Below are 67838 nucleotides of genomic sequence, written 5' to 3'. Positions count from 1 at the left end.
TGCAAGATTCAAAGGGAAGGCCCGTTAACAAGGCAAGAATTTGATGAAATTCGCGACATGTGGGCTTTTTTCGTGACATTTGATGGCATCTAGGTAGAATAATATTAGATAGTGAGCTTGAGTTTTTTTGTTATTATGAACAATTAATATTTAGTTACTATCTTTTTTTTTATATGTACATTAATTATATATAATTAGTACTATATATTATTTGTGAGTGTTATATATGTTATTATTATGCATTTTATTATTGTTATTGTATTATTATTCTTAAATTTGTAATATTTTAATTATTATTAATTATTAATATTAAATAATATTATTAATAATGATAATTTTTAAAATGACAGATTAATATGTATATCAAAACAGGTCACTAATACTATTATTATTAATTAATATAAATTTTGGAAAAAAAAAAAATTAACAAATGGCAAGCGGTTTGGCGCCAAAACCGCTTGCCATTACACTTGACATAATATTATGTCAAGTGCAAATGGCAAGCAGTTTTGGCGCCTAACCGCTTGCCATTCTCCCCTAATGGCAAGCGGTTCTGAACCGCTTGCCATTTAAATGGCTATTGGCAAGCCCCCAAGCCCATGCGGTTCAGAATCGCTTGCCATTAGGGGGTTTGAACCGCTTACCATTACGTTTTTTCTACTAGTGTATTTAATGATTCTTCCATGGAAATTGAGGAAGCTATAAAGTGTGGTCTAAGATAATTTAATTGCTTAACTAAAGATATATATTGAGTGTGGAACTTTTATTTTAATTAGATAGACATTGTTCTTTTTTCATATAATGTATGTATATATGTTAGATTATTGTATTTCTTTCTTTATTTTTCTTTTTTTTTTTCACATTCACAGATTCGCAAAATGAAGGATGTGACTCAAAAATCAGTGAAAATTGCTTCAGCTTTTAAGAAACATCGACAGAAAGTTCATTTGGCTTCTTCATCTGGTGGCTCATCTACCCCTAGTCATACATCACAACATCATGTAATAAGAAGAGAACCTGTTGACACACTAGAATTGGAAGTCGGACACTTAGATCAGAATGAGAATGATAATTGCAAGCTCTCTTTCTTTTCTATATTTAAAATTATAAAATGTATACCTACATATGATCAATCATTATGTTTATATAATTTTTGAATACCTTTCCTCATGTTAGGTGGAAAGGATAAACCAAGAAGAGGACCAACTATGTGCTATAAAGTCCATGGACGCAGTGAAGAAGAATGCTTAGAAATTACCTTGAATGAGCATGGACAACCTATTGGTCCTGATCACGAAACTTGCAACGAGTTCACTAGCTTCTTAGGAACAATAGCTCGAAAAGCAAGTATCCTACCATTGACTGTAAAAAATTGGCCCATATTAAGGAACGAGAAGAAAGATGAATTGTGGGAATATGTCATGGTGAGTTACTTTAATCAATTAAGTAATTATGCTATAATTGTTATATAAGTGTCTATACTATATGGATATTATATGCTATAAAGTTTTATAAATTTAAGACATTTTTGCAGAGATTTTAAGATTTTTAATGTTCTTGCTGGTACTGCTGGAATGTCTCCTGTTCTTAGCACTCCCTTTCAGTGTGTAGGTGCTGGTGTGGCTGAGGTTTGTTGGGTATATAATATGTGCTAGAAGAACACAGTGGTGCAAAAGTGTGATGTAGGTGTGTCCGTGTGTGCAGCACTAGTGTATTTTAAGAACTCTCACAAGTCTACCCTCAATTAGGTAGCCAATGAAATTCGTTTTAATCAAATAACCTGTTAAGGAATGGACTTGAGCATTCAAATGTGCTACAAACAAAATAAACAAGAAAAAATTGGAAACAATTCTACGTGCCAGTAGCTACTAGTAAGAGATAATTCTTGCCTCCAAAAGCATGAAGTAACTCTAGTTTTCCTACAATTTCTTTTCTGATTAGTCAAACTCTCATGTAACTTAGAAACACCATTGTTGTTTTAGTCCAGTTCTTTGCATTAAATAATCTGTCATACTATATCTGTATTATAAATATATGTCTAATTACTAGTAATATCAAATTCACAAACTTCATTACACAATGAAAATGCAATTGTTTTTGCAAATAGTCTACATTCCTTTATGTCATTTAATAAGTAATTCTACTAGGATCTTTGAATAATTTTTTAGAATTGGAAACATTGCTTTTTCTGTATTGTTCAGCTTTAGTATTATTTACTTTTTTTTTATTGCTACGAAAACATTACATAGTTCCTATTGAGGGTAAGAAATGGGTTTTACAAACCATTGGTGCTTGTTGGAGAGCCTACAAGTGTAGTCTGGAAAAAAATCATTTTAAAAAATATGACAATGATAAGATGAGGATGAAGAAGCGCCCAATACAGATTCCAAAAATAATGTTTAAAGAATTATTGAAAATTTGGCATAGTGAAGGTATGTAAAATAATAATTTGCTTTGACTTCCCTCCCTTATTAAATGAGATATGTAAATTCCTTGTGTTATAAAGATATTTATAATTGCATAACATTTTTTTAGGAAATTAGTGAGCGAAATACAGCAAATCGTCTAATGGGAAAAGAAAAAAATGTTATGCATACGGCAGGGCCAAAGAGTTTTGCTAGGGTCCAAGAAAAGTGGGTGAGTATTTACTTATCAAATAATATGTTTATTTCATATACAAATTAATATTATCAATACTTACCAAACATGTGTAGAAAAAGGAGAGAAAAACAACAAAAAAATCTAACACTAGCTGAAATGCTTATCGAAACACGCAAGGAAAAGCAGACAAAGCGCAAGCCGGGTGACCCAAGGGACAAATTAATTGTAAGATTCAAATTAATTATATACATACTAAATTGCACACATTATTCTTTGCATTAATTTTCTTATCTTTTTAAAAACTAGAGTGAACTCAGAGATTTAAATTCACAGAAAGATGGTGATAGTGTCGTTGCTTCTGTATTTAATTCTGGTGACAAAAAGAAGGGTAAGTTATGCCTTCAAGGAAGGGGTGTTTTTTCTACTCAGTTAAATCAAAAGGCTATGATGAAGGAGACCGAAAAGAAGCATGCAGATGAAGTTAAAGCTATTGAAAAATATTATGAAGATAAGAGGCAACAAGATAGAGTGGAGTTAGCCAATGGTCTTCGATCCCTCTTCTCTCAACTTCAACAACAAATTCCTCACACGTCTTTTGAACTTGGTGTGTTTGGTACTTTATTGCTTGATGATCACTCCAAGAAGGATGCTAATTGTCAACATAATATGGAAGGAATGCTTCCACTTCAGTCTGCATCTTCATCTAATCAGGTACATAATATTTTTTAAAAGAGTAAATTAATAGTGTAATGCTGAATTTGAGGACTGTTTTAATACCAACCAAAGACATACTACTAATCAGTAATAATCATCTCAAATACTTAGTTTGAGAGGAGGTTATTTTGAGCGAAGTTAGTTTAGATATTGTATAGATTATTTGTAATGAAATCATCCCAATTGTGATTATTTCAATGGGCAAGTCTATTTAAGGAATTGATTTGAAATTATAAATATTTTTATTCATGTACTACAATTTCCATTATCTGTAATATAACACAAACAAAACACTAATAAAATTTTATCACGAAAATTCCTATTTAGAAATGTTTTTGAATTATTTATTTAATTTTATGTGAATCTAATTGGGGATCAAAAATTTATGTAATTATGGATGCTAATATTTGCTTGGATGTTTGAAGTTTATTTTACAAATGTTTATTATGATATTTTTTTCTTACCTAGTGATTAACAACTTTGTCTTCAAAAATTATTAACATCAGAATGAAAATTTCACAAGGATCACATATGGTGCTCAATTTAAGGATAATTTAAACAATTATCATAATAAACAATAATTATTTCTAATGAGAAAAAGTGGGCAACAAATTCTAGGAGGTTGTATTTATGGGTAACAACTTATAGTTGTTGCTTTTGAAACAATTGGCAACACTCCCTTTTAATTTTATTATATACGACAAACAAATAATTGTTGCATATTGGAGATTAGGTGATAGTTTTAAATTGTCACTAAAGGTTGCAACAATTATAACATGTTGCCTTTGTAAAATTGTTGCCTTAGGTATCTCTTAGATTTGTTTTTAGAATTGTTGCCTTTGTATCAAAATGTGTTGCCTAAAGAATAAGCCACGGAGGTAAATGCTACGCCTCAATTGTGTTGCCTTAGATACAAGGCAACACTTTTTTAACATTAGGTAACACTTTTCTGTTGTTACCGATGCCTTATTTTGTTGTAGTGCAGGATTCGATTTGCGCCAATTTTGTGCATAAATAGCCCCCAAATCTGTCGATTCTGTATTGTCGAATAGATTAAAAATAGTTCTAGCTTTTATCATGTCTAAGAGTTTATGTGATTTAACTCGTGAGTGGTGCCGGTCTCTTACTGCTAAGGAGAGAAAAGAGCTTGACTTTTTTCACTTGGGGGTATATATGGTATAAAGGGGGTAGATCTTGACATAGACTTTATTCATACCGCCTTGGAGTATTGGGATTCAGATACTCATTGCTTTAGACTTGGTTATGATGAAATTTGTCCTTTACCGGAAGAATTTGGTGCCATTCTGGCTTCCCTTCCCTAAATCTTGTGGTAATTCCTAAAGTGAGAGAGTATTATTACAAAGATTCTGAGCATTTCCTTAACCTTAAGGATAAGGACTTGAAAGATATAGTGAATGGGAACATAGTTAATCTGAAGGAATTTGCACGTTTTTATTTTGACAGACTACGCTCCGAATCTTTTCATGTTTACAGGAGAAGAGCCATCCTTTTTTGCATGTTAAACCAATATCTCCTTACTAAAGGTAATATTCATGAGGGCCAAGCTATTTTAGCATCTATCATAGAGAAAATTAAATCAGGTAGAAATCCAATGCCTTTGATTGTTAGAGAAACCAGGCTTGGTTTAGATGAATTAAAGAAGAATCCAAAGGCACCTCTTCAAGGATCTCCAATATTATTACAGGTAGAAAATTAATACTTTTAATTACGGAAATAAAAAATATTTAACTTTGTATAGTAATAATAATTATTTGCATTGAATTTTTGCAGATGTGGCTAATGGAGAAACTTGAATTAATTAACCCTCTAAACAATGTTGACAAATATACACCAAATTGCTTTGTAAGACGGAAGAAACGCTTTTTCATAAAGATGGGTCGCCGGGAGAGGAGTAGGATCATTGAAACTTGCGACTTTGCCATCAAGTGGGTCGTCCCTTGGTGGAGAATTGAGAAGATGGTTGGTGTTAACAGTTTACCTTTTTGCCGTCTTCCTAGCTTATCAAAATTTACTTTTTATCACCCTTCCAGGGTAAGAAGACAATGTGGTCTTACTCAAACTGTTCCATTTGGTGATCTCTATCATCCCTATGAATTTCCTGTTTCACAGGATGTAAAGAGATTTGATGATTATTGGTGTGCTAGACCTTTATGGGAAGTTGTTACCCAAAAGGTCCCACCTTCCTTGTCTAGGGATGTGAAGCAATGGTTACTTGGTAGATCTCAAAAGGATAAGAATAAAGCTCGGAAGCTGAGTAAGACCAATGTGAAGGACCGCCTAGGGGATAGGAAAAATCCTCCTAAGGAGCGTTTGGGTGAAAGAGTTGAATTCAAAACTCCTGTTATGCCTAAGAAAAAAAGTTCTACTAGGGTAAAGAGAAGAGAAAAGCTGACACTATAGAAAAGAAAGTACGGGTTGAAAAAAAGCACGGTGTAATGGCTATTGGAGAAACAATCAACACCAAGATTCAGTGTAGATCTTCCAAAGGATGCTTGCTAGAGAAAGTGATGGATGATGAAGAGGAAGCGGACAAGAATTGGAAAAGAGCTAGAAAAGAGAATATAGATTAGAGCATTGCTTTACTTTCAATTTATTAGACAAGTTTAATTTAAAGTCAATTTTATTTTTAAGCTTTATTTAAAATTCCATCAATAATGTAATTTCTAAATTATTTTATTAATGCAATTTCCAGCTTTTTTTTTATTAAGATAACTTTTACATTAAAATTTTTATTAAAGCAATGAAAACGTCTTGAATGTTTCTGAAGAATTATTCGAGTACGTAAGTTGAAAATTTCTAAAAAACACCGAAATTTGTCCAAATCAACGCAGAACGTCTGGCGCTGCGGATTTGAATTCGTCGCCGTTCGGAGCTATTCTCGCGATGCCCTGCCTCCTGTCGCTGTGCGACAACAGCGTCGTGTCATGCTGGACCTAATTCTTGCGCGCCAGCTGCTCTGTTGTTGACGAATTGATTTCTTTGAAGATTAAAGTGGCCATACCTCGTAAAGGGTTGCCTACATATCCTTTCCTAAGGAATCAGGCCAAACGTAGCTCTCTTGAGTATCGTACTCAAGTAATCATGGGTAGTACTTCTTAAATTGGTCAAGATTGGTCATATTTGAAAATCCGTTGCCATCCTGATAGGATAGTTTTGACAATGTATGGTTCGGACCAATTAGGCCTAAATTTGCCTCTTGGGTCTAGAACATTCTTCCTTAATGCTTTTAACACCAAGTCTCCTACCTTGATTTTTCTTGTCTTGACCTTATTGTTCAAGTGTCTAGCCATACGAGTTTGGTAGCATTGAGTATGATGTAGAGCTTCTAGTCGTTTTTCATCAAGTAGAATTAGCTCCTCATATCTCGCTCTAATCCATTCGACTTCATGGAGTTTAGTTTCCAACGCAATGCGTAGGGAAGGTATTTCTAGCTCTACAGGTTGTACAACATCCATTCCATAAAATAAGGAGAATGACGTTATTCCCTATTGATGAGAGAATTGACGTGCGATAACCCTAAAGGGAAAAATGGAGTTTGTAAGGACATTCTTTGTAGTTTTCTGTCATTTTCTCGATGATGGTCTTTAAATTCTTATTGGCTGCCTCTACTGCACCATTTTCTTGACGCCTATATGGGGAGGAATGATGATGCCGGATGCCATACTTTTGAAGTAATTCCTCACATTATGCTTGAAAGTGAGTTCCATTGTCACTTATGATTTCATGTGGGACTCCATATCGACATTTGATGTTTCTTTCGATAAAGAGTGCTAAATTCTTTGTAGTGAGTTTTGCGTATGATGCTACTTCGACCTATTTTGTAAAATAGTCGATTGCTACTAGGATGTATTCGTGACCTTCTGTCCCAGGAGGAGTAATCTTTCTAATGATATCTATTCTCCATGTTGAGAATGGCCATGCTGAAGTGTAGGTGTAAAGGAGTGATGGAGGAACGCGCTTCAAGTTAGTGTATATTTGGCATTTAGGACATCTTTTTACATAGTGATAACAGTCTCTATTCATGGTAGTCCAATAATATCCTTCGCGCATTATCTTTTGGACTAACATCTTGCCGTTTACATGAGTTCCATATACTCCTTCGTGGACTATTCTTATTTCCCTTTAGGCTTCCTTTTTGCCTACGCACAAAAGAGCTTGACCTTTAGGTACTCTTTTTTGTAGCTCATTGTTTATGAGTACATATTGGGAAGCCAAAAGTTTTAAGGCTCGTTTTTCTCTTTTGTGAACGTGGAGTGGATATTTTCCTTTGGTGACATAGTTGAGGATGTCTGTATACCCAGGTTCTTCTTCTTCGTCTTCTTTTTGGGCTGCCTCATCGTCTTCTATGGCTTGAATGTAAGCAGGTTTATGCCTCTTTTCTATTGTCAAAGGCATTTGCTCAATTTTCGTGGGAATTCTAACCATCGAGGCTAGTCTTGCCAAGGCATCGGCAAATTGATTTTCCTCTCTTGGTAGATATGTGTATTATACCTTTTCTAACTGATTAGTTAGAGTTTCTAGATATGTTTGCTAAGGAGCCAAGCTTTCGCTCCTTAATTTCCACCTTTTGGAAATTTGGTTAATAATTAAAGAAGAATCTTCGAATATTCGAAGTTTCTTTACTCCTAATGCCAAAGCTATTTCGAGGCCTACAACACATGCTTCATATTCTACAACATTGTTAGTTACGTCGAAATCTAACTTTATGGAGATTGGTTCATGTTCTTCTTTAGGTGATACTAATAATACTCCTACACCACAACCCTTTTGGTTTGATGCTCCATCGAAGTATAACGTCCAAGTATCATCTTCTGTAAGCATTAGGTTTTCATCTGGAAATTCATTTTCATGTATAGGTGTCGAATCTTATATTGGGAAATCCGCTAAGAATTCTGAGACCAATGGTCCTTTGATAGCCTTTTGAGGCATAAACCTTACATCAAATTGGGCTAAGTTCACTATCCATCTTGATATTCGCCCATTAAGTGTAGATTTCTCGAAGAGATACTTTAGTGAATCCATCCGAGATACCATATAGACTGTATGAATGAGCATGTAGTGTCTTAACTTGGTCGTGGCCCACACTAATGCGAGGCACAATTTCTCAAGTGGTGCGTAGCGTACTTCATACTCGAGCATCTTTTTGCTTAAGTAGTAGATGGAGTTTTCTTTTATTTCTACTTCTTGTGCGAGCATAGCCCCCATTGTCTCTTTGGTGACTATTAAATACAACCTAAGAGGAATTCCCGGGTGCACAGGTGCTAGTATGGGAGGATTGGCGAGATAGGCTTTGATTTTCTCAAAGGCTTTTTGACACTCACCGTCCCATATTACTGGCACGTTCTTCTTTAGTTTCTTGAATATGGGTTCACATATCGTGGTTAACTTGGATATGAACCTACTTATGTACTGTAACCGACCAATGAATCCTCGAATCTGTTTCTCGATTTTTGGTGGTGGCATTGACATGATTGCTTTAATCTTGGTTGGGTATATCTATATTCCTCAAGAGCTAATGACATATCCCAAAATCTTTCCTGAGGTAACTCCAAAGGCACACTTAGATGGATTTTCCATATCTTCCTCGGCCATGAGAATCTGGTTGTACCCTGCGTATCCATCCATAAATGAGAGAAGCGCATGATTTGCGGTGTTATCTACCAAAATGTCGATGTGTGGTAAAGGGAAGTCGTCCTTTGGACTTGCCTTATTTAGATCTCAATAGTCGACACACATTCTTACCCTTCCATCTTTCTTTGGAACTGGCACCACATTTGCAACCCATTCAGGGTATTTAGATACCCTGATAAAACCTGCAGTAATTTGTTTTTGAACTTCCTCTTTAATTTTAAGAGCTACGTCGGGTTTCATTCGACGTAACTTTTGTTTTACAAGTTTCATTCCTAGAATTAGTGGTACTGTGTGTTGAGCTATTTCTCTATTTTTTCCTGGCATATCTTCATATGACCAAGCAAATACATCAATAAATTTTTGTAGTAGATTAATTAAACCGGTTCTTTCTTCTTTAGTAAGAGTCAGTCCGATTTTAACTTCTCTTTTAACGTTTGGATCTTTTGAGATATCCACTGTTTCAGTGTCTTCTATTACTGGTGTTTTATTCTCAAGTGTTTCTATTGCTTTAATTATTTCTTTGTCACTGTCATTGTTAGTTAAGCAATGCTCCTTATCTTGGGTTAAGGAATGACACGAGGAGTAAGCAAAAGAAGACATATTATTGAATTCGGAAACCATTACATCAAGTAAAGAAATGTCCGCTGGGAATTGACCACTAACAATCCTAGGAGTAGGTGCTAAAGTAGAAGAACTAGGGAGAGGTACTATAGCTATTGAAGACTCGATAGGGGGAGACTCAGATTCAGACTTTGACTCAGACGACTCTGTTGGGGTTTGGTGAGTCCGACTCACCGCGGAAACAACCCCTCCCAAGGAACCACTCGCAATAATTAAAATCACAAAGCATAAATAAATATTCACAAAGAAAAGATAACGAATCTTACCCTCGAAGCGAGCTTCGCCCAAAACCCGGGGCTCTTACTTGAAAGCTACTAGCACGTCAAGCGCCGCGCCTCCGACGGTATCCACCCACAAATGGCCGAACACAACTTTAAGGTCTACTACCTTGGGGTTAGCAAGGTCCGACCCAAACCCGAGTGTTATGTGAGTTTAAGAGTTTTCCCAAAATTATGGAATGCTCTTTCTAACTCCCACTCAAGCATCATTCCCAATGCCCATACTTGGGTATTTATAGTAAATGATGGGAGTATCATTTACTCTCCCATCAATGTGGGATAGTATGATTTTTCAATTTTATTTTAAAGCTAAAATAAAATAAATAATCAAGCTAGTAATAAATCAACAAGTGGCAAGCTCATGTGAGTGGTTAGGTGAGGACCACTTGGAGGAGGGGGGGGGGGGACCAAACTTGCTCTCCACTCCCTCTCCCTTAGCCGTCCACCTCACACCACACACACTCAAGGACCACAAGCCACATGGCACCCACCCTTGGGCACCAAGGCAGCCAAGGTGGGCTGCCATGTGCTGCTGTCCGTGGCACCCACGAGCACGCAAGCCTAGCAGGCCCAGCACTCGCATGCGGGCTGCTAGGCGCTACTGCCTAGCACGCCTAGCATGCTTGTGCGGGCTGCTGTGGCTTTGTGCCTTGGCCTCGCTGCTAGCAAGCAATGGCCCTCGCCATGCTGCTGCTAGCTGTGGCTAGCTGGCGCGCCTAGCGTGCTAGCTGCTGCAGCTTGTTGCGGCATGGCTTGCTAGCCAATGCGCGCACAAGGCAGTGCCTAGCATGCTAGCACGCACTAGGCAGCGCCTAGCTTTGCGATGCTAGCATGGGTGCGCTAGCACGCACTAGCCAGCCTAGGCTCGGATTGGTACACATGCTAGCCACCATGCTAGGCCATACGCCCTTAGCACTCGGTTTGCTAGGGCATTCCGATGCTAGGGGTATTTTGGTCTTTTGTTGATTTATTACTATTTTTCGTCTCGTCTTTTACCATTTTTCGACTCGACTTCCGACGATCGGTTTCGACGCTCTAAGCTCGAATTTACCGACGTCTAAATATTTAACACTCAAGCGACGAATTAATTTCTTCCGAATTAATTCGTCGAGTTGGTTCGCATATATTTGCTTGGGTGTGACCCGAAGGGTTCAGTCAAGATTAAGCTGTAATATTAATTATATTAATATTACTGATCGGAAGCGGCCTCCACCCAGACATTCCGATCACTTGACCTTACTGAATATATTAGCTTTCTAATAATTCTGAACCCGCTATCAGAATAATACACTTGTTCGAAGGACATCATTCCTTTCAATCTCCCACTTGTCCTTCCGGACAAGTGTGCAGTTAGTGTATAGCCCTTATCCTATGTCTCTTCATGTCTCTTCATGAACTACAGAGTAAGATTACTAGTCATCTCTGTTACGTCCAGAAGTGTTTCTCGAAATCCGAGTTTGACTGTCAATAAGCAGATGATTTCTAAAATCCATCTGAGCACGGCCATGCATTTTTCACAGTCTCGCTCTTCGAGAGGCCTTGTAAACAACAAGACATGTTCCCTATTGTTAGTAGGGGGACATTTCCAGTCTTGTGACAAGGTAATAAACGCGTCGTCAATTTGTCTATCCCTAGATAAAATATAATTTATACACCTAAACAAACCTAATACAAGTATAAGGCAAGCATAGGGGTCGAACCACAAGGAGACATGCATAAACACCACATTCACTACTTAATACTTAAGCTACCTCGGAACAAGAAGTGTGAATAACTAAGAGATTAAACTAGGGATTAAGAATGATTAAAAATCAATATAACTAAGCACCAAGGGAAGTAGGTAGATGTAGTTGCCAATTGATCATGCAATAACACGGAAGCAAAGCAATGGAAAACTAAGCATGCAAGAATATCGAATTAAAGCTCAATCTAACCGCCTTCCGGGGTTAATCAATTTCTCCTAACATAGCCTCCATGTTTCCACACTAGAACCATATATTAGAAGGTGCAATCAAAGAACTATCGATAACAATGAACCTTAACTAAGTCAACTTCCGTTTCTTGTTAGCAAAGATTCACCTTTAATCAACTAACAATGTGCACTTGCGAGAAGATTAAAGAATATCAAACATACAAAGATTTTAATCACCATTAACAAAACCCCAACATCATAAGCATGAATCAATCAACAACTACACCATCCCCACACCCTTGGCTAGGTGACTACTCACAAACCATATTGAAGACAATATCAATCATCAAATCAATAAGCATCAACATGATCAATAAGCAAAGAAGGAAAATCAAAATAGGCAAACAAAACTAAATACAAAAGTAAAGAAAGAGAGTAAGAGATTGCTTATTAATTGAAGATGAAGATTTACAAAGATTCAATCAAGCTCCTTCTTCAATATCCAAGTTCATCAATGGAAATCCACACTTTCTCTCTCTACTAATGAAGTTTCTCTCACTAGATTAGGGCTAAAATGTTTCTTAGTAATGATAGATAATGCACTAAACTCCCTACGACCTATATATATAGGTCCCTTAAAAGATACAAAAATACGAAATAAAAAGACTCCAGCTCAGCTGTGCGCGCCCGCGCACATACAATGCGCGCCCGCGCAGAAGTTGTGTGTGCGCCCTCGCAGATCTTGCGCGCCCACAGATCTGTGGGTACGGAGAATGAAACCCATGGATGCGCGCCTTCTCTCAGCAACACTGCGCGCCCGCGCTTGAGGAGTGTGCGCCCGCACACAAGGCGCACGCAACACTCTGTTTTGATTTCTGTTTCTGATGCTGTTCCGTGCGGGTTCTCCCAGGGCTGCGCGCCCGCACACATCAAGGTCGCGCGCCCGCGCACAAAGCGCGCACAAGGCGCACAAATCTTCTGTTTGTGTTCTGTTCTTGGAGCAATCCTGCGCGGGTTCTCACAGTGCTGCGCGCCCGCACACAGGGGAGTTTGGGGTGAATTTCTCTTCTTCCAACGCCTTGATTCCTACAAAACAAAAACAAAGAAAACAAGGAGAAAGGCAAACAAAGAAAAGAGGAACAAAAAGGAGAGAAAAGGGGGCAAACAAGCTACAAATGGGTGGGAAAAACCCGTAAAGAGAACACTAAATTGTGGCATAAATGCCACTCATCAAATTCCCCCACACTTGCTTCTTGCTTGTCCTCAAGAAAAAGAACCCAAGGCAAAAGACAACAAACACAACATGACAAGGTTCAAGAGAATCAATCTAGTACCACGGTGAGAAATGCTCAGTTCGGACTCAAATATAATGACATTGATCAAAGAATACTTACCTTTCTCAATTCAAGAGGGAAAACACTCTTTAAGATGCTCAAGGTTGAAATAGACAAACCTAAGCTAAGCATAGAGAACTAATGATTTCATCCTCCGCCCTAGCCCCATCCAAGACGGTCCACGTTCTTTCCGCTAGCTTCAATTCATCCCCTAGTTGGCTCCTCATGATTCCTCGAGGGAACCGGAAAAAATAATTCTATGTGGAACAATGAGGCTATCCCGACATCTCAACCATGCGTACTCTCTCCATAGGGTTGAAATCCATCTCCCTCCACCGTTTCCTTGACCACGCCCCTCTAAAGTCCAAGGGTCTTAGTTAGGGTTGTAATGTCATGGCTAAAGGTTAAGGTAGGGAATTAATTTGAAAACTTTGGTGGGAACTCCTTAGTGAAGCATAAGAGTGGCCATCTCTCAATAACAACATAGGAATCTAACCTAAGTTTCAAATCACAACCTTCAATACAAATTACATGACAATACTACTCTCTTTTTGCAAGATTTTCATTCAACTCAATTTTTCCTTCTCAATTTCTTTTCTTTCTTTCCTCATTTTTTTTAATGGTGTTTGGTTTTCATAGATTACAACTTCCTTGCCAAACCTTTTGCACACTTTTTCATGAATAGACTTTCAAGACCTCATTCGAACCAAATTGCACAACTTCCTTGCTTAAAATCAAGACTCTCAAACCCGAACCTCACAAGCCGATGCTTCACTAACTACAAGGGTTGGTAGAACATAGGCCGCTAGGTTTGTAACGTGGTTTAACCAAGAAAGGGGGAATAAGGCTCAACATGGCTAGCAAGAAGGTACACGTAAAATAAAAAAAAAACAAATTTGTAACAAAACACAAGGAAAACAAAGAAAAATGAGAAGAGATGCCCTCTTCCTCCTCTAGAGTTATATGATCACGGTCTTGGGAGCTAGATACCAACACAAGGATTAAGACACGCATAGTTAAGGATCCAAAATGCTGCTTAACAAAAGCGATGGAGGCTTGAACAATAAACGCTCACATGGGATATGAAAGTAAGCAATTACCAACCAAGGGAATCCTATTCACTACGGAGAGCAACACCATCTTACCACTTTCCCGTGAACTAGGGGTTCAAACGTCCTTAAGAGCTCTAAACCGGGCTACCTTAGCTTAAAATGTGTCTAGTTCAACCCTAAGCACTCTCAAACCGTGAAGACCCTCTTCAACTAGGAAGGTAAGCATTCAAAAATATGTCATAGCAAAAGCATATAGGTCCACATTTCCAAATGAACGAGCAAATTCTCAATTTTCAAAATTTTTTCTCTTGTCATGATTATGAATGTCACATAAAGGAAAGAAGAAAAGCAACGCACATTGAAAAAGGGAGAAATCAAGAAGGTTCATAAATGAGGCATGCAAATCATATAAATCCCAATCGACATACAATGATCGTTGAATACAACATCAACGATCCCAGGTTCCTTAGAACCAAATCAATCAACCTCGAACCATTCAACTCCTTCCTAAACTAACCTAAGCTATGCAACCAATCAAATATTTAAAAAGTTGAGAAGGAGAATTTGTCACCCAATTACGCTTAGCAAACGCAAATCCACAATCGTTGAAACTCCATTGCTCGGAGAAATTTGGGGAATGCGCCCATAAGCCCTACAAAATGTCAAAGTCCAAAACAACTCGGCAAATATTTGGTTAGTAGCAAGAGAAAAACAAAATAAAAAAAAGTTTGGATTAAAGGGGAGGGGTTTCGAGAAAAACGGGAGCCAAAACAACACAAGGTTTCATTGAAAACATCATCATCATCATTTTTTTTTTTTTTAAGAGAAGGGAAGGGACCTTCCAAAAAGACACCTATTGGCCCAAAATTGCGCCCCATGAGAACAAAGCCCTTAAATGAAATAATAAATGAGCACCCCCCACACTTGAACGGAAAACCGTCCTCGGTTTGAACAAAGTGGAGAATGGGGTGGGAGGAAGGACTAAACTCGGCCCGAGGGCCCTAGTCCTCCATGTGAGAACTAGAGCCCTCTCCATAAGGACGCCACTCGTAGTCGACGTCGATAGGAGGGCCATGAGGGTCCCAACCACCGGTGTAACCCGGTGGAAAACCGCGGTTCCGGTACAACTCTTGTTGGTAGTCCGGAAGAGGGTCATAGGGAGGGGGCATCTCAAGGGGCTCGGATGTGTACATGGGGTAGTTGGGGTCCCCACGGTAATCACACCCCCCCGGTGCCTTGTAATCATACCCCTCAGAGGTGGGGTAGTTCACTCGGGGGGTCCCTTGAGATGAAGGCCCGGACCAATAGGGCCAAACCGGCTGACGGGGAGTGCCGTCAGAATGCGGTTCCTCGTGAGAAGGAACCGGCCCCTGTTGGGGAGGAAAATACGGATAGTTCACCGGTGGGTCAAAGTGTCCTTGGTTTACATGCCAATCATAAATGTTGGCATTGTAAACCGAGTACCCATCGGCGGCTTCCGTCAACCGGTTTACCTGCATTGACAGGTTTTGGAACGCTCGCTCAAGGTTAAAAGAAGAGGAGGAAAAGGCCATACCTCCCTCGCTAGAGGAGGGGACGCGCAAACCTTGGGATCCCTCCCCATACTGAAAACCTTGAAGTTGAAACCCTTGTTGTTGTTGTTGTTGCTGTTGATGAAACTGTTGTTGCTGAAATTGATGTTGCTGTTGGAATTGTTGTTGTTGTTCTTCTTGTTTTTCTTGTTGTTGTTGTTGTTGTTGTTGTTGCTGCTGATGCCGCTCGCGGACGATCATATTTCGCTCACCTCCAAGAGCGTTAGGAAGGACACCATTGTCCTTAGGAACTTTCCACACATTCCTTGCGTTCCTTTCCAAGGAAGTGCGGCTCGGGAATGGAAGTATGAAATGGTGCTCCCTCTCAACGCACCAATCATGGAAGTTGTTCACATCGTCGGTCAGTTGGATGAAGACCGACTTCCGCATGTCTCTTCCCACCCTTGTGCAAAAAGGGAAAAGAACCTCACCCCTAGCTTCGAGGCGATCCTTGAAATCATCCCTCCCAAGGCAATCTCTCCCGTCTTGTTCCCATTCTTGATTGCCTCGCAACATAGCACAAACCAATACCCCATGTTGAGCCGCCCACTCAACTCCTCCTTTGTGGCGATCCAAAGAGTGAAAAGCTCTTCGTGAGAGAGCTTACTCAAATCTTGCTTGCTAAACACCGCAAACCCCAAGATGCGGTGAAGGATGCGGAGCACTGGATGGATAATTTGGCTTGCCACCGAGTACCGAGTACTAAACTCATCCGAATCGGTAATTGTCCGCCACCAACGGAAAGCATCGTACTCGGGGAAGAGCTCGGTGGATGGGGCAAGAAGGTCGGCGTCGGGGTTAAAGTCTAGGAGTTCATTTAGACGCCGAAGAGAGACATGGCGGGCATTGAAAAGTTGGAAGGAGATTTGGAACTCGTTGTTTCCAATGGGTTCCTTCTCAAAGGAAGCGAGGAACTCGTAGGTGGGTTCCTTGAAGGTTGGGTATTGGTGGTTGATGAACTCACTCATCCCAAGGTTGTCAAGAAGGGACCGAAGGTCCTCATCTATCCCCAAGTCACGCATTGAGCGTTGATAGTAGTGTCGGGTGGGGTTAAGCTTGCGTTTGAGGAGTGTTTGATGGAAGGGTGCATGGTGTCGGTTCACAAATTTTAAAGTGGGAAGAGAGGATTGTGTTTGGTTTTGATTTTGAGAGGAGGGTTGGGGTTCATCAACTGACATTCTAGGCTCCTTTCTACTCCTTCTCCTACCACTCATCTTCACCAACTTTACTTAACAACCCAAAAATACCGAGAACACCAAGGAGAGATCCACAATCAAGAATAGCAAATCTTTCCCACAACAACAACAACAATTGAAGCCTTTGATTTTGTTATCTGAAAAGGGGTTAGGAGCAACAACTTTCCAGGATAAAAATAACACAAAAGGAAAACATCTATCACCAACAATATTCAATGCCAAAATTTGCAATACTCAATCACTAAAGAGGCAATCACTAAGCAAATTTCAATATCAAGCATCAAAAACTCTCAACAACATACATTTTCAATTCCACATGCATTAACAATTTTCAATGCTCAATATCAAGCTAGTGATCACTCACACAATTCTCAATATCCAAGTCAAGTAATTGCTAGGCAAATTGCATAAAAACAACAATTTCATCAAAAATACTAACAAATCACCAAGAAATTCATGACAAATTCCACAATTGTAAGCAAAACTACCCCAAAATCACACAAAATCCATACAAGCTTAATTTTTGCTTAACAATCCTAAAACATGATCTTATCTAATGAATCAAAACCACAAAGTACTCAAGGATTAGGATTATACCACAATTGAAGAGCTTGAAGACCTTCAAGAGCCCTCACGCACCACCACCTTGACCACCGAAGAGCAACCACGAATTTGATGAAAAATGGGTGATTTTGAGAGGGGAAAGTGATGAATTTGTGAGGAAATTGAGGGAATGTAAGGGATTTGTTGAGATTTCGAGGAAATAAGTGAGATTAGAGGGGATTTGGGAAATTAGGGCTTGAATTCTTGAGGAGAGAGAGTGAGAATCGTGAAGTTTGATGAGGAAATGAGGATAGAATCGGGGTAAAATGAGTATTAAGCCCCGATAAACCCAGATCTGCGCGCCCGCGCAAGTATACTGCGCGCCCGCGCAAATGAACTGTGCGCCCGCGCAAATGAACTGCGCGCCCGCGCAGATGGCGCACACATGTCGCGCAAAACCTTCTGCCAAAATCTGCATTTTTGTCTTCGTTCTGCGCGGGTTCTCCCAGGGGTGCGCGCCCGCACAGCCTTCTTCTGCGCGCCCGCGCAGATGTCGCGCACATGTCACGCGAATGATTCTGCCAGGTTCTGTTCTCTGAGCTTCCCTGTGCGCGGGTTCTCCCAGGCCTGTGTGCCCGCACAGCCTTCTTCTGCGCGCCCGCGCAGATGTCGCGCACATGTCACGCGAATGATTCTGCCAGGTTCTGTTTTCTGAGCTTCCCTGTGCGCGGGTTCTCCCATGCCTGCGCGCCCGCGCACAGGGTCTTCATCAAATCCTCTCGTGCATTGCTCATCACTCACTTCCAAGTCTCCAAACCTCAACTTAGCTCCAAATATAACACCAAACGACCTGCAAAAATAGTCCTTAATCACACATCTAAACTCCATACAATCATGCTAGATGCACCGTTTATCAAAGACTCAAATATAATCAAAACTCACAAATCCCAATAATCCAAAGTTGTAAATTGAAAAAATGAAAGTAACATGAAGAGAAGAAAGTAGAAGAGGGTTAGAAACTCGGGTTGCCTCCCGGAAGCGCTTTTGTTTAGCGTCGTTAGCTCGACGTTCTTCGAGATGATTAAGGAGGGCGGAATTGATGATGCACGTCAATTAGAGTAACCGAAATTGGTTCATCACTTGGGAATCCTTCGAAATAAGGCTTGAGGCGGTGGCCGTTGACTTTGAAAGGGGAGTGGCCATCTTGGAAAATTTCATAAGCACCATACGGAAACACCTCCGTAACAATGTATGGCCCACTCCATCTTGATCGGAGCTTGCCCGGGAAGAGCTTCAACCTCGAATTAAAGAGGAGCACCTTTTGCTCTTTGACAAAGTCTTTCTTGATGATTTGAGCGTCATGCCACGCTTTTGATCTTGCCTTATACATGCATTCTCATAGGCACTAAACCTCAATTCCTCTAGCTCATGCAACTCTAAAAGCCTTCGCTCCCCCGCACTATGGAGATCCAAGTTGATTTGCTTGATCGCCCAATGAGCACGATGCTCCATCTCCACGGGAAAATGACAATTCTTCCCATAAACAAGCTTGTAAGGGGTGGTCCCAATTGGCGTCTTGAAAGCGGTCCTATAAGCCCATAGAGAATCAATGAGCTTAGAGGACCAATCCTTCCTCGTTCTGGCAACTGTCTTTTCCAAGATCACTTTGAGCTCTCTATTTGTGACCTCCGCTTGACCACTTGTTTGGGGGTGATAAGCAAGCCCCCGCTTGTGAGATACCCCATATTTCTCAAGTAGTCGCACGAAGGTGTGGTGTTTGAAATGTGACCCCCATCACTAATAATCGCCCTCGGAACACCGAATCTTGGGAAGATCACTTTCTTGAAGAGGTTAACCACCACTTTTGAGTCATTTGTTGGAGAAGCTACGGCCTCCGCCTATTTGGACACGTAGTCAACGGCAACCAAAATATATTTGTTCCCATTTGAGGAGATAAAAGGGCCTATGAAATCTATCGCCCACACATCGAAAACTTCAAGCTCAAGGATGGGGTTTTGTGGCATTTCATCCCTTCTCGAAATATTCCCCACCCTTTGACATCTATCGCAGGTCTTGACAAATATCCAAGAGTCCTTGAATAAGGAAGGCCAAAAGAGCATTGATTGGAGAACTTTTGAGGCGGTTTTCTGAGCACTCATATGCCCACCACAAGGAGAAGAGTGGCACATATGGAGAACACTTTGAAACTCATTGTCGGGGACGCATCTCCTCAACAACCCGTCAACCCCTCTCTTCAACAAAATCGGTTCATCCCAAATATATCTCTTTGCCTCGTGCTTGAGCTTTGGACGTTGTTGTGAAGTGAAATCCGGAGGTATGGCACCACAAGCCAAGTAATTCACAATATCCGCATACCATGGAGCCGAATTCACCTCAAGAACATATAGCACATCATCCCTTAGAGCGTCCTCTATTGGCAAACCATCATCCTTGAACCTTGCACCGCCCAACCTTGAAAGGTGATCCGCCACCACATTCTCGGCTCCCTTTTTGTCTCTCATTTCATAATCAAAGTCTTGGAGAACTAAAACCCATCTTAACAACCTTGGTTTAGCTTCCTTCTTCCCTGTCAAATATTTGAGAGCCGAATGGTCGGTGTACACAATTGTCCTAGAACCAATGAGGTAGGTTCTAAACTTCTCAAATGAGTGAATAACCGCTCAGAATTCCTTCTCGGTGGTTGTGTAATTTCGTTGAGCATCATTGAGAGTTTTGGACAAATAATGTATGACATGAAGCTTCCCATCCTTCCGTTGCCCAAGAACCGAACCAATAGCCTCGTCGCTTGCATCGCACATGAGCTCAAATGGAAGAGACCAATCCGGACCTTGGACAATAGGGGCGGTGCAAAGGGCCTCTTTCAACCTACAAAAAGATTCTTTACAAGCATCATCAAATATAAACTCTTTATCTTGTTGCAATAGGGATGTGAGAGGCTTTGCAATCAAAGAAAAGTCTTTTATAAAACGCCGATAGAACCCGGCATGGCCAAGAAAAGACCTCACTTCCCTCACGTTGGTGGGGGGAGGAAGTTTCTCAATGACCTCTACCTTGGCTCTATCAACCTCAATGCCAGCATGGGAAATTTTGTGCCCAAGAACAATCCTACTTTCTACCATAAAATGGCACTTTTCCCAATTTAACACGAGGTTAGCCCTCTCACATCTTTCTAAGCAACGAGATAAATTAGATAGAAAATCTTCATAGGTGGCTCCTCCAACGGAGAAGTCATCCATAAAGACCTCTATCTCGTCCTCAATCATATCACTGAAAATAGACATCATACAACGTTGGAATGTTGCGGGAGCATTACAAAGCCCAAAAGGCATCCTACGATATGCATAAGTACCGTAGGGACAAGTGAAAGTCGTCTTCTCTTGATCCTTGGGGTCAATCGGGATTTGGAAAAATCCCGAATAACCATAAAGAAAACAATAGAAGGAATGCTTTGTAAGCCTCTCCAACATTTGATCAATGAACGGTAATGGAAAATGATCTTTGCATGTACTTGTGTTGAGTTGGCGATAGTCAATGCACATGCGCCAACCGGTTACAAGCCTAGTGGGGACTAGTTGATCATGATCAATTTTCACTACCGTCATTCCCCCTTTCTTAGGCACAACTTGCACGGGAGATACCCAATCACTATGATCAATTGGGTATATAATTCCCGCATCAAGGAGCTTAGCCACTTCATTCCGCACAACCTCTTACATGGAAGGGTTAAGCTTCCTTTGCCTTTGCCTAACGGGTTTGGCATCTCCCTCTAGATCAATTTTGTGCATGCATAAAGAAGGACTTATACCTTTGATGTCATCAATGGTATAGCCTAAAGCTTTCTTGTGTTTTTTCAAAACATTGATCAAGAGGGAGGTTTGCTCCTCCGTTAGGTTGGAATTAACAATTACGGGGAAAGACTCATTAGAGCCAAGAAATTCATACCTCAATCCCAAAGGTAGAGGTTTCAAGTCTACCTTTGGTGCTCCCTTACCATTGGTGCTCTCTTCTATTTCCTCAACTTGAAAGAGGTCATGGGTGTGAAAAGCCTCCTCCTCCATGCTCTCATCCATGCACTCGCTCTTGCTTTCCTCTAGCAAATCCTCATAGAATTGAATGTCGTCCTTGTGAGCACCTAGCTTAGAATCATTCAACAATACACTTTCTAGGGGATCGTTAGAAGCATGCAAATGGGAACGAGAAAATTCACTAAGCATGGTATCTTGAACATCTACTCTAAAGCATTCACCACTTGAGGAAGGTTGTTGCATGACATTATTCAAATCAAACTCAATTGAATCATTGTCAATTTTCAAAGATATTTTACCTTCCTTTACATCAATTATGGCCCTAGAGGTGGCTAAAAACGGCCTACCCAAGATAATAGGAATCCTCTCATCCTCATCCATCTCTAGCACATAAAAATCCACGGGGAATGTGAACTTTCCTACCCTAAGGGGGATGTCCTCAACCTTACCCATGGGAAATTTAATGGACCGATCCGCTAGTTGGAGGGTAATGTTAGTGGGGGAAAGGGTTCCTACACTAAGCTTTTGGTAGACGGAGTAGGGCATGAGGCTCACACTTGCTCCTAAATCACACAAAGCTTTGTCAAACTCAATGCCATTAATAGAACAAGGGATGGAAAAACTACCCGGATCCTTCAACTTGGTGGGAAGTTTGTTGGAAAGGATTGCACTACAATTGGCGGTCAAGCTCACCGTTTCACACTCCCTTCTCCCACTCAATAGATCTTTCAAAAACTTAGAGTAATGGGGCATTTGTTTCATAGCATCTACAAAAGGAAGGGAAACATGCAAATTCTTGATCACATCCAAAAACTTCCCAAATTGAGTATTAAGCTTAGCTCTCACAAATCTTTGGGGAAAAGGTAACCTCTCCTTTCTAGGTTGGAGATTTAGGGGCAAGGGGGTGGTCTCTTTTTCCTTTTGCACCTCAACATCCTTCTCCCTCTCAACATTAGAAGGCTCCTTGGTTCTCTCATTCCCCCTCTCTAACTCTACTTCATTTCGAGGTTCCTCCTCAACTAAGGGGTCACTCCCTACTACCTTTCCACTCCTTGTTGTCACAGCATACAAAGGTTTTGGGTTGACTCCTTGACTAGGGATAGAGGAAGAAGAAGAAGAAGAGGAATTGGAGGCAAGTTGGGCAATTTGGGTTTCAAGCATTTTCATATGAGCATTGGCTCGCTTTTTATCCTCCTCATTTCTGTTCTTTTCCTCCTCATGCATTTTCATGATGGCATCTAGCTTAGCCATCACGGGATCATTAGGAGGGGCCTCAATTTGAAGAGGTTGTTGAGGTGGAGGAAGTTGGGCTTGATGGAAACCTGGAGGTCTATTGGTTTGGGCATAGTTAGAAACATTTTGGCCCCTATTGCCTCTGGTGCCTTGGTTGGGAACATTGCTTTGTCGATTGTTTCCCATGTTACCTTGATCACCAAAATTTTGATTTTGATGGTCATGGTATCGGGAGTTGGGTTGTTGGTTTTGATAGCCATACTCCCTTTGGTTAGAGTAGCCTCTTCCATTGAAGTTGGAAGGGCCTCCCCCACCATGGTATTGGTTACCATAACCACCACCACTTTGGTTCCAACCATGGTTTCCACCTTGATTCCAACTCCCCATTTGATTGGAGTTTGGCCTCAAGTTCCCTACATTTTCCATTCTAGGAGCAAAATTCATAGCATTGACATCTTCTACATTATCATCATGTTCATAGGGAGGGGGTTGAACTTCACAAGCATACACACAATGGGAGGTATCATGATCATAGGTTTCACAATTTGAGCAAAACATGCATCCTTGAGGCATTTTATTATAAGAATAGGGGGAAGAAGCGGCCATACCATTGCCTCCCTTGGTTGAAGGGGAGGTATTACCATGAGGGTTGGACCTTTCTTTCATCATTTCGTCCATTTGCTTGGCCATCTTGGAGATTTGGGAAGAAAGGTTGTTGATTGCGTTGGCTTGCTCCAATGCATAGACACCTTTGCTAGAAGTGGCCTCCCTTTCTCCTTCGTACCAATCATCATAATGCTTTGCGGCCTCCTCTATGATGCATTCCACTTCATCCTCTCCTTTGTTCATGATTGGACCGCCGGCGGCGGCATCAAGGCTTGTTCTCCCTTGAGGTGAGAGACCTCCATAGAAAGTGTGGATGAGTTGATACTTTGGTATCCCATGACGTGGGCATTGACGTTGAAGCTCTTTGTACCGGTCCCATGCCGCACTCAGAGTCTCACCACTCTTTTGGCGAAAACCTTGAATTAAAGATCGAGCCTCGGCGGTCTTCCTATGGTTATAAAATCTCCTCAAGAAAGCCATAGTCACTTGGTCCCAAGTTGTGAGAGAATTAGGGGGCACCTCCTTCTCTAGCCATTCTAGACCTCTCTCAATTAAAGAAAATGGAAACATCTTGAGGCGGATATACTCTTGAGTCACTCCGTTGGCTTTGATCGTGTCACAATACTTCTCAAATTCTTTCAAATGCTCATGAGGGCTCTCAAATTTTCCACCCGAGAATTGTTTCCTCTCTATTAAAGCAATCAAATTGGGCTTGATTTCGAAATTGTTGGCTTGAGTGGTAGGAGTTAGGATCCCACTTTGGGCTCTAAAGGCTTCGGGAGCCCCAAGACGACTCAAAGGTGTATTCTCTCCCATTTTAGAACCTTCTTCACTTTCGGACTTAAAGATTGAAAAGGGGTTGATTTCCGGACTTGATAGCGAATTGGGGCTATCTAAGTCTTCACTTGAGGGTGAAGATGGTGGAGTATCTTCCAATTCTCTTACTCCTTCTTTCTTTGGGGTGTGAGAATTTCTACTCCTCGCTCTCGCTTCTCTTCGAAGTAAGGACAAAGATCTTTCTAGCTCCGGATCAATGGGAATCAAAGACCTTGAGCGAGTTCGTCCTCTGTTCATACAACAAAGCTAAGGAGAACGTAAGCACTGACAAGTAACAAGTAGTAACAAATACTAACAAACAATAAATGAGATAGTCTCAAATAAAGTAATGAAAAAGCAATGGAAGCCGTCTTCCCGGCAACGACGCCAATTTGACAAGGGAATAAACGCGTCGTCAATTTGTCTATCCCTAGATAAAATATAATTTATACACCTAAACAAACCTAATACAAGTATAAGGCAAGCATAGGGGTCGAACCACAAGGAGACATGCATAAACACCACATTCACTACTTAATACTTAAGCTACCTCGGAACAAGAAGTGTGAATAACTAAGAGATTAAACTAGGGATTAAGAATGATTAAAAATCAATATAACTAAGCACCAAGGGAAGTAGGTAGATGTAGTTGCCAATTGATCATGCAATAACACGGAAGCAAAGCAATGGAAAACTAAGCATGCAAGAATATCGAATTAAAGCTCAATCTAACCGCCTTCCGGGGTTAATCAATTTCTCCTAACATAGCCTCCATGTTTCCACACTAGAACCATATATTAGAAGGTGCAATCAAAGAACTATCGATAACAATGAACCTTAACTAAGTCAACTTCCGTTTCTTGTTAGCAAAGATTCACCTTTAATCAACTAACAATGTGCACTTGCAAGAAGATTAAAGAATATCAAACATACAAAGATTTTAATCACCATTAACAAAACCCCAACATCATAAGCATGAATCAATCAACAACTACACCATCCCCACACCCTTGGCTAGGTGACTACTCACAAACCATATTGAAGACAATATCAATCATCAAATCAATAAGCATCAACATGATCAATAAGCAAAGAAGGAAAATCAAAATAGGCAAACAAAACTAAATACAAAAGTAAAGAAAGAGAGTAAGAGATTGCTTATTAATTGAAGATGAAGATTTACAAAGATTCAATCAAGCTCCTTCTTCAATATCCAAGTTCATCAATGGAAATCCACACTTTCTCTCTCTACTAATGAAGTTTCTCTCACTAGATTAGGGCTAAAATGTTTCTTAGTAATGATAGATAATGCACTAAACTCCCTACGACCTATATATATAGGTCCCTTAAAAGATACAAAAATACGAAATAAAAAGACTGCAGCTCAGCGGTGCGCGCCCGCGCACATACAATGCGCGCCCGCGCAGAAGTTGTGTGTGCGCCCTCGCAGATCTTGCGCGCCCGCAGATCTGTGGGTACGGAGAATGAAACCCATGGATGCGCGCCTTCTCTCAGCAACACTGCGCGCCCGCGCTTGAGGAGTGTGCGCCCGCACACAAGGTGCACGCAACACTCTGTTTTGATTTCTGTTTCTGATGCTGTTCCGTGCGGGTTCTCCCAGGGCTGCGCGCCCGCACACATCAAGGTCGCGCGCCCGCGCACAAAGCGCGCACAAGGCGCACAAATCTTCTGTTTGTGTTCTGTTCTTGGAGCAATCCTGCGCGGGTTCTCACAGTGCTGCGCGCCCGCACACAGGGGAGTTTGGGGTGAATTGCTCATCTTCCAACGCCTTGATTCCTACAAAACAAAAACAAAGAAAACAAGGAGAAAGGCAAACAAAGAAAAGAGGAACAAAAAGGAGAGAAAAGGGGGCAAACAAGCTACAAATGGGTGGGAAAAACCCGTAAAGAGAACACTAAATTGTGGCATAAATGCCACTCATCAAATTCCCCCACACTTGCTTCTTGCTTGTCCTCAAGCAAAAGAACCCAAGGCAAAAGACAACAAACACAACATGACTAGGTTCAAGAGAATCAATCTAGTACCACGATGAGAAATGCTCAGTTCGGACTCAGATATAATGACATTGATCAAAGAATACTTACCTTTCTCAATTCAAGAGGGAAAACACTCTTTAAGATGCTCAAGGTTGAAATAGACAAACCTAAGCTAAGCATAGAGAACTAATGATTTCATCCTCCGCCCTAGCCCCATCCAAGACGGTCCACGTTCTTTCCGCTAGCTTCAATTCATCCCCTAGTTGGCTCCTCATGATTCCTCGAGGGAACCGGAAAAAATAATTCTATGTGGAACAATGAGGCTTATGATGATTTTTAATCTCTTAAAGCATCCTCATAGGTCTGTCCAGTATGGTTCTAAACCAATACCTGTGCAAATGATTTGTATCCTCATAGCACAAGAAACGGTGCTACAAATCATACTACACACTAATCTCTGATGGTCATTATTCGTCCACAAAATACGACCTTGATTAGGGATAATTTTCGATTAAAATATTCAACGTTCACTTAATAGGTGTTTCTTTATCCAAGCCATTGACTTGATACCCTATTTTGAATATTTATTAAAATCGAATGGACTCATTATTTAATTCTAAACCACAATTAAATAGAGACGGAGTGATTTAAATTGCATGAAAATTTTAATTACTCCAAAAACTGAATGGTTCATCATGGTGCTTTACATCAACATTCCTCAAAATTTGATTAAAACACTATAAATGGAATTCAAAGCCAGTTCGAAACATGCTTGATTCCCATTCCCTCAATGTGTTTATTGTGCTTCACTTGAGACAGAGGTTTAGTTAGTGGATCGGCTACATTATCATCCGTTCCAACTTTACAAATTCTGATTTCACCTTCTGACTTCCATTCCCGAATCATATGAAATCGCCTCTGGACATGTTTGACCTTCTGATGTTCTCGTGGCTCTCTAGCCTGAGCAATAGCTCCATTGTTATCACAATAGAGGTCTACTGGACCCTTGATCGAGGGTACAACACCAAGTTCATCAATGAACTTGCGAATCCAAACTGCCTCCTTGGCTGCCTAAGATGCTGCCAAGTACTCGGCTTCAGTTGTAGAATCAGCGGTTGTGCTTTGCTTTGCACTCTTCCAACTAAACGCTCCTCCATTGAGACAGAATATGTATCCTGATTGTGACTTAAAGTCGTCTCTGTCTGTCTGGAAGCTTGCGTCGGTATATCCCTCAACAACCAATTCAGCTTTACCACCATAGACCAGGAATTTATCCTTGTTCCTTTTCAGGCACTTAAGAATATTCTTGGCCGCAGTCCAATGCGCCTCTCCTGGGTCTGATTGGTATCGGCTCGTAGCACTCAAGGCATACGATACATCCGGCCTAGTACATATCATGGCATACATGATCGATCCGATAAGCGAAGCATACAGAATTCGATTCATCCTTTCTCGCTCATCAGGTGTCTTTGGACACTGCTTCTTGCTTAAGGTTATGCCATGTGACATGGGTAGGTGCCCTCTCTTGCCCTCTCTTGGCTCCTCTAACTTATTCCAATCATCCTTTTTGATCTATCCCTATAGATCTTGATGCCTAATATGTACTGAGCTTCTCCCAAGTCTTTCATTGAAAAACATTTCCCGAGCCAAGTCTTTACAGACTCCAGCAATGGAATGCTATTTCCAATGAGCAAAATGTCATCGACATATAAGACTAAGAAGGCGATGTCACTCCCACTGGCCTTCTTGTAGACACAAAACTCATCTGGATTCTTGATAAAACCAAACTTACTAATGGCTTCATCAAATCGCAGATTCCAACTTCTGCTTGCTTGCTTTAGTCCATAAATGGACTTCTTAAGCTTGCATACCTTCTTAGGATTATTCTGGTCGACAAAACCCTCAAGCTGTGTCATATACACAGTTTCTTCCAAAATCCCATTGAGGAAGGCGGTTTTGACGTCCATCTGCCATATTTCATAATTGTAATATGCAGCAATCGCTAGAAGAATTCGAACGGACTTAAGCATGGCAACTAGAGAAAAGGTTTCATCATAATCAACGCCGTGAATTTGCCTGTAACCTTTTGCTACCAGCCTTGCTTTGTAAATAAATACATTTCCATCTTTGTCGGTTTTCATCTTGAAAATCCATTTACATCCGATAGGTGTGTAACCTACGGGTAAATCAACCAAGTCCCATACTTGATTTTCAAACATGGAGTCCATTTCGGATTTCATGGCCTCTTGCCATTTTGCAGAGTCAGGGCTCGTCATAGCTTGCTTGTAGGTTGCCGGCTCATCTCCATCCACTACTAGGATGTCCTAATCTTCGGTTAATATAACACCGAGATATCTGTCAGGTTGAGATCTTGGCCGAGTCGACCTACGTAGGGCAATGGACTGAGCATTTGCATTGTCAGTTTGACTTTGCATATTTTGAGTTTGACCAACGTCAACAGCTGCTTGGTAAGCACTTTGATTGCCAACTTGTCCTTGTTGCTCGTCCTCTCGAACTTCGTCGAGTTCGATTTTCCTCCCACTTGTCATTTTGGAGAGATGTTCCTTCTCCAAAAAGACACCATCACGAGCAACAAACACTTTGTTCTCGGATTTGTTGTAGAAGTAATACCCTTTGGATTCTTTTGGATAACCCACAAAGTAAACCTTATCAGATTTTGGATGAAGTTTGTCAGAAATGAGTTTCTTGACATATGCTTCGCATCCCCAAATCTTGAGAAAAGACAACCTTGGCGGTTTATTAGTCCATAATTCATATGGAGTCTTTTCCACTGCTTTTGACGGAGCACAATTCAGTGTAAGTGCCGCAGTTAAAAGTGCATGTCCCTAGAAAGAGATTGGAAGTTCACTAAGACCCATAGTCGATCGGACCATGTCTAACAGGGTTCGATTCCTCCTTTCAGATACTCCATTCCACTGAGGAGTTCCCGGAGGTGTCAACTCTGAAAGTATTCCATGTTCTTTCAGATGGTCATCAAACTCTTGGCTCAAATATTCGCCACCTTGATCCGATCGAAGTGCCTTGATTTTCTTGCCGAGTTGGTTTTCAACTTCATTCTGAAATTCTTTGAATTTATCAAACGATTCAGATTTATGCGACATTAGATAGACATAACCATATCTACTAAAGTCGTCCGTGAAGGTTATGAAATACCGATAACCACTTCTTGCGGGTGTACTCATTGGTCCACATACATCGGTGTGTATAAGTCCCAATAAGTCACCGGCCCTTTCTCCTAACTTGGAGAATGGTTGCTTTATCATCTTGCCTAATAAACATCCTTCGCAATTCTTAAAGGATTCTAAATCAAATGAGTCAAGAATACCTTCTTGTAGAAGTTTCTTGATGCGTTTGATGTTAATGTGGCCAAGGCGACAATGCCACAAGTAAGTTTGACTAGACTGTGTAGTCTTAGCTTTCTTTGTAGGATTATTACGTTATAAATTTCTTTGTCTAGAGATAACACATAAAGACAATTTTCTGAATGTGTCGTACCATATAAAACATTATCGAGATAAAATGAACATGTTTGGTCTTTAACTCGAAATTCAAAACCTTTGGCGTCCAACGCCGATATTGAAATGATGTTTTTGGTAATGTTGGGAACACAATAAACATTTTCAAGTTCCAAAACTAGCCCCGTGGGCAAAGACAAACTAAGAGATCCTACAGAATTAGCACCAATCCTTGCTCCATTTCCTACCCGGAGCTCGATCTCTCCCTTCGCTAGCTTCCTAGTGTTCCTTAGTGCCTGTGAATTGGAAGAAAGGTGTGAGCCACATCCGGTATCTAATAACCATGAAGCCGAGCTAGTGAAGTTAAAGTCTATAACATAAATACCTGATGTAGAAGCAACAGTTCCGTTCTTCTTATCTTCCTTGAATTTGAGGCAGTCTCTCTTCCAATGTCCCTTCTTCTTGCAATAGAAGCATTCGGAATCAGACTTAGAAGATGCTACCTGTTTCTCCTTGTTGTCTTTGGTAGCTTTCAGCTTAGGCGGAAAGTTCTTCTTCCCTTTCCCCTTGAAGCCTTTCTTCTTTTTGCCCGCCCTTTTGAACGGCTTACCCTTCTTAATTATGAGCATATCATGCTTTCCCTCATCCTTGAGTGTCTGCTTGGCTTGCTTCAACATCCCATGAAGCTCGGTGAGGGTTTTCTCCATGCTATGCATGTTGTAGTTCATCTTGAACTGGTCATAGCCTTTGTGAAGGGAATGGAGAATGATGTCAATAGCCATTTCGGTTGAATACCCCGCATCAAGCCTTCCCATGTTCTCAAATAATCCGATCATTTTGAGCACATGTGGGCTGACTGGCTCTCCTTTCTTGAGCTTAGTCTCAAGGATCTGCCTGTGGGGTTTCAAACCTTTCAGTTTGAGCCTGTTCTTGAAACATATTCTGTAATTCAGAAATGATCTCATAGGCCGATTTCTTCTCGAAGAAGGTTTTCTGAAGTTCAGGAGACATAGTGGCTAGCATTACGCACTTGACATCCCGATCGGCCACTTGCCATTGGTTAAGGGCCGCTTGAGTTACCTCCTCATTGGGAGCCTCGGGCATTTCCTTATCAAGGACATACTCTTTCTGTTCTTGCATAAGAACGATGCGCAAATTCCTTTGCCAATCAAGGAAATTGGTACCACTCAACTTCTCCTTGTCGAGAATTGAGCGTAATGAAAACTGGTTGTTTGAGGTTGAAGACATGATTCTACAATTGAAAGAATTTTAATGAAAAACCATTCAAAAATATTTAAATAAGATTGAATTTTATTCATGCAAATTTTCAATACTCATTTAACGTCTTATTTACACGTAAAAATTGTCCCTATATTGTGAAAATAAGGCGATTCCAAGATCCGAAGAAACAAAGAGTGGTTAAGCATGCTTTGGCTTGTCTTAAACACTCAATCTTCTAGGTAATCATTGCCTTGCTAATGGCTCTAAGCCACTCTTGGTTAGAACAATCGTCGCATCTAATGCATCTTTGACGATGTGTCTCTTTTGCCACGGTATGTGAGGACTCCTCACTCATACCGATGAGTTAAACCAAAACCAACGTGCACACCCGGTGTGTCTTATGCCCCTTAGAGGAGTGATGGCACCTCGCTTTGGCGTAGCCTACCATCACCATCGTCCGGTTAGTAAGTGTTGATTTAAGTGAACTTAACTAATCATCGCAACATCAAGAAAACCTAAACATGCATCTAACAAATATTTCACACACATATATATAACCATAAAATACAAAGCGAAATAATAGATGCATATTGGAAACTAGCATGACCCCTTGAAATCTTCATATCTTCAAAAGGTCTTCATTTGCATTTCAAGGCTTTGTCTTCCAAGATACGCCGTCTTCAAGACTAAACAAAACTATGCAAAAACTAGTGTCTATAACTAGGAATAATCTAAATATTAAAGTACAAAAATACTTAACGGTGCGTAGACCGTATTTAGATTTACAAAAATACAAAACAGCACGTAGTCCATATTTTCTATCCTAGTCGGGTCCCACTAGTTGCCATTTCATAAAACCTAAGAGAGAGAGAGAATATATATATTCCATTCATCCATTCACTATTTGTGAATGGCCCATGCAATTTACAAAATAACAATAAGTAAAATGCATTCAAACAACGCGCGCACTAGTAACTAATCTAGGTGGTTAATCCGATTAACACGCCTAATTAAAACTAGTCAAAGTTGTTTAACTGATTATATAATTATGTCATTAACAATTAAAGCTCCCACTAAATTCCGCATTTCCTTAATTAATCCAATTAATTAAGTCGGTAGCACCCAAATTTGTCAAAATGAAATTTTGCCAATGCCGCTTAAAAACCCGAGGCCTAGCCTCCCAAAATTTTAATTAAAATTAACAAAATTAATTAAAATAAATAAACGGCAAAATAATTAACATCAAGCCTACTAGGCTAATCACCTCACCTCACCGCACCAAGCATACGCACACGCCAAGACCACGAACACACGGCCCATGGCACACTACCGCAAGCCGCTGCCATAGCACAGCCGCGCGTGGCTGCTGCTGCCGCGCGTGAGCTGCTGCTGTGCGTGGCTGCTGCCGCGCGTGTGTCCCACAATCGAGGCGGCGCAACCACCTTGGCAGCCACATGCGGGCTGCTGTGCAGCCCGGCTCGCCATGGTGGTGCATTGCCTCGTTTTGCGTGACACTACCTTGGGATTTGATCCCTTTTCCGCGAGACAAAAATAATTAATTCTAAATTAATTTTAAAACTAATTTAGTGAGCAAAATAAAATTTTAAACAAGTCTAACTTAATAAAATTTTCAAAATGCAATAACCAAAATAATTCCAAGAACCATATTTAATTAAATTGGTTTAGCTTGGTGCAAAATAAAATTGAGGTAATTTCTCACTTTCAATTTAATCAATTTAAATTAAACTTGAGAATTTGACAAATTAGAGGGAAGTTGGAAAAATATGAACTTTAATGTTCAAATGAAAATTCCAACATCTAAAATTTGTGAATCCTTGAAAATTATATCTTCCAACATAAAGATAACCAATTTTCTATCACAAAAATCGAAACTTTATGTTTCTAATCAACTCAAAATGATTAAAACAACAAGGTTCAATTCAAAATAACATGGAATTTAGTGGTTTTCAAAGTTTCAATCACTTATCACAAATAAAGATTGAATCTTTAACACTTAGGAAGCTTCAAAAATAAAATTTTCACACTAAAAAGCAATTAGTTTGCAATTATGTGAAAATAAATCAACCTTTAAGCATCAAATACTACCAAGTAAGTGTGCTTTAAGGGGACATAAAAGTGCAGAAAAATATGCAAATAATCAACCATATAATCAACAATTTATGCCATTAATTTCAAGGTTAGAAAAGACTTAAAATTTTTCGTCAAAAACAAAAAACCCCTAGAAAAAGGCATTTCTGGTCAGAATGCCTTTCCAGAACACGTTTTCCACCCAAAATTCACTAGTCTTGGGCGAAAATCTGGGTTCTGGGACAAATTCGACATTAAAAACGGGATTAAATAAATAAAACCGAGCTACTAATCTAATTAGCAACATAAACCAGAAAATTAAGCCAAAATAAACCTTGAAAAACATGATTATAAAAATAAACGAGCGGGGCTCCGATACCGCTGTTGGGGTTTGGTGAGTCCGACTCACCGCGGAAACAACCCCTCCCAAGGAACCACTCGCAATAATTAAAATCACAAAGCATAAATAAATATTCACAAAGAAAAGATAACCAGGGGCTCTTACTCTCGAAGCAAGCTTCGCCCAAAACCAGGGGCTCTTACTTGAAAGCTACTAGCACGTCAAGCACCGCGCCTCCGTCGATATCCACCCACAAATGGGCGAACACAACTTTAAGGTCTACTACCTTGGGGTTAGCAAGGTCCGACCCAAACCCGAGTGTTATGTGAGTTTAAGAGTTTTCCCAAAATTATGGAATGCTCTTTCTAACTCCCACTCAAGCATCATTCCCAATGCCCATACTTGGGTATTTATAGGAAATGATGGGAGTATCATTTACTCTCCCATCAATGTGGGATAGTATGATTTTTCCATTTTATTTTAAAGCTAAAATAAAATAAATAATCAAGCTAGTAATAAATCAACAAGTGGCAAGCTCATGTGAGTGGTTAGGTGAGGACTACTTGGAGGAGGGGGGGGACCAAACTTGCTCTCCACTCCCTCTCCCTTAGCCGTCCACCTCACACCACACACACTCAAGGACCACAAGCCACATGGCACCCACCCTTGGGCACCAAGGCAGCCAAGGTGGGCTGCCATGTGCTGCTGTCCGTGGCACCCACGAGCACGCAAGCCCAGCAGGCCCAGCACTCGCATGCGGGCTGCTAGACGCTGCTGCCCAACACGCCCAGCATGCTTGTGCGGGCTGGTGTGGCTTTGTGCCTTGGCCTCGCTGCTAGCAAGCAATGGCCCTCGCCTTGCTGCTGCTAGCTGTGGCTAGCTGGCGCGCCTAGCGTGCTAGCTGCTGCAGCTTGTTGCGGCATGGCTTGCTAGCCAATGCGCGCACAAGGCAGTGCCTAGCATGCTAGCACGCACTAGGCAGCGCCTAGCTTTGCGATGCTAGCATGGGTGCGCTAGCACGCACTAGCCATCCTAGGCTCGGCTTGGTGCGCATGCTAGCCACCATGCTAGGCCATACGCCCTTAGCACTCGGTTTGCTAGAGCATTCCGATGCTAGGGGTATTTTGGTCTTTTGTTGATTTATTACTATTTTTCGTCTCGTCTTTCACTATTTTTCGACTCGACTTCCGACGATCGGTTTCGACGCTCTAAGCTCGAATTTACCGACGCCTAAATATTTAACACTAAGGCGACGAATTAATTTCTTCCGAATTAATTCGTCGAGTTGGTTCGCATATATTTGCTTGGGTGTGACCCGAAAGGTTCAGTCAAGATTTAGCTGTAATATTAATTATATTAATATTACTGATCGGAAGCGGCCTCCACCCAGGCATTCCGATCACTTGACCTTACTGAATATATTAGCTTTCTAATAATTCTGAACCCGCTATCAGAAAAATACACTTGTTCGAAGGACATCATTCCTTTCAGACTCTTTGAACATAGGTCCTTGTCCTATTGTTATGGAGATCTTCTGTCCTCTTGGTGTAGTCACCTTTCCAGTCTTTTGCCATCCCTGGACTAATCCCTCTACTGGAGGGATAAACTTTGAGGGGTCAAAGCTCCCACTTTGTAGTGCTGTCTGAATAAGCGCGGAGTTATCTTTAACATATTTTGGCTCATTCTTCTCGTGCCCAAAAAGAAGTCCCATGACATTAAAGTCGAAGCATGGAGGTGCTTTCTCCTTATGGATAGGAATTGGGATGTCATTTAAGAAGTGGCAATCCCGGAAGCCTTCGAACCCAGGTTGTCTTATTCCATCTTTGACAAAGGACTCGGGAAATTCATAGCATGGATAATCTTCACCCTCTTTTATAAATTGTCCATTTAGGGTGAGGGGATATTGATCCATTGGGATTGCTTTCTTTTGAGTACGAGCATTTCTCCGCGCATTAGCCTTTTCCTGGGCTTGCTTGTAGTCTTTCGGAGTCGGTTCAAAACCAAGTCCAAAAGTATCTAATTTAGGAAGGCCAGGCGATTTCGTTTGCATTGCTACTCCTTTCTTCTTTCCTAGAGTCATTCCAGGAAAGTGTCCCTGTTTTCGGAGTATACCATTAACTATCATATTTGAATGGAGGTCGTAGCAAAGAAGGGTCCTTTCATCTTCGTCGATTAAGGAGACCTCTTCTGCGTTGTAGCCCCATAGGTCTTCATCGTTATCGTCGTGCTCCACATTTATGATAGGCTTATCAATTGCCTTGATTCTTAGTTGGGAGGCATCGATTGTAATAAGAATTCCTCCAACTATGCCCTTCTCTTGTTGATGAAGGGATGAAGGGATGGCCTTAAGGTAATGAAGCCAAGGGCGTCCCAGCAATAAGTTGAAAGAAGCTTTAATATCTACCACTTGGAAAGTTGTAGCATGTTTTATATCTCCTGCAGTGACATTCATAATAATAGTCCCAAGAGCATGGCGACGAGTGTTGTCATAAGCTCGTATTCCTTGTGTGGATGGAGACAAGTCTTCATCCAATATTCTTAACATCCTCGCAGTTCGTAATGGGCAAACATTGATTGCTGACCCATTGTCTACAAGAGTCATTGGGACATTCATTCTCTTGCAGATTACTGTGAGGTTTAAGGCCTTATGGTGTTTGTCACATTCTGGAGGTAAGTCCTTGTCGGAAAAGGTGATTGGATTGATGGGACTTAGAAGATTACTCATGAGAAAATTAGCTAATTCCTCAGGAGTGGTTTTAGAATCTATCCCTACTTTAGCCATAGCATCCGTTACTGCCATTCTATGTTCGCGGGATGTGGCTAGTAGTTTCCATATGTTCATTTCGACCTTAGTCTTTTTAAGTTGTTTGAAAACATCGTTGTCTTCTATGATTGGTATGGGAACTCGTTGGGTAGCAGGAATGGGTTGTCTAGTGATGGGAGGTTGCACTCTTCCTGATCTTGTGAGAACATCTATGGGTGAATCTTCTTCATCCCAAATGTCGTCTACTGGGTATATTGTGGAAAGCGGGGTTTCTTCTACATCTTTGAGGTAGACATCCTCATCATCACTTTCCAAGACTCCATTAATGCTATCATCCCTTTCTTGTGGGATTTGGACCAACTTTTTACTGTTAATCAACCCTTGGATTAGATCTTTAAATTTGAAACAGTTTTCTATGGTATGGCCTCCTGCTTGGTGGTATGGACAATAGAACCTATCTGTCCTTTTCAAAGATTCAAATAGTATTGGCTTGAGAGGTTTGATCTTCCCACTCTCGAAGAGCATTTTAAACATGTTTGCGTAAGAAGTCCCAATTGGAGTGTAAGGCTTGTCACTCCTTTTGGGTGCTTCGACTACTTGGAGAGAAAATGGCTTTCTCTTAGTAGTCTCTGTAGGTGTTGCCTCTTTAATGTCACGTTTATTTCGAGCCATCTTTACATGATCGAGGGCCTCGCGACATATGACTATTGCTTCCTTTACCAGTTGTGTGAGGACCCATACTTCTTCTTTTGTAGCAAGTTGTTGACCTATAGGAAGATCACTCATCGCATCGAAAAAGGTTTCCTCCTCTTCCTCGATAGCATGGGTTTCTTTGATTGGTTTAATAAGGGACGATTGGTCAATATCACTTTCCTCATCAGAGGTAGCCAAAGAATCTGATAGTGGGGCGCTATTGATGCTTGGCTTCTTACTTACAGGGGGTAATGGAAGTTTATTGCTATCAATCAGATCTTGAATAGCTTCCTTTAGCTTCCAGCAGTTTTCAGTAAGATGGCCCCTGCCTTGATGGTACTTATAATGTGCATTGGGGTTCCAACTAGCCGTCCTCCTTTCTACCGGTGGATCTCCAAATAGTCCAATGGGAGTTATAAGACCTTTTGCATGAAGGCAATCAAATGCGGTGTCCTAACGCATGCCAATAGGAGTAAAATTCTTCCTAATGGATTCTTTTGTCCTTGATTATTCATAGCAAGGACTTCATTCAGATTAAAGTTACTAACATTGTTTGAGTGGGTGGTTTTAGAAGAAGAAGGATTGTCGTTCTTCTTTCCCTTCCAGCCACTGTTGGAGTTGTTAGCAGCTTTTTGCTTTGCAAGGTCGTCCTCGATGTTGATTCCTATATCATAAACGGCCTTGAAAGTATTCAAATTACTTTAATGCTTAGAATATTTTTCTTGGAGGTTTTTAATGAACATCCTTACAGATTCCTTCTCACTAGGCACCTCAACCATTTTAGCTGAAGTTTCCCTCCACTTATTAAAAAAGGAAGTAAAACCCTCATTCTCTTTTTGTTTTAACATTTCAAGTTCTCTGTGATCAGTTTCAAATTGAATGTTACATTTGTACCTATCAATGAAAGTGTTTACTACCCCATCCCAATTAGAGATCTTTTCTTTGTCAAAGGAAAAAAACCATTGTTGGCAAACGGTTTCAAGAGATAAAGAGAACAAAGAGTGAAAGACTTTCCTATCAATCCCCTTAATGTTCATTATGGTTTCAAAAGCTCTTAAGTGGAAGTAAGGATTGTCAGTTGGTTTGAACCTAGGGATGTTGTTGGCATTGAACTTATGCGGAAGAAGCTCCTTGTCCACTGAGACCTCTTGTGAGCTAATGCCCTGGAACTTGTAGTCGTTGGAGAGCTTGTTTAAGGTTTCCTCCATTCCCTGCATCTGTTATTGTTTCGCAGGGTCATTGACTTGAAGAGCCATAACCTTCATCATTTCAGTTACATTGGCAAAGTTCTGCCTAAGTTCATTGACTTCTTCTTGTGTTGCCATTATCCTCTTAGCTTTTCTCTTTTAACGAATCCGTTTATCAAAAAGTAAGATTTGAACAAAAGCGGTATACTTGATTAGCCGCCCTTCTCTTCTTGACCAAGTACTGTAAATTAAACCATCTATTTTAATGACTTGAGTCAAATTGACTTTGATTTTATTGGTTATAAAAAGCAAAAATAGGGTGCGCATTTTTGGGAAAATCAAGCATAGGTTTTTAACAGGTATGGTTTACTTAGAGGATTAATATCCGACTTACCCCCCTTAAAAAATGACAGAAAACACGCGCACACAAGACTCTCTAGACAAGGTCAAGGTGAAACATACATATAAAGTGTGTGCTTTTATTATTGAGTGAAAGTGACATGCTTTGACACTTGTGTAAGACCATAGAACTATGTGCTTAGACTCAATTAAGGACTAAATATAGCTTCTGCCGTTTAATAAATTGAATAATTAGACTCATCGTGAGGACTTGAGCAAAAAACTGGGTTGTCGCCGAAGCAACACAACTGTCGCCATACGCCAGGACCAGCGTGATGCGACAGGGCTGTCGCATAACGCTGGGCACTAGCGTGTCGCGCCACAGGCCAAACTTATCGTGAGTCTGTTTCCAGTGTTTTACTCTAAAAGGACAAGTCGTACTAAGTCAGGTTTGATCAATTTATTTAGACTCATATTAATTAATTAATTAATTGAGCAAAGTCTTTTAGTAATTAATTAGTTTATTTAGACTCATTCAGAAGTCAAACAAACGGTTATTATAACCACACATAAGTTATGCACAAGTAAAGAATGCATAAGTAATCAAGTAAGCACAATATGATGCAATGAGTTTGCAACCTAACCATGGCTCTAGTTCTCTAAAGTTCAAGGATAAGAGTTAGTCAAAATGGTCCATGGTTATGAGTCCGGATGCATTGCGCAGAAGCCTTACCTTTGGAAGGGTTGGCGCGTGTGGATGGGACCCCGCGAGTTAAACTCGCTTCCACGGTTTGGTAAATTCAACAAACTCGGATGTACCTTTTGTTGCCATGAGCGTTCGATTGGGTAGATGGAGCATGAATTCCTAGAGGGCTATGGCCATATGTAGAACACATATGGGTTCTGAAAAGTGAGAAAAACGCAATCAGGAAGTAGAATCAAGCGAACAGTACTAGAATCGGTCGAAACAAAGAAGGTAGATTTCTGGCTCGGTATTTCAAGAATATGGTGCGAGACAACAGGGCCTGTCGCCAGAAGATAACTCTATCGCCAAACCACATTGCTGTAGCACAACGATAGAGCCATCGCATGGCGCTGGCACTGTTTTCTCAGCACCGGTTCCTACATGCCTCAGCAGCTTTCTGTTCTTTGAATTTTCTGATTTTTCGTAGCGTTTTTTCGATCCTACTTGTGAAAGATATTTCCCAAATTTCCTACGTGTAAAAATCATATGTTTTTAACGCATTACGGATGGTCTTTCCAATGCGGACCTTTTATGCTTATGCCAATAATGCCAATCAAAATTACGCATGTGAATACTTAGAACGTTTCGAGTCTCATCCACTCATTCTAAATCATTGCCAAAATAATTTTTTGGAAATAAAATAGAAATCCTCCTTAGTGGAGTCTCCAAAAAACTATAGGGAATGTTTCAAGCATCCCACACTTGAGCCCCACTGTGATCATACACTTAAGCATGGTGGCGCCCAAAGGAAAGAAAGCTAGAGTAAAAGAGTCACCAACAAGGTTTAGGAACTTGTAAACCGTTCACAGGGTGAAGGTTATACCCCTTCACGATCCATGAGATCGCTAACTTCATAGTGATCCTGAACCATGATTGGATATTCGGGGATGAAGGTACAAATCTAACCTAAAAGAGATTGAACCTGCCCTAAAAATAGGCCTCTACTTTATTCTTCTCATATTCATGTGCACTTTCTGACTAACATTCAATCAATAAGTTAACCGTAAACCTGTTTAATCTATGTTGGTTGAATATTAATGCACAAACAAAACTATTATTGGCGATCACTTGAATTAATCGTATTAATATGATCAAGCGCGTTCATGCAAGAGGCTAACTGATACAACTGTAGGAGTTTATAGGTACTACGCAGCGGAAAATCATGAATCATATTCATAAAAGTACCTAATCCCAAGAACACATGCATAACACACAAGACACATAATCATACCTTTGAAGCGTGAATTTCACGTAGCAAATGATTGACAAATCAGGGAGAGAATAGAGCCCCAAGCGTTGCTCCTCTACTTAGTCCACGAGCTTCGAACAAGCCGTCCACCAATACTAGATTGGTCGAGTGATTGAGGAAAACCGCGATCACCACCTTTAATGGACTAACCGACCACCACGATCTACCACCACCACGAACCACCACACTGGCGCCAAGGGAGGAGAGAGCCGTGAGAGAGAGGAGAGTTTGAGAAGGGTTGGTTTCGTGTTTGCTAATTAGGGTTTGATCACATTGATCAGATAATTCCATACTTCTTCACAAACCCTAGGCACCTAGTCTATTTATAATCACATTATATTTAGACTAGGGTTAGGAAGCCCAAAACCCTCAAAGTTACTCTACATGGCCGGCCATACTAGAGGATGAGGCTCATCATGGGCCTTGTCCTCTCGTACCCGATCTAGACCCTTTGTGTGACCTTATAGAATCCGTCCAATTGAGTTTTAGGCTATTTTACTAGCCCAAAGATCCTTAGTACCTCTAGCTATGATAAAACGACGACCCAAATGTCCGAACTTAATTATCTCCATAATTTGATCCATTTATATATCTAGTAGTTGCACACGATGAAGACATAAATCCTTCAGATACATCTTATTGTGGAGGCTTGAGCCCCGAACATGTTGCGGCTTACAGCATAAGGCGAGATGGATTTAGGGGAAGTGGTGGAGGAGTAGCTTGGAGACAACCAGCACCGGGATTTACACCTCAACCTAAACAATGGGGGCAACAAGCTCAACCATCATACAATTCTAACCCTCAATATCAAAACCCACCTCCACCTCAAAACCAAAACCCAAGGGGTAAATACCCAAGAAACAACTAACACAACAACCAAAACCAATACAACAATCAAAATCAAGGGTCTCAAAGGAGTCAAGATCAAGCATCTCAATCCGATTCCACATAAACCCAAATTCTCCAACAACTCCAAGACATGTATCAACAAATGCAAGAGGTCAAAGATCATAAAAAGATAGTTGATTCACAATTAGCCCAATTGGCCGAGAGAGTACCTTTCAACTCACCTTCAACCTTACCTAGGCAACCACAACCTAACCACTCTCACAACTTGAAACCCGATTCTTACAAGGCAATTACATTGAGATCGGGAAGATAATCTATACACATCCTCCATCCCGTGACCGTCCTTGTAGGAATGAGCTCACCTTTCTCATTCTCCACAACGATCATGCCTCCTGTCTTTGGGACAACGTGAACCGGGGAAACCTACCTTGAGCTAGAGATGGGGAATATGATTCCTAAAAGGAATGGTGTCCTTCGAACAATAACCCTAGCCGCACGAAAGGCTAAGGAAGCGCTCCAAATAGAAGTGCGCCATGTGGCAGCACCATGTGGCAGCACACGTGGCAGCCACCGAGTGGCAGCGCACCACGTGGCAGCCACCATGGTGGCGGCGTGCCACGTGGCGGCGCACCAAGGTGGAGACGTGCCACGTTGGCAGCAACCAAGTGGCAACGAGCCACGTTGGTAATGCCATGAGGCAGCGGGCCACGGACCCGGGTGGCGGGTCATGTACGCGGGCCAAAAGGTGGCGGCCCAAATGAACCCAACTTGGAGCTCAAGTTTGGTTGCCACATGGTTAGATCACAATGCATGTGAGTAGCCTTGGGGAGCAAGTGAGGAAGTGGTCCTCACCTAACCATGTGACACTTGTTACTTTGTTATTCCTTGGTTTATTTAACTAAGGATTGAATTCGACATTCTTTCTATGTGGGATCTTTTTGTGAAAAAGTCCCATATTGAAAAATGAGTGGAATTCACAAGGAAGCACTCCTTATAAATAGCTAAGGCATACCTTAGGATTGTTCACTTGAGTAAGGTGTTGAAAAAGGCATCTCCATTGAGAAAACCTTTGAACACATATAATTACTCGGGTTTAGGTCGGGCTTAGCTAACCCCTAAATATTGGACTTCCATTGGAGGTTCTCGTGCGAGTGAGACTTAGAGCTTTCGAAGTAAGAGCTCTTTTAGTGAGCGAAGCACGCGCCAAAGGTATTAATCTCTTTCTTAATCTTGTTGTTTAAGTTTTTTATGCTTTATTATTATAATTATTATGAGTGTGGTCTTGGCTCGGATTTTCTTCCGCGGTGAGTCGGACTCATCGAAACCCAACAATTCCCGCATCCAATAGCTTGGTGATTTCCTTCTTGACCACTTCCCCCATTTGAGGGTGAAGTTTTCAATGTTTGGTGAGGCATTATCCTCAAGAGTGATGTGGTGCATGCATAAGGCGGGACTAATACCCTTGAGGTCATCAATGGTATACCCCAAAGTACCTTGGTGCTTTCTCAATACACCACACAACTTTTGAGCTTGGTTCTCACTCAATGAGGAACTAACAATTACGGGAAAAGTTGAGTTAGGGCCTAAGAATTCATACCTAAGGTGTGATGGAAGAGGTTTGAGCTCAACCATGGGGACACCTTTACCTTCCTTTTTTGTAGCCTCTTGCCATGCTTCTTGGCTAGTGATGTTCATGCACATTTGCTCATCAACGTCTTCAAGGCTTCCATTGAGAAAATCTTCATACAAAGCCATCTCTTTTCTAGGAACACCTATCTTTTTCTTATTCAACAAAACATTCTCAAAAGCATCATTAGAGGTGAGAAATTGCTCATGCATAGAAGACACAACATGATCAAGAGAGTCAATCATCATACAATTCTGCAAGGAAGAACTTGGATACTTAATGCTATCATTCAAGTCAAATTCAATCACCTCATCTCCTACCTTAAGTGAAATTTTAGCACTCTTGACATCGATCATAGCACCCGAAGTAGTGAGAAAGGGTCTACCTAGAATGATAGGAATGCTAGCATCTTCGTCCATCTCAAGTACCACAAAATCCACCGAAATAATAAATTTTCCAACCCTCAAAGGGACATCCTCCACCTTACCCTTTGGAAACTTGATTGACCTATCGGCCAATTGCAAAGTAATGTTGGTAGGCAAGAGTTCCCCTAGTTCAAGTCTTTGGTACATCGAATATGGCATAAGGCTAACACTAGCTCCTAGGTCACATAAGGCATTATCGATTTGGATTTCGTAAATAGCACAAGGGATGGAAAAGTTTTCGGGATCTTTTAGCTTAGGTGGCATCTTGTTCATTATGATTTCACTACAATTCTCGATCAAGTTCACCGTCTCCATAGCATCACAAGTCCTCCTACCACTCAAAATTTCTTTAAGGAATTTTGCATAATTCGGCATTTGGGTGACAACATCGGTAAATGGTAGAGAAAGATGAATTTGTTTGAGCATGTTAATAAATCTTTCAAATTGTTCATCCAACCTGTGTCTCATGAATCTTTGTGGATAAGGAATCTTAGGTTTAACAACTTCTCTCTCTTCCTTCACCTCCTTAGGTGGCTCTACCATTACTTCACTCGAAGATGCACCATCTCCCTCATCCTCAACTAAAACCTCCTTAGCACCCTCCACACTCTTACTCTTGCTAGAAAAACTCTCCTCAAGCACCTTACCACTTTTTGTGACTATCGCATTAACGGGTCTCTAAGGGTCTAGGCCTTGAGAAGGTAAAGAAGAATGGCTTGCATGCTCTTTCAAATCATTGGCAAGTTGAGAAATTTTGTTTTCAAGCATCTTATTGTGGGTCATCATTTCATTAAACTTCTTATCACTCACCACCATGTAAGTGTTCAACAACTTAGTTTGGTTTTCAATGATTTCCTCCAAGTTAGTCCTAGAAGAAGAAGAGGGTTGAACATAGGAATTATCACTTTGGGTCTTTGGAGCAAAACCGGGTGGGGGACCCCTTTGAGCATTGTTTTGAAAATTTCCCCTATTTTGATTGTTCCAATTACCTCTATTTTGATTTTGACCATAACCTTGATTATGATTACCATAATTTTTATTTTGATTTTTGCTACTATAACCTTGGTTGTTATAGTTATCTCGGAAACCTTGATTCCCTTATTTCCTATTACCACCACCTTGGTTATAGTTGTCAAAATTTCCATGGTTGTTGTAATTCCTATTCCATTGACCTCTTTAATTCTCAAACCTAGAATCATTATTATTTGACACATAGTTCACATGCCCATTCACATTTCCATCTTGATCATCACAAACATCCATACATGCATGAGGGAAATTAGAAGCATCATGATCATACGATCCACAAACATCACAAAACAAGCAACCACTAGGCATGTTACTAGAAGAGGGAAAAGGTTGAGAATTAGAAGACATACCTCTCCCCTTAGATTGGGAGGGAAGATTTGAAACTTGGGAGGTAGCACTTTCCAACTTTGCCTTGATAGCGGACATTTCCTTCCCCAAGTTTTTCATTTGTGAGGACAAGTTGTTTATGGCATTAAGATGATCAACCGAGTACATCGAAGAACTACTCTTGCTAGTTGACTCCCTTTCACCATCTTGTCAATCTCTATAATACCTAAATATGTCTTCAATTATATCTACCACTTCCTCCTCCGTTTTATTCATAATGGGACCTCTGGCTCCTCCATCAAGACACGACTTTCCTTGAGGACTTAGGCCACCATAGAAGATTTGAATAATTTGGTAAGTAGGAATTCCGTGGTGAGGACATTCTATTTGATACTCCTTGTACCTCTCTCATGCTTCATAGAGGCTTTCACTAGACTTTTGCTTGAAACCTTGAATCAAAGCTCTAGCCTCCGCCGTTTTCTTTTGTGGGTAGAAACGGGATAGAAATTCCTTGGTTACTTCGTCCCATGTCCTTAGAGAATTGGGTTTAACCTCCTTGTCTAACCATTCCAAGGCACGCCCTATGAGAGAAAAGGGAAAAAGCTTGAGGCGGATGAATTCTTGGGAAATTCCATTCACTTTGATAGTGTTGCAATAATTTGAACTCTTTGAGATGGTTTAGCGGGCTTTCATGTTTAGCCCCACTAAATTGTCGCCTCTCTATCAAAGTGATCATTGCCAGCCTTATTTCGAAGTCATTTGCTGGTGTTGTAGGTGGAGCAATCCCACTTTCAAACCTATATGCACCCGGATCCCCAATTCCTTCAACGCCACCCTTGGATTTTCTCCTATCCTTGCTTGTTCTTCTTGTTGTGGTTCCTCTTCACTTGGAGGGCTAGAACTCAAAGACCGTCTAGCAACTCTTATCCTTGCAATTTTCCTCTAAATTTTCGGGTCAAGTGGCACTACTGAACGACCACGTGCTCTACGCATACAATCTCAAAAGAAACAATTACTAGCACAGCTACAAATGTAGCCAAAATGAGAAAAATATTTTTGTGTTTTTTCAATTAAAAAAATGAAGTAGACTTAACAACTATAACAAAGCACCAATATCATTCCCCGGCAACGGCGCCATTTTGACGTGTGGTAATCTAGGTCATTGAAATCTAAAGCACCACCAATCAAACAATTAAGAAAATCAAACTTATTCCTAGTATAGGACAAGTCCGAGTCGAACCACGAGGAATGAGAGGGAGAATTCTATAGCCTATGGTCAAGCTACTTTAAAGAATGAAAAGTGAAGGGAATTGAATTGTAACTAAGGTCTCAATTAACTAATCAAGTCAAGAAAATCAATATGCTAAACACTAGGGATTAAGGTTCCACATGCAAGTTCAATGACTATGCCAATCGATGAAGAACTCAATTGATTCAAACGTTACAAACGGCAAACAATAGTTGCAATTAATAGAATTCAAGAGCTATCACCTATAAGTCAAGCTAGGGTTCACTATGAATGACTAACAAGGAAAATCACAATCAAATTCAACCAATTAAAGAAATTCTCAAATCAAGGGTTCATGTCATTGAAATTTGCTATGCAATCTAGATTAACCATCTAGGTTGATCACTCATAATCAAATTAATCACATGCACAACTATGTCAACCAATTTAATTGTAACAATTCAATCAACCAAGAATCATCAACTAGCAAAAATCATCAATCAAGCATGTTTCTCCTTCTCCCTAGCTACTAATCTACTCACAAAACATAATGGAATTGAAAAACAATTAAATTGAATCACAAACATCATCATTTCAAGCTTAATCAAAAAGAAAATTAAATTGCAACAAATTCTCAAACCAAAGATCAACAATTAAATCAAACATTCAAGAATTAAAGGAAAGATCAAGCAAAAGTAAATTCAAAGAAAGAAATTCTCACTAATTTTCATTGATTGATGATGAAATCCAAGCTCAAAGATGTAATTTGAAGTACAAACAAGTAATCTAAAGTTTCTCTCTCTACTAAATCTGGAAATAAGTCTCAAGTACAAGTGAAATCGTCATCCCCTCAAAAAGGAAAAGTCAAGGGGTATATATAGTAAAACGAGCGTAGAGGATCGTAGCAGGGCCGTGCGCACGCACCACAGGCCCGTACGTGCGCACAACAGAGGGGCCTGCGTGCGCGCACCCCTGCTGTGGTGTTGCGGCATGCATGGCTCCTCTTGCTCACTTGTAGATCCTTGCGCGAAGTTTTGCTCCTAGCGCTCTCATGCATCCCTATCGTCGGTGCTCTCGTTATGATGCCCGCAAGGAAGGCAGCCCTTGATATTCAAATATTTGCGCTTTCATGACCTAAAATCAATGAGGGCGCAATCGTGAGAGCGCAGAAAATAAAACTTTGAAACTTTACTAACAAAATTTCAAGTAAAAGTAAGAAAGAAAGCAAAATGAATACACTAGTAGAAAAAACGTAATGGCAAGCGGTTCATACCCCCTAATGGCAAGCGGTTCTGAACCGCATGGGCTTAGGGGGCTTGCCAATAGCCATTTAAATGGCAAGCGGTTCAGAACCGCTTGCCATTAGGGGAGAATGGCAAGCAATTTGGCGCCAAAACTGCTTGCCATTTGCATTTGACATAATATTATGTCAAGTGTAATGGTAAGCGGTTTTAGCGCCAAACCGCTTGCCATTTGTTTAATTTTTTTTTCCAAAATTTATATTAATTAATAATAATAGTATTAGTGACCTGTTTTGATATACATATTAATCTGTCATTTTAAAAATTATTATTATTATTATTAATATTATTTAATATTAATATTTAATAATAATTAAAATATTACAAATTTAAGAATAATAATATAATAACAACAATAAAATGCATAATAATAACATATATAATACTCACAAATAATATATAGTACTAATTATATATAATTAATGTACATATAAAAAAATAAAAGATAGTAACTAAATTTTAATTGTTCATAATAACAAAAAAACTCAAGCTCACTATCTAATATTATTCTACCTAGATGCCATCAAATGTCACGAAAAAAGCCTACATGTCGCGAATTTCATCAAATTCTTGCCTTGTTAACGGGCCTTCCCTTTGAATCTTGCAAACCTTTGAAAAAAAAAATAAAAAACCCAACATTAAACATCATTCATATTACATAAAATTCAAACTAAATAATTTATGTCAAATATTTCAAAGGTAACATATATAGGTTTGTTTCTTTCACAAAATGGCCCAAATAAGGCCGACATGACTTCTACTTTGCCCAATTTCTACATTGTCTATCAAATGGACAATTTCTTTCTCATGGAATGCCCATATTACCTACTCTTAGGTGTCTAAGGTTTGAAATCACATCAAAAGAGGGTTTAGTAAGTTTTAGGACGGTTTTTATCCAAAATCTCCCAAATAAGGCCTATATGACTTCTACTTTGCCCATTTTCTACATTTCTTATATAATGAACTATTTCTATATCATAACATGACAATATTACCTAGTCTTACGTGTTTAATGTTTGAAATCATATAAAAATATCATTTTACTAAGTTTTAGGACGGTTTTTATCCAAAATCAGCTATTTGACATCTACTTTTCCCGTTTTCTACATTTCTTATCTAATGAAATATTTCTTCATCACAACATGTCAATATTACCTAGTCTTAGCTGTCTAATGTTTGAAATCATATCAAAAGAGCATTTTACTAAGTTTTAGGACGGCTTTTATCTAAAATCGGCTATTCCACTTCTACTTTGCCCATTTTTTACATTTTTTTTCGTATGAACTTTTTGTTTCTCATACCATGCCCATATTACCTAGTCTTAGGCGTGTAAGTTTTGATATCACATCAAATGAGCACCCACCTAAGTTTTAGTATGCTTTTTATCCAAAATCGGCGTAAGTGACTTATTTACCATATTCACTAACAATTACGCAAAAAGTACACAAAATTGCATGAGGTACCACTCACAAGGCAAAAAATTTAATCCCCGGGTTGCTGCCCATGGCTGCTGCAGCTGCTCGGGATGCTTCCATGGCTGCTGCAGCTGCCTGCACAGCTGCCTGGTGGCTGCTGCAGCTGCCTGGTGGCTGCTGCAGCTGCCTGGCTAGCTGCTGGCCAGTTACCTGGCTGCTGCTGCAGCTGCCTGGCCAGTTTCCTGGTGGCTGCCTGGCTAGTTGCCTGGCTGCTGCTACTGCAGCTGCCTGGGCAGTTGCTAGGCAACTGCTGGCTGCTTGCAGCTTTCTAGGCATACGCCTGGGCGACTGCTGCAGCTGCCTGGCATAACCCGAGGTTGTTGCCTCGGGTTCTGTAGTTGCCTCAGGTGCTACAGTTGCCTCGGGTTCTCACTTTCCCATTTTCTACATTTTCTATCAAATGACCTACTTTTTTCACCTAGCATGCCCATATTACCTAGTCTTAGGTGTCTAAGGTTTGAATCACATCAAAAGATGGTTTTACTAAGGTTTAGGACAGTTTTTATCCAAAATCGGCTATTTGACTTCTACTTTTCCCGTTTTCTACATTTCTTATATAATGAACTATTTCTTTATCATAACATGTCAATATTAATTAGTCTTAGGTGTCTAATGTTTGAAATAATATCAAAAGAGCATTCTACTAAGTTTTAGGACGGCTTTTATCCAAAATCGACTATTTCACTTCTACTTTGCCCATTTTCTACATTTGTTTTCATATGAACTTTTTGTTTCTCATACGATGCCCATATAACATAGTATTAGGCGTGTAAGTTTCGATATCACATCAAAAGAGCACCCAACTAAGTTTTAGTACGCTTTTTATCCAAAATCGAACGAAAACAAAAAAAAAAAAACCGTACCTCCTCAATATGTTGAGCTTCCGTGCACCTATTGACTATGTCAAGCATAAACCTTATCACGTACAGGGCACAGTCAACGCCATTGTCTTGTTGCGCACACTAATATGACACAAATCTAATCTAGTCATGCATAGCCATAACCGAAGGCAAGTTAATAAACAAATCACTATATCAAGGCATTACCTTCGAATATTTCCACGTAGGACCCGCAACCGAACGACAATTCAGCTTCTTCATAACACTTTAGAAAAATTAGCATAAAATTAGAAACATAACCACTCAATGACTTAGGTGATGATATAAAACAATAGGAAGCGTTATGTACCTATTCAGTAGGTTATTCACTAGCAACTTCCTTGGTGGCCAGATACGAGCCGAGTCAAAGTAGTAGATTGTGTTATTGGAAACACAAATCACCATAAGGGTCCAATGAAGACTACATATATATTAAAGCAAATATCAATCCATCAATTGTTATACGTCAACATTTATACTTAACAAACAACTTAAGAGTGACATATTTAAACTTACTCCTCAAAGCAGGGGGCTAATATGAACTTGTTTCCCGCACGCATTGATTTTGTAATACCTTGCTCAAGGTAATCTACTACATCATGAGGGTTATGTAAGCATTTGGTTACGAAGGTCTACTCGGGGCATAACCACCCAACTGCTGCCTCACCATCGGGTTTACTACTTAGGAGCTCCTGTAGTGACCTTCAAGAAAGTAATGTGGGCAAATAATTACTATTTGCATTGTTTTGGTACGAAAATATCAAAAATATAATATGATTAGAAACAGTCGCATTAATTTACCTCATGAAATTCTGAATGATGGAAATGCTAAGCATGGAACCGGTTAGAAATTCTGTCACATCCTCTCTAGAAATGTATGCGATCGCATCCTCATCGTAGTGGAACAATGCCTTAGGCAAGTTGACTTGAATATGTGTACCCGTAGGCAACTCACTAACACGGTTGTGAGGAAAAGTACATGCTTTCGAAAGCGACTTAAGGACATCGGCTTCTACCAGTGGAGTACAAGAAGCTCTCGAACTCTTCTTCGACACTTGTACTTGTTCCATGTTCGGAGGACCTTCTTCCTTGGATTTTGGCTCCTCCACCTTCTTCCTTTTAGCGGATTGATTTTCCTTTGTACTCTAGTTACATAAAAGAACATGGTCACTGCACAAAGCACATGGTAATCTAGTTAAATACAAGTAGTGTATACTTACCCCTCCTACCAACCTCAGCCGATCACGTGGCCATTACACAAAGCTACCGGTCGCATCACGCAGCTTAACAAAATCATATTCCATTCTAGGCACCGGTAGTGGTAAGTCCTCAAACCCAGCAACTATAGAATCAATCCCGACCGAGATATAATGGGTGCTAGTATTAGACTTAAAATGAACCTTGTCAAAAGGTTGTGCACTACCATACCCCACCAACTGCAACTGTCCATCCTTTTTTTCCCCGGGGTGAAGAAGCTCACAAGGCGTCTCTTCCTACATATTTGATTAGGACTTAGGACATAAGTTATGAAATAACAAACGAAAGCCTAACAGAAGCAAAGTTGATTAGACACCGAAGTTTACCTTAACATCTGGGAAAGGTTCAGGCATCGGATTTGCTCTCTTCATTGACTCTGCATCCATAGGACTAGGAACCTGCAAAAGTAAAATAATTAAGCATGCAAAAGACCTCGTTTGAGCAACTTCATATGTCGTAATTTGTCCTCATACTGAAATTACCTCTCTCTCTCCTACTGGATCGTCCTCGGGGCCTCCTGGGTGACTACATGAGTCCACTGGGGTATTCGAGTGTAATGGCAAAATCGGCAAGTTTATGTGCTTCAAAATGGCATTGAATTGACTTTGCATCTGTTCTTGCAGCTCTACGCGTATCTCCGCCTTGATTGATTCTTTTTCCTTCTCATCAATACGATGTGGCGAATTAACACTTAATCTGCTTTTTCCGGATCTGGTGTATTCTGAACCCATCACCTTCTCCCACCCTAGTTGTTTCCCGCCAGAACCAATTACTCGCCCAGGGTGGTATGGTTTTCCCAAATCTACGGTGAAAGGATCTTTTTCAATGCTTGGAGTGAGCTTGCCTTCAATCACTTCCGATGTATGCTCGAGCTGTAACAACACAAAAAGTTATCGATTCTAAGTAAGATGTACTTTACAAGAATATAAAATTAATGAGTAGTAAAGTTTGCTTACAAGTGCATCTGCTACTACTTTTGTATCCGGCTGCATGACATACTTGCCGGTTTTCTTGTCGATCCCATGCATAGCACACCACCAGTCAATTGCACGATTTACCAAAGTTGTGACCGTGGAAGAAAGTGGTTTCTCAGATGATGAAATTATGGATTTGGGGTATAGACCCGCTTTGATCCACTTTGGTCTACACTCCGCAAATGTCTTACAACCCATATGATGGCTATACAATTTCTTGCCGGCATTGATTCTAGCTTGTTCGCTTTTTTCCTACACATTCAGATACATATGTTAGCATCAGTCTTTGTAGTAAACAAAAATTCAATCGCCTACTCTAGTGATAAATAAAAACATACAAGCGCGGTTCTAGTGGAAGATTTTTCCACAAACTTCTCCCAATCCTTCACCGTTATTTGTGGATATAAATCCCACGGTTTCTTATCAGGCTTCTCCTCTTCCTCAGCAGCAATCACATTCTTCTTTGGTCTTTTCCTTCTTTTCTTATGGATCCATCTCGTTCTCAAGTAACTTTTGAAATTTTTGAATCTCTCTTGTACAAAAGCTTCAAAGCACTTTCTCTTGGCTGGCTCATCAGGAATATGGAACAGACTCTGTAGTAGGCATAAAAATCCACGTAAGGCAAGGCAAAAAAAACAAAAAAAAAAGTTACATTTAATTGAAAAAAAAAAGGCGAATCGAGGCAGCTGCAGCAGCCCAGGCATCTGCACCAGCCCAGGCTGCTGCCCAAGCAGCTGCAGCACCCAAGCTGCTGCCCAGGTAGCTGCACCAGCCCAAGCAGCAGCCCAGGTAGCTGCACCAGCCCAAGCAGCAGCCCAGGCAGCTGCAGCACCCAGGCAGCAGCTCAGGCAGCTACACCAGCCCAGGCGGCTACAGCACCCAGGCTGCTAGGCTGCTGCCCAGGCAGCTGCAGTAGCCTAGGCTGCTTCCCAGGTAGCTGCAACACCCAGGCAGCAGCCCAGGCAGCTGCACCATCCCTGGCAGCAGCCTAGGCAGCTGAACCAGCCCAGGCTGCTGCCGGGCAGCTGCATGCAGTAGGCCTTGGGTTATGCTCGTGTGTGTTATGTGCGGGTTATGCGCTATGATTCTAAGCCCGTGAGCGGGTTGTGCGCTATGTTCGTAACTCATTATACTTACCATTGTATCGTCCCAAAATGTTTGAAGCAACCCGTGAGGTATATCGGCCCACTCAAGTGTGATGGGTATTTTACGAGTTAGTTTGCCAACGTGACTAGAAAATTTGTCGCGCCATTGGCCAGTAGGTTGACCTAACTCATCAAACACAAGCACCATGGGAACCCCGGGTTTCTTGAAAGCTTTTGTTGCACCCCTACTCTTTCTCTTCACCGATGCCTTTACCCCTCCTCCACCACCGGTGGTTTTCACTTGACTTTGCATTTGAGTTTGACCTTGTGAATCACCTACAAACTCGGAAGCCACATTATCCTGAATAGGCGGGGCACTTTCAGTTATACGCTCATATTCATCAAGCTTACGTTGCAACCCGTCATAAGCTTGGTCTTCCGGTTCCCCCAAATCCGTCTCCTTATTAATATCATACAACTCGTCATCATCTTCATCATCCATATCCTCATCACAATAAGGATTCTGATCAAGATCCATGATATATACACACCTACAGTAACAAGCAAAGCATGTTGGTAGTTATCAGTTATGGAAATCAAATCTGAGGCACCAAAAAAGCCAAACACTTACCCAACTTCTTTGTTATCATAACAAATTCACATATAATCCTCTTAACAATTCATATATTTAGTGTATATTACATGCTTATACGTTGAAAATGCAAAAAAGTAGAATACTTCCTGAAATAAACAAGGTTGTATGAGCGAAAGATATTTAGTAAATAAAACATGCATTAATAAAAGGACCTCATTCGAGTATTCCCTCATTGTGGTCAGATCGAATATAAGTAGCATCATCGTCTACATCAGTTGCTACATCAAGTGTAGGAGCAGTGAAAGGGGGAAAATCATCAAATGCATCATATTCTTCCTCGTCTTCAACCTCTCCAACCCCTAAAATTCTCCTTTTGCCAGCAAGGACAATGGACCATTTTGGATCGGATGAGTCAGTTACGTAGAACACTTGCTTAGCTTGAGATGCAAAGATGAATGGTTCCAGACTATCTCGCAAGTGGCCAAGGTTTACAAGAGTGAAGTCGTCATTTCTGACGTTGCGCCTATTATTATCAACCCATTTACACTTGAATAGACCTACCTTGAACTCACGGTAATCTAGTTCCCATATTTCCTGAATTCGTCCGTAGTATGATGATAGTGCATCAACTGGTGATGTATCCTTCGCACTTGCAAACTCTCTTGATGAATCCACAAGAGAAACACCACTATTTTGAGTCGATGAGGATTTCTGATCCCGACTCTCGGTCCAGAATGTGTACCCATTTATGTCATATCCCTCAAATGAATGAACATCTTCCTTTGGACCATAAGCTAACCACTTTATTGTATCAAACACAGTCTCATCCAATTGATGCATCACACGATCATGGAACCACTTCACAAACATCTTATTATGCAACTGCATTAGTGCTCTTTCCCCTTTTGATGGAAATTCAACATGCAAACTATCCATGTGTTCTTCTAAATATGGGTGAACCTCTGCAACATGATGCAGCACAGATACGTGAGCTTGCAAGATTTGATCTCGAGCAGCCCAGATCCTTTTCGACCCGAGTGTGCCATGACCATCAAGTCTCCCTTCATGTTAGGAAGTGGGAAGCCCAATAGGTTCTGCAACGGCAACATACTCTGCCACGAAATTCCCAATCTCCTCGGACACAATTCCTTGTATCATACTGCCTTCCGGTTGGGCTGGATTTCTGACTTTATCTTGCAGTGTACCCATGTGTCTTTTAAAAGGGTAGCACCACCTCATAAAAACTGGACCGCACAACCTAATCTCACGAACCAAATGCAGAATCAAATGCACCATTATGTCAAAAAGTGACGGTGGGAAATACATCTCAAATTTGCACAAAGTTACAACAACATTCGCCTGGAGAGCATCAAGCGTAAAGGGATCAAGAACTTTGCTGCAAATAGTATTGAAAAACCCACAGAGGCTTGTAATAACTTCTCTCACGTGCTTTGGTAAAATACCACAAATTGCAATCGGTAGGAATACTTACATCATCATGTGACAATCATGGGATTTCATACTTGTCAACTTCAACTCTCTATTTAAGGAAACAAACCTTTTCATGTTTGACGAGAACCCAGATGGAAGCTTAATGTCATACAAACAAGCACAAAACCTTCGTTTTTCTTCCTTTGATAATGTGTAGCAAGCTGGAGGTAAATACACCTTTTGGTTCTTGCGTTTTCCGTCACCTTTCTTCTTTGAGATACCCGTGGCCTTTTCCTTGCGCTTCCCCTTACGGTTTTTTCCACCATCTTTGGTTCCCTTTTCCTTTACCTTTGTCTTCCCTACCTTTGTTTGAACCCACAATTCCGGACGAACACCCAATGCTTGCAAATCTAATCGCGCACTCTTTCCATCCTTCGTTTTTCCAGGAATATTCATAATTGTCCCAATAATTGCATCACAAACATTCTTCTCTATATGCATCACATCGAGACAATGTCTAACATCATGTTCTCTCCAGTACTCAAGCTTCCAAAAGATTGATTCCTTTTTAAAGAGAGCATGTGGGTCAATTGGTTTCGTAGTTTTACCAAAAATACATGGTATACCTTTCACTCTAGCATAAACCTCCTTTCCACTCAATGGCCTAGGCGCAACCCCCTCCTCAAATTTCCCATTGAAGGCCTTTTTCTGCTTACGATACGGATGATCGCACCTAAGAAATCTTCGGGTCCTCACGTACACATCTTTTCCATAGTGATCAAGGTACACGTTCGGTGTGTCATCGATACAAATGAGACATGCTTTATGCCCTTTGTTCTTGTACCCGGACAGGTTTCCATATGCGGGAAAATCATTGATGGTCCACATAAGGGCAGCACGCAATAGAAACATCTCGTTCTTATGGGCATCAAAAACGGTAACTCCTTCGTCCCACATCTTTCTCAAATCATCAATAAGGGGCTCAAGGTAAACATCAATGTCGTTTCCAGGTTGCCTTGGCCCCGTTATCAAAAGTTAAAGCATTATGTATTTTCGTTTCATGCACAACCACAGAGGCAAGTTGTAAATCACTAAAAGTACCGGCCATGTGCTATGTTTGGTACTAAGAGTGCCAAATGGATTCATACCATCCATGCACAACCCAAGCCTTAAATTTCTAACTTCATCACCAAATGCCCTAAACTTCACATCGATGTTCTTCCATTGTGGAGAGTCAGTAGGAATGCTTCAAAAAACCATTTTTCTTTCTTCCCTCAGCATGCCATCTCAAGTTCTTAGCATATTTTGGTATTGAAAATAGACGCTTTAACCTTGTAATAATAGGAAGATACCACAACACCTTGGCAGGAGGTCCTTTCATACCAGCATTGCAGCTTGATCGCTTGTAACGCGACTTACCGTAACGTGGACACTCCTCCAACTCTTCATATTCATTTCGATACAGAACATAATCATTAGGACATGCATGTATTCTTATACTCTAAACCGAATGGACACATAAGTTTCTTTGCATAATAGTAGGAATTAGGAAGTTCATTCCCATCTGGCAACATATCACATAACGCAGTCAACAAAGAAGTGAAACTAGTGTCGCTCCAATTATACATAGACTTAATGTTAAAAAGTGTAAGCACGGCTGAGAGTTTTGTGTATTTTTTAGACCAAAGATACAAAGGCTTTTTGGCAGCCTCTGATAATGACTCAAATACATCAGATCGGTCACCAAATTCACCCTCAACATCACGCATCATCTCATCCAAGTGATCACCACCACCATCCTCGGTCTCATCCCCATCTCCACCATCATCACTCCCATTTTCTTCTTCAACATGAATCTCGGCACTTTCAACATGCGTCTCATTGCCAACAACATTTTCTCTATACGATCCCTTTTCACCATGCCAAACCCAAACATGATATTGAGGCCTAAACCCATGACATTGTACATGAGTCATGATGGTATCAACACTATCGACCCTTGTGACATTATTACAATTGACACAAGGACAATAAAGGTAATTGACACCCGTTCTTAGCTGATACTGTGAAGCACTCTTGCAAAACTCTTGAACCCCATTAAAAAATTCCAATGTATCACGTCTACCATACATCCAACCGCGATCCATTGACGTTTTAAATTGCCTTTAAACATACCAACACATTTCAAACAATGTATAAATGTAACATATATTATGTCAATCAAAGTACATAGCATATATATCATCCATATCGCGTAAAAATGAATGCTCCCAAAAGGTCCTTATCACTCCAACCTAACCCATCCTTGAACGTCTAATCTCACTAGTGAATGTACGTCAACTTTTCAATTTTAAGGAAAATCCGGCAGCATTTCCCCCTAGTTCTCCAAGTACACAATGTAGGTAATAACTTACCTACATATGCACCTAGAGAACATGGTGAGAAAATGATAAGCCGAGATATTCCTTAAAATCGAAAAAGAGGCATACATTCACTACTTAAGTGAGATTAAACATCCAAGAACAGTCCCAATCGGGGACTATTCAAGACTTTTTCCTATTAAGAAAGACTCGAACGGGTATCTAGGCAAATGATGATGCAGACATTCAATAATTTGCATTTATTTGACATTCAACAATACACAAATTCATTCATTTATATAGTGCTAATAATTAAATTAACCTACCTGCAATCAAACTAAGGTTACTTATCAATCCATTCATACATTATAATTTACTAACCACATTTAACAAACTAAAATGTTAACTAATAAGTATTCTATTCAAAAATTTCACTTTAAAGCTACTCAAATTCAAACAATATATATATATATATATATATATATATATATATATATATATATATATATATATATATATATATATATATATATATATATATATATATATATATATACATATATATATATATATATATATATAACATTTAAACAATTAAAGTAACAATTAACATTATCGAATATACAAACAAATAATAAAACAATTAAAATAAAATTGTGTTAACTACATTTGAAACCCTAACTTTAAATTTTGGAATAAACAAACAATTAATACAAATTAATACATATGAAACTAAAATTTAGCAAGAACTCACCCTAATTTGAGAGTGAGAAATAGAAAGATTGAAGTGGTGGCTCCAATAAGTTAGGGAGGGAGAGAGAGAGGTGTGGTGGTGAATGAGCAGCAGCAGCCACCTATGAACACCACCAGCAGCAGCCACGAACTCCACCAGCAACAGCCACGAATACCAACAGCCGCAACCTACAGCAACCACCCACGAACAGCCGCAGCAACCACCCACGAACACCCACGCGAACACCCACGAATAGCAGCAGCTTCAATTCAGACCAAAATAAAAAAAAAATGAAAAGGAGAGTGAATGGTGGTGGCCATCGTCTGATAGAGAGGAGAGTGAATGGGAGGAGCTGGAGAGGAGAGCTTGAGAGTGAATGAGAAGTGAGGGCGGGAGTGTAAGAATTCCCTAAAATTTCGACCAAGTTAAGGAAGAAAGGGAAATCCCGCTTTTTTTTTTAAATTAGCAAGCGGTTTGGGGTTGAACCGCTTGCCATTTGTTATAATGGCAAGCGGTTCGCGCCAAAACCGCTTGCCAATTGGTATTAGAGGTTTTTTTAAAAAAAATTAGCTAAATGGCAAGCGGATTTTTAAAACCGCTTGCCATTTGGGACTTCCCATCACTTATTTTCTACTAGTGATAGAAACTAAACTAAAATAGCTAATAAGAACAAAAATCATGAAAAACTCATAGAAGTGAACGAAAAAACCAAAATGAGTTATAAAAACGGAAAACAAAAGAAAACTAGAAAGATTATATGAAAATAAAGCAAGAAAATATAGAAAAAGGAATTAAAAGCTACTCTATTGAGCGCCATAAATGACACTCATCACTGACCGTTCCCCGGTCAGTGATTGCTATTGCTTCTCTTTTTGCTGGCGGCTGCTAGAGTATGATCGGCTTCCTTGACATCGTCAAGGTCTATTGGCTCCTCCCCTAGGCCGGTTGTCACCGCTGTGGGCTTGACGTCCGAGAGATAACATTCCCGGGCTATCTTTTGGTCCCCGTTCAGGGAGCCAACAGAGCCATCATCCCTTTCATACTTAACCATCATGAGGGAGGGGATGATGACTGCCTTGGATTCGTTAAGAGTCGGATGCCCAAAGATCAGATTGTAGGCGGTCAGCTCTTCAATGACCAAGAACCAGACTACCATGTGGCGTCCTTTTCCTTTTTCTCCCAGTCGGATGAGCAGATCGATTTGGTGGAATGGGTGTACCACCCCACCCCCGAAACCGACTAAGGGGTGGGAGACTTGGTGCAGGCTGTCAGGCTTGTATTTCAGCCTTGACAAGCACTTGTAGCTGATGATGTTAGAGGAGCTACCAGTATCAATTAGAACCGGCCAACCAACTGATGGGCGACCTTGCATTCAATGAAAACTGGGTCATCATGCGGCTGGCAGACTGAGTCGCGGTCCTTTTCAGTGATGACGACCTTAGGGAATTTACTGGTAGATGCTTGACCATCATCGGCATAGTTGACGTCCATCTTCCTCAGATGGTCCTTGGTGCCCCGATGGTAGAGCCCCCTCCAATAAAGCTGCCTGCTATGGTGTAGTTCGGATCTTTGTCAGTTTCCGAACTACTAGTAGACTGGGCAGTCTTTTTGGACGACTGCCCTGGGTTTGTCTTCAAGGTAACCTTGGATTTAAGGATGTAGGACTTCAACACCTCTTGATCGGCCATACGGTCCAACAGCCGCTTGAGGCTATAGCAGCCATTGGTGTCATGGCCGATATCCTCATGGAAATGGTAGTACTTGTTTTTGTTTCGATTTTTGGTGGAACCTTTTATTGCAGCCGACTTTTCAATGGTCAGATGGTCTTTTATCTCCATGAGAATAGAGTAGCATTCTTTATTAACACGTACCTTGGAACGTACGATTTATATTCTTTCTTTTCCTTCTAGGACGGCTAATTAGAGTCATCAACCGCCCAAATCTCTTTTCTCTTTTTGCTCTCTTCAGCTTTGGGAGCCGGCTGAGCAGGTCGACTCTCCTTTTGTTTGTCAGACTTTTTCGAGTGCGACTGATACTGGGCGAGCAAAGGTCGGTCGCCTGTATATAGGCTTCCGCCTCCATCAATGCCTCTTGGAGAGTGAAGACTCTCTTTCGGACGAGGTCGAACTTAAAAGTTGACCCGTCCTTCAGACCCTTGAAGAAGTCTGTATAGGAAACTTTGTCAGACAATCCTTGAATCTGGATTCTCACCAGATTGAACTGCCTGACGTAGGAGCGAAGTCCTTCTCTCTCTCCCTGCCGGATGGTGCTCAGATCGATACTTGCTTTCTTGGCACGGATGTTCATTAAGAAGTTAGAAGCAAACAAGAAGGCCAGCCTCTTAAAGCTATCTATACATCCGACCGGCAGGTTGCCGAACCATTATTGGGAAATGTCCTTCAATGTAGCCGAGAAACACCTGCAGGTGCAGGCTTCATCCAACCCCTGTAAGTACATGAGGTTGGTGTACTGAGGTGGTCCTCAGGGTTGGTGGTATCATCGTAGGCACCAACCAAAACATTCTTAACCTTGGTCGACTGTGCCGCCTCGGTTATCTCCCTGGTGAACGCAGAGATTGTTCACCAAATTTGAGTAGACGGAGCTGCCAATCCAGGGGCTGGACGTTGTATGCCGCCTAACCTTCGAAGACGGTTGGCTGCATGTAAGGTGGGGCATATTGCCCGTATGGCATCTAAGCCACATATGGGGCTGATCCAATCATATAAAGGCAAGTATGGACGGTCTTGCCGCCTGAGGGACTCTCATAAACTGATTGGGAATACCTTGTCGAGGTATTCTTGAAGCTATTTGGGGAGCTCGACGTAGAGGCCGACTCCGACAGCTGCTGGTTCTTAATCTGTTCGATGATGTGTCGAGCATTAGAGAACGATTTTTTGTTGCCATTCGGATGAACGTGCCTGATGACTTTTCTTGTGCCTGTCTTGGGCAGAAGGACTTTGGACCAGTCTATTGCAGGCGTGGCCTTCATAGCCCTTGCTAGGGACAACCGTCCTTTTGTTGATGAGGTCCTTAATCTCCCCCTTGAAGCTAGTCATGAACTTCATGAGTTCATCCTAAGTGACGAGAGCAGTACCTCTGGCAGACTGGGTTTCCCCAGCCGGTGGTCCGATAGATTTACATGGACCGGCTTCACTGTTGCCCCGTTCTAGTTTATCTCTGAAACGGATGCACTTAGAGATGAGTGACCCATCATGGGCCATACGAGTTTCGACTTCAACGTCGTTGTCTGTATCATGGTCCGAATGGACCTCCCCGTCGACCGGAGGCCGGTTGGGTTCAGATGGCGGTACAGACTCTTAAACCAACTTAGAGGTACTCTCCCCACAGACGACGACAAATGTTTCAAGGATTTTTTGGTGTCCTGCGAGAGAGTTACAACACCAAGACTGGTCCAGGGCCGTTTGCACCTGCAAAAACACGGAAGCTCCGGATGGTCGGAGTTCACCCTCCAACGGTTAAGTTACTAAACGTTCAGAGTGAAAACATGCAGAAAATGAATATTTTCTCGGAATTCGAGATCAGGTGTTTTCTCTGTTTTCGAGAATAATAAATGATGTAATGACTGTAAGTTGCCCAATTATTGGGGGAATCTCCCTATTTATAGGATCCTAGAAAGGTGTGCCCCTGCCCTAGGGTTTGATGACCTAGGGATTTGGGCTGCGCCATTTCGCGGCAACCTCGGGAATTGGGCCTTGAACGCCGACAATTCCTGAAGGGTATCTGCTTTGCCACGTGTCTTCCCCTGGGTTGGTCCATTTGGAGGCCTTCATAGGGTGACACGTGTCAAGCTCAGAGCGAACCATGTGGCAAGGTAAAAATACCCAAAACAATATTCACCCAAATATAATTCAAAATTTCATTTTTAAATTCAAAAATTATTCAAAAAATTTAATAACATATTATTCAATTAAAAAGAACATACTTAATTTATATACCTTAAAGAACATTGTTTGTAATATAAAGAACATATAGTTAGAACTCAAAAAACATACTGATTAGACTCCAAAACATATTTCATTCCATTTAAAAATATGATAAAAGAACATTCATCAGAATATGAAGAACATCATATTCAACCTTTGAAAACATTACCAAAACAGTAAAATAGATTAAAAAAAAAATTGAAAAATACCTTCTCTTCAACAACGAATTCGTCAATTACACCTTTCAATTAAAAGATTCATGGGAATGATAAAATCAACTCCGTAATAACATTCAATAAATCACTTCAAAATCTAAAATTTATCATGGCTTCTCTCTCTATAAAAATATCATTTCACTCTCTTAACAAAAAAATGATATTCGGTATAGCAAAAGTAATATAAAATGTAAATAATAAATCAATTTCATAAATCAAGGAATATAAATAACAAATCAATCCCTTAAATCTAGAAGAGAATCGTTTTGATTTTTTTTTTCACTCGTGTACTTTGTATTTGCACACGATGTCCTTTCCGTGTTTACATAACTCGTGTATTCTAAGCGAGTGTACCATGAGCATGGTACACCTGGGTGTATGACGAAAATTTCAATATTTTAGTAGTATACAGTATCCACATACTCCTTATCACATTATTTTGTGATTATAATTAAAGAAAAACATATAGTCATGTGAGATCTTATTAGATTTGTATCAATGTCTACTTTATATTTTTTTATTTGGAGTAATTTATGATATAAATGGTTGAATTTATTCATAGATAAACGTGAAAAACATAAATCATCAAATTTAATCAAAGTATAAACAGTATTGTAAACCATAAAAATTCAAACATGTGATATACAAATAAAAACACTACTATAAATACTGTTGTTTTTCGACACATTTTTGCTGTATTTTCGACGCTAAAAAGCATTGAAAAATAAATTCTTGACACTTAAAAGCGTCGAGAAATATACGGAAACAATGATTTTATTAATATTTTGTGGATTACAACTCTCGTAGATTTCTTGATTCCTCTTTCCCGTACGGGGCCTTATCGGCTTAATCCATATTATGTACCTGCAATGTTTGGTCGTAGGAAGGAGATAGGGTTTTTGTGACTTGTTTCATCTGATCCTAAGTCGTAGAGTAGAGAATAAGAAAACTATCAAATAATCTACGAGATCTTAAGGATAATATCTTGTATTATTTTATATTATTTCCAAATTTACATGTAATTAACACCTAAAATTAACAAAATTCCGGTGTCTACAAGTATATAATTCAATATGTTACAAGTAAAAAAATTGGAAGAACTGTGTAAAATGTTACTTGTGTAAAATGTGTAACTATGTAAGTTGTTTCTTATTTTAAAATGAATTTAGGAATGTAATAAATAATGCAAGTGGTTTTTTTTTTTTTTTTTTTTTTTTTTGAGGGGATACAACATACAAGTACTTAATTTTAGTTAAGTGTTTGCCCTACTAAAATTAAATACCCAATTGCTTTTTCTCTTCAACTAAATTCAGGTATATCTGCCAGTCAACTCATAATGCACTTCTCAAATTTCATCTTTATCCTTCACAACACAAAAATGTATTACTACTCAACGTAACTCAAACCCTAACCAACTCCTACTACTTTCTTCTTTTCTCTTCTCCATCTTAAACTCAAAACTTTTACGCGAACATTAATTATTGTTCGTAAGTCGTTTATCCCTTCAATCTCTCGATTTTTTCTTCGTCCATCAACTCCACTTAATATATACACCTTTGTCCATAAAAGAAGGTAAGGTATCATACAAATTAGAAGATCGAAACACGATTTTTGAAACAACGAACGGAAAAGGAAGGAGATCAGATAAAATGAGTGTTCCTGAGTCAAGTAATAATAAACAACTTCAACATATGTTACAATCATCTGTGCAAGCAGTTCAATGGACTTACAGCCTCTTCTGGCAATATTGTCCTCAACAAGGGTAAATTTTCACTTAATCATTTTCTAAGAAAAAAAATTATATTATATCATAGTGTAGTTGTATTTAATTGTTTAGAAAGTATAATCAACTACAAAACTTAGTTATTGTTATTTATTTACCAATTTTATACAAAAGTTGTTAAGATGAAAAAACCTACCTAGATTTTTTTTATTTAAATATAATTAGGTTGTTTTAAATAATTTTCTGGTTCCACCATGTACATATAATTAGGTCGCTTTAAATAATTTCTGGTTCTGCCCCTGTATATATAATTAGGTCGCTTTGAATAATTGTCTAGTTCCGTCTCTGTACATATGGATAGGATATTAATGTGGCTAGATGGGTATTACAATGGAGCTATAAAGACGAGAAAGATGGTGCAACCAATGGATGATTCAAGAACTGCGGAGGAAGCATGTGTACAAAGAAGCCAACAGCTTAAAGAGCTCTACGAGTCATTATCAGCCGGAGAGTCAAACCAACCGGCAAGAAGGCCGTGTGCTGCGTTGTCGCCGGAGGACTTGACGGAGTCCGAGTGGTTTTATCTCATGTGCATCTCTTTTTCTTTCCCTCCTGGTGTAGGGTAAGTTTACTCAACCATCTCTTTATTTTAATTGCTTACCATTTTCATTTGCTTTTATTTGTATGTTTTTTATTTTCAAAAATGTTTCATTTAATTTGATTATTTACGTTCTCTTAGGCCGTTAATATTCTTATTTTCATAAGCATAAGATTATAAACAATAATTAAGATTAAGTATAAAAAAGGTACTGTAACATATAACACAATACTACATCCATTTCTGAAAATCTAATTCTACTCACTTAATTTTCATATGGCCTTAATGAAATAGATTTGTGAAGCCTAGCTTGTTAGATTCATTTAAATAAAAAATTTCAAACTTTTAACTTTTTAATAACTTTCACTCATACACAATTGAACATATTCATAGTTAAAATTGTGGATTACCATTCAAAAACAAATGGTTCATTTAAATAAATACAACAAGATCTCTCGTGATTATCTTAAATGTATGTGTTAATAATGAGAATGTATTACACGTGTAAGTTAAGTATTGAATTTAACTCAAGAAAATACAACATGATTTATCTTTTGTGGTGGAAAGAGTATAAATGTATAATAATTAAGAGAAATGAATTAGTATGTGCTCCACTACATACATCCTCTACATAAAAGTAAAGTACTCTAGATTGATTCCAGTTATATTATTAATTATATGCTTTAGACTTAATACATTAACAATATTATTTCGTTGAATTAGTTAATTATATCCTTTTTTAGAAGTTGGGTGTAAATAACAAAGTGAAATAATGGATGTTCCAGCTGCAAAGGCTTTAAATGCCTTCTTCCATCTCAATCTAAGAAAGGAAAAAAGAAATAAAGATTCTCTAGCATTACTGTTTTACCACTTTGTCAAGTGGTAAATAAAGTTACATGTCAATTACTATTTACTATTTTAATATGTTGAAAATGATTTCCACAATTAAATTTTGACTATATACTCCTAATAATATGTGGACTGATAGATGATTATAAGATGATGAAAATACTGCATCCTATTTAAGGCCTTAGAGGCACTTTTGTGAAATCATATTGAGCCTTTATTTGCATGAAGTATTGATATTTTGTGGGAGTTGTTAGTACTTGTGATGAAATTAAAATAATATAAACCCTAAAAATATTAATTAGGTAATTGTGGTAGTGTAATGAATACTTTGCTAGGCAATACAATGTATATTCAAATATGGGTCGATAAGTAACTAATATAAGAGGTTTAATTTCAAACATGTCATTTGTCTTAACTGCAACGACAATTAAATTTTATGTGGTTTTTGGCTGAATTAGTTTTAGTTTCAATCAATAACAAAGTAATTAATTGACCCCTAAAATTTGTTTTATTAGGAGTAATAATGACTCATAAGGATTCAATCCCTCAACCTACGAGACCAGTGCAGAAAATTAAGTCCCAATAACCTACTCCCAATTTTCCCACACGCCGATCAAATAAAACAACCATATGATACAAAACTTGTCCGAATAGATAAATGATTGCTTTTGTTTTTACATTAGGTCATGTATCTCATTAGGATATCTAGTGAAAATTCAAGGTTGCTCTTACAAGACACTAGAACAACAACTAAAAGGTGCACAAATTTCAATCTTCTTCCTATAATTGTAAAAGACTACTATACCCACATGCCACAATTACCCCCTCTTTCTTTGTGTCTCTCTCAAGGAAATAGTTGTAATGCATGAAATTCAAGGTAGAAAGATTAACTAAACACATAGAAGAAATTAAAGGGAGTAATAACTATGGCTATATGTAGAAAGACTGTTTAAAAGCTACTATTTATGGAAAATAAGGTGAATTAATAGTAGAGTAAATTCAAGTAATTGCAACAATATAGCTGCAACAATTTGGGGTTATATTTGGTGACCACTACAATATTGTAGGAAACCAAAACTATTAACACTTATTCAATTACTTTCCTTGTTAAGCAGCTGATATGGATGGATCAGCACGCTTGAATTCAGCTGCTTTTTAAGCTAACCACTAAATTACGTTTTACTATTAATTACTACTTTGTCTTCTTTTTGTTTCTTTGAATATTTAGACCATAAAAAAGGAAAGTTTGAAGCAAATTTTACTCCTTTGTTCCTTTAATTCGGTAATGCAAACTAGATTGATACTTGTTTTTTTTTTTTTTTTTTTTCTGAATAAGTGTCTCATTTTGATCTATTTTACTTGATACAAAAGTATAAACTTTAAATTCTACTACTATTGGGAATATATTTTAACAATAAGAATCAATTAGAAATTGATTATCATGAAGATGAAAGGATATGGAAATTAAGTAGTAGGTTAATTTTTATAAAACTACAACTGTAATAAATAAATACGGAGTAATAAAAACAAATTTGAAAATTTCTTTACCAATGATATGTACTACCTTCGATTTTTTTAGTTACAACTTTGAAATATTTTATATCTCACAAATAATACTCCAAAGTTGCAACTAATAAAAACCGAAGGTAGTATATTGATTGGAATAAGTATGTTAAGGTGTATGTCATGAATATTTATGTTAATGTTAATTAGGTTACCAGGAAAGGCGTATGCCAAAGGTCAACATATGTGGCTAACAGGAGCAAATGAGGTAGATAGCAAAGTATTTTCTAGAGCAATTCTTGCCAAGGTAATAATCTCTACTCTTAAACATTGTTTTGTACATCTAACACAAAAATGAAAATTGAAGATATTGTATTTTAAAATGCTAATTACCTATTTTCTTCATTCTAATAATATACTAGTAATAATTTTGATATGAAGATAGTTATTAAAAAAATGTGTACTAAAAGATCAAAGTTACATACTTCGAAATTAAATTATCATTATGCGCATAATTTTTTAACTCTTCTCGATCGACAAACGCAAGTAGGCTTTTGGTCATATTATTTCATTCACATAGACAATAGTTGAGATTACTGAGAGCAATAGAAGTCTTTGTTGATATCAAGATAATAGCATCTAAATACAACTTAATAACAATAAGTATTATTTGATTAATTGATAACTCGGGTTATTACTGGTTAAAAAATCAGTATTAGTACGCTCCTAGTGGCGGAAACACAAATGTTCTAACCTCCATTTTATTCCTCTTTTTTTCATGGTGTGCTTGGAGCTCTTCCAGAGTGCTCGAATACAGGTACACTGTTCCATTTCCAACTTAATCAATTCAAAAAAAATGCTATAAATATTACTTGTCTGCTTTAATCTATAACACTACGTATTTCCTTCATTCCATATTAGTATCGCAATAATTAAATCTTGGCATTATTTACGTACTATCATTTAACTATTGATTGTGAATTTTACTTGAATATATAATGTGAATATCTGTAAGTATAAATATTTGGTCTTTGACATTAAACATAATCAACTTATAATATTTTTACTTACTACTCCGTAATACAAGTATATAATTGAATACATTAATAATAAAGTTATGCATTGAAATGAATATAGCTTCAACTACTTTAATTAAAA

The 67838-nt window shown here is 39.7% G+C and overlaps 1 protein-coding gene and 2 non-coding genes across 3 annotated transcripts in view; all 3 read left to right on the top strand.

Annotated features, from left to right (window-relative positions):
- The first annotated feature begins 23690 nt into the window (after nucleotides 1–23690).
- LOC145573562 (small nucleolar RNA R71) lies at nucleotides 23691–23796 on the top strand. The gene has a single exon (XR_014097548.1). It is a non-coding gene; the product is annotated as a small nucleolar RNA R71 (small nucleolar RNA).
- A 21099-nt stretch (nucleotides 23797–44895) lies between these two features.
- Nucleotides 44896–45001, top strand: LOC145573311 (small nucleolar RNA R71). The gene has a single exon (XR_014097360.1). It is a non-coding gene; the product is annotated as a small nucleolar RNA R71 (small nucleolar RNA).
- An 18655-nt stretch (nucleotides 45002–63656) lies between these two features.
- LOC145572250 (transcription factor BHLH42-like) overlaps nucleotides 63657–67838 on the top strand; it is a 7825-nt gene continuing 3643 nt past the window's right edge. Inside the window, exons 1-4 of the mRNA XM_081631245.1 lie at nucleotides 63657–63769; nucleotides 64092–64352; nucleotides 66891–66987; nucleotides 67483–67497. Of these exons, the coding sequence (XP_081487371.1) occupies nucleotides 63657–63769; nucleotides 64092–64352; nucleotides 66891–66987; nucleotides 67483–67497 (486 nt within the window). The remainder of the gene's footprint in view (nucleotides 63770–64091; nucleotides 64353–66890; nucleotides 66988–67482; nucleotides 67498–67838) is intronic.

The sequence above is a fragment of the Chenopodium album genome, chromosome 12, assembly GCF_948465745.1.
Source record: "Chenopodium album chromosome 12, dcCheAlbu1.1, whole genome shotgun sequence".
In the NCBI taxonomy this organism is placed as follows: domain Eukaryota; kingdom Viridiplantae; phylum Streptophyta; class Magnoliopsida; order Caryophyllales; family Amaranthaceae; genus Chenopodium; species Chenopodium album.
This window is presented reverse-complemented; position numbering and strand designations above follow the sequence as displayed.